At 33.8% G+C, this 72,089-nt stretch overlaps 1 protein-coding gene across 1 annotated transcript; it reads right to left on the bottom strand.

The window, feature by feature from the left end:
• Window positions 1-15,831: 15,831 nt before the first annotated feature.
• Window positions 15,832-54,247, bottom strand: LOC126880982 (uncharacterized). Its single transcript, XM_050645064.1, has 6 exons — window positions 54,167-54,247; window positions 38,450-38,489; window positions 38,358-38,387; window positions 24,934-24,972; window positions 24,454-24,543; window positions 15,832-16,042 (listed from the first exon to the last, which is right to left on the bottom strand). The coding sequence occupies exons 1-6, from the start codon at window positions 54,245-54,247 to the stop codon at window positions 15,936-15,938; spliced, it is 387 nt and encodes a 128-aa protein (XP_050501021.1). The 3' UTR covers window positions 15,832-15,935.
• Between the last annotated feature and the right edge of the window lie 17,842 nt (window positions 54,248-72,089).

Here is a 72,089-nt window from a genome sequence, read left to right on the forward strand (position 1 = left end):
TTGGAGACCACACGGGCCCGGTCGTACTAAAGCAAAACCACAAAAACGATGTAGACGACGTCAAAGCAAAAATGGGTAGATACTGGCACTAAATAGCACAAAACAGAGAGAAGTAAAGAACTCATGGGGAGACCTTTGTCCAGGATGGATGCAAACAGACCGAAGAAGAAGACTATTTAAGCTACATTTGAATATGCGTCCCGGGTAAAAAATTTTATTTTGAACATGGCCCGCCATCCGAAAAAGTTTGCCGACCCCTGAGTTAAGCTATTAATAAATTTTCAGCTTGCTATTAAACAACTTTTTTTGTACGCGGAATCCAGATCTATTTGGGATTATAGCAAGGTTGTCTGCTACCTTGAACAACCCACACCACCAACGAAAATGTTCTAAGGAGAATAGGTAGAGATAGGGAGCTACTGAAGATCATCAAGGTTAGAAAAGTTAGCTACCTAGGACACACAATGAGAAGCGAAAAGTACTACCTCTCTCAACCGGTCATCCAGGGTATGATTGAAGAAAAACGGGGTCCCGGTAGTCACCAGATTTCATGGCTTAGGAACATCAGAGACAGATTTGCCACTGTAGTCGCTAACATCCACTACAAGAGACAGTACAACAAGAAGAATTCTGCTATCTCAAGGGTCTACGGTTAGTATACAAGGAACGTAGCAGAGACAATGCTACATTTCAACTGCCTATTACTACCCTTGGTTTTACCCAATGTATTCATTTTATTCAGGCTGAGTCGAACTGGGGCCTATAGACATTATTGAAAATGTCTGGATATTCTCGCCGGGGTTGGGATTCGATCCCTGGCCTAGCTGCGTAGAAGTCAGACATCCTACCGTCTGAGCTATCCGGTCCAATTTAAATTATTTAATTCTCAGAATATACTCAGCGACTTTTGAAATATTACACCCAGAAAGAATCAATTCTTGAACTTAATTTTTTGGCAGCACAATAACTATATTTACAGCATGCTATGGTAACATAATCATTGTTTTATCTTTTATAGTTTTTGTAAAAATAAAGTTTTATCTTTAAAAAATTGAAGAATCTCAGATGCAGAATCCACCAATTTAATAAATTAAAATGGTAGATAGTATTTTAAAATTGAGATTTTTCTTGTTTGAAAGTTCTTACTGGTACATCCTTAATCTGCGACTTTTTCAATTAATAAGACAGCAGACGACGAATATAGAAAACGAAAGGGAAACGATCACATTTCGCTTTCATTCGTCTAGGAAAAACGGACAGCAGAGGAACTTTCAGTACTCAAATCCGAGTAAAGGAAATAAAAATAATAAATGATGGTTTTGCTTGTTTTCGATTCAGAGGGTTGCACACCAGCTAGACAGGCACTGTTTCTACCCTTTCAGGCGTCATCAGTAGCTTTCGAAAGTGTGCCCACCTCTGAACCGAGAAATAGCTCCACCATCATTTTAAAGGGAATTTGAAAAATAATTCAAATTTCCCATCAGACGCGATACAGCGACATCTACTAAAAAATTGAAGAATCTCAGATGCAGAATCCACCAATTTAATAAATTAAAATGGTAGGTAGTATTTTAAAACTGAGATTTTTCGTGTTTGAAAGTTCTTACTGGTACATCCTTAATCTGCGACTTTTTCAATTAATAAGACAGCAGTTTTGCATTATTTTTCAGATTCCCTTTAAAATGATGGTGGAGCTATTTTTCGGTTCAGAGGTGGGCACACTTTCGAAAGCTACTGATGACGCCTGAAAGGGTAGAAACAGTGCCTGTCTAGCTGGTGTGCAACCCTCTGAATCGAAAACAAGCAAAACCATCATTTATTATTTTTTTTTATCTTTAAGTTTTTTTGTGAAAAGATTAAACTTTATGAAAACCGGTTGGTACAGAAATTTTTAGTTATTATTACTGTCTAATTGTATTCAGTGCAAGAACTCGAGTTCGAAGACACCCAAATTACCACCATTTTAGCGATTTTGAAAGGGGTGGAATTATTGGCTATTATAGAGATATGGGTTTGTCGTATCGCGAAATTGGCGACATGGCGAGTGTTAATTGTACGACAATGACAGTTATGCGAGTGTGTCGTGTGTGGACAAACGAAGGAAGAGGAACACGAAGAAGACAAACTGGCCAACCGAGGTGTACCACAGGTCGTCAAGATAGACGCTTTAGACTCCTGGCTATACGAGACCGTTGTGCTACTACGCGTCAAATAGCTGACCGATGGTTTGGAGTAGAAGGTAGGCTTGTTACTATACGTACCCTATACCGTAGCATTCGAGCCTTTGAACTGGTTTCATTCCGCCCACGACGAGTGCTTCCTTTGATTGCGGACCTCTGTCATCAACGTTTGAAGGTTTGAAGTGGTGCAGAGAAGGGCAGCGTTGGGTGGTAGAATAGCATTATGCAGCATTCAGCGAAGATCGCGATTTTGTTTAGGTATGCATGATGGTCGTAAAATTATTGGTTTGGAGGGTTATTGCCTATGGTAGCCGATCACTACTTTTGTTTATTCGAGGCAGTATGACAGATGCGCGTTACGTTGATGACATCTTGCAAACCACTTTACTGCCTTATCTAGACGGACGTTGAAAAGCCTTTTTTCAGGAAAACAACGCGCGTCCCCATATTGCTCGTCGAACTATGGACTAAGAAGTTGGCGTTAATTTTTTGCCGTTGCCATCCCGTTCACTGGGTTTAAACCTATCCAACATGTGTGGGATATGATGGGCAGGGTCTGTCCACTTTACACCAGCCTCTACAGACTTTGGCACAGTCAATCCATGAAATTCAAGTTGCTTGGAACGAGGTGCCCCAAGCAGACATCGATCATCTCACTTTGGCAATGCCTAGACGTGTACAGAGGTGCATTTAGCTACGGGGTCGCCAAAAACTATTAATTTTTTTTTTGATTACATGTCAATAAAAAGTCTTGCCAATGTTATCGTTTCATTCTTGATGAAAATGTGCCATGTTGCCAAAAAATTTAGTTCCAGAAATGATTCTTTCTGGGTGTTACACTTCTAATGTTACTGAGTATATAATGAGTGGATTGCAGATAAAACGTTTAATAAAAAAATATTTTTGAATAACAAAAAGAGAAAGGAAACAAATTAAAAAAATAAATGGTATTATTGTAAATCGTTTTAAATAATAAAATATACAAAGTAAAAAAATGAAAAATCGCTGTGAAATTTACCTTTATCATTTTTGTTGGAAACTGAATGTCTCACAAATGCGTATCCACAAGTCAAGAAAGTCTGTACCGGAAGACGTGCAAACCTTATGTCAGAAGTTTTTGAAATCTTTCGTTTTAGTAGATTTATTTGTTTTCTAAATTACCATTTTTTCTAATGCTGCAATTAACTTTGCAAAAAGCCTTTGATTACATTTTATTGCCATATTCTATATAATCGGCTATAAACTAACTCTAGGTATATAGATACGTTATCAAACATGTATTATTGGCGTGACTAAACTTAGAAAAAATTATACCACTTGCAATATACTAAAATAACATATCTGTGTAGCTATAATAAGGTTTTTTTAAATTCCAAAAAGTTTTTAGCTCCTAAAATTTGGTTTGAATAGACTTATTAATCAGTTTTGCCTTTAACTTGGTTAACCAGGTTATACCACTGACACTTCTTCAAAAATTGACGAATAGCCTACTTAATGATCTCTCTCTTCAATCCTGACCCCCCGGAGGGAGTGTAGTGGTCTACGTGATGTCTTGTATTGTCCGTCTCCAAAAATCTCTGTCTCTGCTCATTTCTTTTAACTCATGCATAGTAGGATGGGCCGAAAAAAAATTTTATTTTTTTTTCTTAATGCTATACCGAAAAAAAACTTGTCTCTATTATGGGTTATCAAAATGCAAAAAAGAAAAAAAATATATACCTAACCCCCAGCTAGCGCAACGCATCTGAACTTTCGAAATTTCACTAAAATCATGAGTTTTTGTAATTTTTTTTTGAACATCCTAATAACTGCATATTGGGCTGCTATAGTGATATCCCTTTACATTAGAGTTTTAAAAATACAATAAATAATTGGATAAGTATAATTTTATTAATCTGAGGTAGCGCAACGGACACGAAAATGACGCATCTTACAGTCGAGTGCAGATGAACTGTGCGTTCGGGGAATGGGTTGGCACTGAGCCGAGCTTCCCCCACTTATATTCTCTACACCCACAATGCACTGGAAGCAGCCTCAACGATCATGTTTTTTCATGTTCTCTGTTACTCGGCAGTTTACGTCAGCAGATTCGTTTAAACTTACGTGTATTAGCTGTGAGTTGATAGTGCAAACTGTTTTTATAATTTTTTGAGTGAAGTTTGAGTTTAAATTCACGTGCGTGATGGCTGCCAAGAAAATAACTCGCAGTGATTTTGATTGCCCATTGTTTGGCTACCCGAGGGAATTGCCTGTGAGTAAGCTTCCAACTTTCCAAGATGTCCTTCGGAGCTGTTTCCACGAACAGTACCTTCTAGCATTAGAAAGTAACAAGCCTGTAAGTTTCTCTCAGATATCTAATATTGTCGCTCCAAAAGTAAAAGCCGTCTTTGACAAAGCATCAATACCAACAGTGACGCCCTACAGAATTGTTCAATTAATAAATTCATATCACGTTAGCTACCGTAATCTAATGAAGTCCTTTAAGCGTGACAAGGAAAAAGACAAGTACAAAGAGAAAATTGAGGAATTCAAACAAAAGGCTTTATCACTCTTTGATGTATCTGCATGTAAATGTAAAATAGCATACTCCTGCAACTGCAAAAAGGTCCCGGAGATCTGTGAGTGCCCTATATCAATTTCATGTAAATGTGAAAAAGATAAAAAAATTCCGGTGCTTGAACTTAAGTTTATGTATTTCCAAAGAAATCGTGGACAAGGAAAAATTGGAAATTTAGACAAGAAGGAGTCGAAAAAAATTACCAAAAGAATGCAACGTAAAGAAAAAAAAATCAGGTTGTGTCGTCTAACATCCCACTAGTTTCACATTCGCAGCCTTCATGCTCTAAGGATGCAACAAAACCAAGAATAGCTTCAGAAGGAAGCTCAATGGAAGAGGAAGAGTCTGATAGTTCCGGTGACAACTATATTTCTATTCCGAGCAAACAACCGTGGCAAATGCGGATACAATTAAAAAATACCGCGTTGGCCAGTGACCGATTTGGTGTTTCGGACAGGGCAACAGCTGCTATTGCCTCCAGTGTAATGCATGACGTTGGTCTTGCAACGAAAGAGGATGATTCCCTCATAACTGATAAGAATATGGTTAGGAGGGAAAAATATTTATTCAGATCAAATCTCCAAGATACGATAAAAAAAGAACCAAACTTGATACAAGGGCTATGCTTTGATGGTCGAAAGGATAAAACTTTAAAAATTGATGAAGTTAATAACAAGTGTTTCAGAAGAAGTGCAAAAGAGGAACACTTTTCAATTATTAAAGAACCTGGCTCGATTTATGTTGGCCATGTGACGCCATCTACTGGAACTTCGAAGGACATTGCTAGTGCTATATTGGACTACTTGAATGAGTCAAATTTTTCGCTCGATGAGCTTGATGTAATTGGATGCGATGGTACCGTCACAAATACAGGCTGGAAAACCGGTGTAATTCGCACAATCGAGGAAAAAATAAAAAGACCGCTGCAGTGGGGAGTTTGCCTTTGCATTTGAACGAATTGCCGTTCAGGCACTTGTTTCATACTTTGGGCGGTGAAACGACTGGCCCAAAATCTTTTAGTGGTCCTATTGGCTCACAACTCAGAAATTGTGAAAAACTTCCAGTAGTAAAATTTCAAATCATTGATTGCCAGATTCCAGACATCGATAGCAAAATCTTAAGTAAAGACCAACAATATCTCCTGGATGTAAGTTTGGCTATCAAGTCAGGCACCTGCACAATAGACTTCGCAATTCGTGAACCAGGTCCTATCTCCCATTCCCGATGGCTGACAACAGCGAACAGAGTTCTTCGTCTTTATATGAGCGTTGAAAGTCCCTCTGAAGAACATCTTATTTTGGTACAATTTATACTTAAATCGTACATGCCTGTATGGTTTAAAATAAAAAAAATAAGTACCTTACAGATGGATCAAAACATGTTTTTAATTTAATAAAATCTTCACGATTCCTTCCAGAAAACTTGATAAAGGTGGTTGATCCAGTAATTGAAAGGAATGCGTTTTTCGCGCATCCAGAAAACTTGCTCCTCAGTATGATTGTTGATGAAAGGGCCCATATCAGAGAGTTGGGGCTTAGAAGAATCATAAAATAAAGGACCGTAGCTTCCAATAAAAAGCTAGTCCGAACTTTTAAACCCCCAAAACTCAACTTCCAGGCAAACGAATATTATGAAATTATTGATTGGACTACTACTGCTATTTCTCCACCACCGTTGTTGCGAAGAGTATCTGACGAAGAAATGTGGGCCAAAATTTCAACTGCCAACACACCAGAAGAATGGAATTTCCATAAATTTCCGTGTTACACGCAAGCGGTGGAGCGTTGTGTGAAATTGGTAACTGAAGCCTCCTCAAAACTCGTTGGTGGCAAGAACAGAGATGGATTCATAAGAACAACGCTGCTATCAAGAGCTTCAATGCCAAGTTTTTCAAGCAAGCAAGATTTTAAAGTTCCAAACATTTAACGGACTATTCTGTGAGTCTGGGAATTGACAATTCGTAAATTTTGTAATTTTGTAATTAATAAACTCATTTGGATAAATGTAAATTGCCTATTTACCAACATTATATTTCTAAAAATAACACATGAGTAGTGGGTTTAAAAAAATTAGTTGCTGCACTACACTATAAAAGTGGTTAGCACTCGAAAAGTGATCAATTAACTATATTGAAGGCCTTGCGCTACCTAAAATTAAAAAAAAATATAATATTTCAATAACTCATTGTGTTTTTATAACTATAATATAAATGATTTTCAGTATAGAAGTTCAATATCTAGCTGTTTGGATATTTAAAAAAAAATGGTAAAATCCTGTGATTTTAGTGAAATTTCGAAAGTTCAGATGCGTTGCGCTAGCTGGGGGTTAGGTATATATTTTTTTTCTTTTTTGCATTTTGATAACCCATAATAGAGACAAGTTTTTTTCGGTATAGCATTAAGAAAAAAAAAATAAAAATTTTTTTCGGCCCACCCCAATGCATAGGTCTTTTGCATATTCCCGTAATTTGATCGATCCATCTTGTTAGGGATCTTCCTCGTGATCTTCGGCCTTCCACCTTTCTTTGTATAATGAGTCTTTCCATGTTTTCTGTGTTTGCTCTCAATGACCTTGAAAACCATATGGCAATAACTGCAATTTTTTCATGAAATGACCTTTGAATGCAGTCTAATAGGAAAAAAAATCTATTTTTAATGCTATATAGCAGCATCTTCAAAAAATTTTTAAGTTCGGCACCAGAAAGATACATCCCTATGGCTTTTATCAAAAATCGATTCTTCTTTTTATACCATCAGGCATTATCTGCAGTTGATGCTCTACGGTTCTAAAATTTCAACAAAAACTCAGATCTATATGGCAATATGTGCGAAATGTGACCCACGCTCGTAAAATAAAAACGAGATGTACTAAGGAAAAATCCTTTGAATGCAACAAAACATACGAGTGCTGCATAGAGATTTCATTGCAACACTGGAAATAAGCGACAAGACTATAACAAATTAATATACAACGTCGTACTGCAGATGGGTTTATCCCAAAAGAAAAGCGAGGAACTCATAAGAATGGAAAAAGAATCAACGAAGTCGTGAAACAAAACATAATGATTTACATCGAGTTCATTCTTAGAGTGAAATCTCACTACATAAGGAAACAAACTACCAGATAATTCGTCAGCGATGACAAAACTCTTGCTTATATTCATCGCGATTATATAAAATTTTGCAAAGAAAAATTTCGGTGTTCGGAAATTACGCTACGATGATGACCATATTTCACACAGAATTTAATATACACTTCTTTAAGCTCAAAAATAACTTTGCTTGCTGTGAGAAAGTTACAGAAATTAATTAGATAAATCGACATTAAAAACAGCCTATAATACTCACCGTCAGGAAGTGGAACTCAATAGGAAAGTCAATAGGAAATCAATAATTGACTTAAAATCTGCAAAATCCAACAATTGCATCACTGCTTGTTTTGATTTACAATCATTACTACCGACGCCTTCAGGTGAAGTCTCTTTATTTTATTACAAAAGCAGATTATCAACATTATTTAATTTCACAATTTTTTACTGGACAACAAATGCAGGACACTTCTGTCTTTGGCTCAAGCGAATTGCTAATCGTGATTCAAATGAAATAGCGTCGTTCCTGTTACAATTTCTGAGGAACCATGCCAGGGAAAAAGAAATAATATTATACTCAGATAACTACTGTGGGCGAAATAAGAACAAGTATATCGTCTATCTTTATCAATATGCAGTACAGAAATTGAACATACCTACCTAAAATTACCCACAAATTTTTGATAACGGGTCACTTCCAAAATACGGTAGATAACGTGCATTCTTTGATTGAGAAACAAAAAAAAAGCCTTTAAAAGATGACCAATTTACGTGGCTGCGCAATGGTTCACAGTAGTTCAAACAGCGAAAAAAACAGGTGAACCTTATATAAAATTAATGAAAGGTGTACATCGGATATATTGGACTTAAAAAAATGATGTAAGGAAATGGGGAACAATTATAACATTGACGAAGAAGAAAATCAGGTCGTCTGGAATGACATAAGATGAGCTAGGTGGAGAAGACATTTAAAAATAAGTTTCAGGTTAAGGCAAGCTTCAACGATACAGAGTTCAGAACCATTAATATAAGGCAAAGACAACGAGGGATGGTGGCTAAGATGGAACTAAGTAAAGCATATTCGCATCCACCAGGAATATGCAATCCCAAAAAACAAGATGTAGACTCTCACTATGTAAGGCTAATGTTATTCAAGAGCACTATTATAGGTTTTATGCAGATTTACACGTGACCACTGCAACATTAGAAGACGAACAGACAGATTATAGTATGCAATACTTTGACTAAGTGTTAACACTAAAAATTTGTAATAAATAAGTACAATCTTAAATAAAAAAAACTGTTATTTGATATGCATTTTTACTGCGTCATTTGCGAAAATTAATATATTTTTTAAAACCATATGGCCGTATGTGCTAAAATACCTATTAATTTTAGCAAATTTTATGTACTTCTTAATTCATATAAAAATATGCAAAATTAAAGTCAATTATACCAAATATCAGGTTTGTAGCTTAATTTTTGGAACTACAGGAAATAAAATTAACTTTACAAAAACTTAAAATGCTCATAACTCGATATTATGATTTTTGCAGTTACTGCCCTATGGTTTTCAAGGTGCGTCATAACATGTCCAAAATATTTTAATTGTTGGAGATGGACTTTACTGGAGAGTCGTTGGCTAACTTTTAGCTCTTTTAAAATTGAAATATTTATTCTATGGTCGGTCCAATTAATTCGTTGCATTGGTGCAAGGTGTTGGGTCTCCACTTGACCCTGTCAAACCCCTTACGATAATCTACAAAGCATATGTAAAGTGAAATATTGAATTCCCTAGATTTTTAGATTATCTGTTTTATATTCAACAGGTGTTCTCAAATACCTCTACGTTTGGTAAATCCAGTTTGCTCTTGTGGAATTTCTCTTTGAAGGAAAGTTTTTAGTCTCTCATTGATTATATGTAGCATTATTTTACTGGCATGTGATATAAGGGAAATAGTTCTATAATTGTCGCATTTATGGAAGCTGCCTATTTTATGAATTTTTGTTATTGTAGATTTTGTCCAGTCTTCCGGCCATTGTTTAGAATGCCATATTTGGTTACAGAGTAAATGAAGTAATTTTACGCCAGTTTCTTCTGTGGCTTTGAGCATTTCTGCTGTTATCATATCTGGACCTGGTGCTTTATTATATTTGAGCTTAATGATCGCGAGTCTTACTTCATTTTCAAGTATATCAGGTTCTTCTTCTACCTCGTCAGAGATTTGGTTAAAAGGTTCTTGGCGTTGATTATCTTTATATAAGTAGGTCCCTGCAATACGATCTCCATGTCTCTGCTATATCTTCTCTGTTTGTTCTCAGAGTTCCAGTGTTGTCTTCAATAGTCCAAGTTCTGGCTTTGAAGTCTCTTGTTAAGTAGCGTACTTTTCTAAATAGATCTCTCGGCTGGTTATTCTGATCATGTCTCAATTTCTTTGCATATACTTTGATAACACAGTTTTTTATCTGCCTTGCATCTTCGTTTTATTTCTTTATTGGGGTTTCTTAAACTAGCTTTTTCCCTTTAACTATGCATACCACTTTGACAAATATTTCTTCTATTCTCAATGATTTGAAAGGTTTCATCTCTTATCCAGTGTTTCCGTTTCACAGGATTATTTATCTTTGGATGATCAATTGGTGTTGTTATGCAATGTTTAAAAGTCTCCCATATTTCTTGTGATGTTCCGTTACGAATAGAGGTCATTATTTTATGTACTTCCTGGAGAAAGTCGTCCTGCTTTCTTAGTTCTATCCTATTTGTCTCTTTTCGTTTGTTGTGCGCTTTGAGTTTAAGCTTTACTTTAGCTACGAGGAGAGTATCATCGGATCCGCATATCGCCCCTGGATATGATCTGACTCTTTGAATTGACAATCTCCATCGAATATTGGTAAGGATGTAATCGATTTGATTTCTAGACCTATCTCCAGGACTTTTTCAAGTATAAAGTCGACGTACATGGTGTTTAAATCGAGTATTCATGATAGAATAATTGTTTGTGATAGCAAACTAGATTAAATGGTCTCCTCTTTCGTTTCTCACTTAATGATAATCATCAATCAATCAGCCAATCAAGTCCACTGCTGGACATAGGCATGCCTCAGTTCTTTTAAGTGTTCTCTACACTGGGCCGCTTGTAGCAGCTTCCCGCTACTCTTATTATATCGTCGGTCTAAGTAGTCGATGGTCGTCCTCGGCTTGTTTTGTATCTTCTGGGCCTCCATTCCATGATTCGTTTTGTCCACCGTTCATCTTATGTTCTAGCTAAGTGTCCTGCCCTGTTCCTCTTAAGCCTCGTAGCTCTTTAGATGACGTCTTGCACTCCTGATCTTTGCCTGATTTGATGGTTTGTTATGTGATCTCGAAGGCTCACATAACAAGGCGAAGAGTTTTTCGCTGATTTTTGCGGCAAAGTTTGTACAGGCAAAATCCATTGGTTATAAACCTTTCCCTCGAGTCAGATGGGCATTGAAATTTTTAGAATATGGCTTAGTTTGCCAAATGCTGCCCATGTCCAGCCTATTCGCCTCTGTATTTCATGTGTTGTAAAGTCTCTGCTTATTTTGATCTTGTGTCCCAGATATTTGTAAGTCTATGTTTGTTGTATGGTATTATTATTGTCAGTAGTTATGTCATTTATCTATACTAAATTTACAAATAACATGCAGTAGAAATAAACAAACGAAACGTAGATTTAAATGCTACTAGGAGCACTCCCGAATCATAATTTACAATGTTACACAATGTATAAACTTTGGAAATCATGATTTGGGATTTACAATGAATATACATTATAAATTATGATTCAGAAGTGCTCCTAGTACCATTTAACGTGTCTTGGATCGTTTATTTCTACTTCATCTTGATTGTAAATTTAGTATATATTGATGCCCATACCTTGCCATTTAGCATTCTTTAATATTGATTCTAGAGCTGCCTTGAATAATTTTGGTATACTATATACCACAGAACCTAAGAGCAGATGGAGAACCCAAAGAAATGGCCTACCTCAAGGAAGCGTTCTGGCGCCGTCCCTATTTAACATCTACACCAACTACCAACCAATGCACCCTCAGACTGAGAGTTTTGTTTACGCTGACGACCTTGGTATCGCCGTAAAGGGGAAAACACTCACACAAGTGGAGTCGACAATGGAAGAGGCTTTAAACATGATGTCAACTTACTACAAACAAAACTCATTAAAACCAAACCCTACAAAAACCCAAGTATGTGCATTCCATCTCAACAACCATCTGCCGCATGTAAAACTTAAGGTTTCTTGGGAGGGACAACGCTTAGAACATACTGATAGGCCCAAATATCTTGGAGTGATACTAGACCGGTCACTAACGTGTAAATTCCACTGTCAGAGCACAAGACAAAAGGTTTCTACGACAAATAACCTTCTCCGGAAACTTGTAGGGAGCAAGTGGGGTGCAAACCCCCAGGTCTTAAAGTCAATAGCTGAGGCCTTATGTTTCTCAACAGGGGAATATGCTTGTCCCGTTTGGGGTAGATCTAAACACGCCCAACAAGTCACCACGGCGTTAAATGAAACATGTAGAATAATGACCGGTTGCATGAAGCCTACTCCTCAACCCCTACTGTACCGGGCAGCTGGATTCGCATCACCAGACGACCGTAAATGCGCCTCACAATATGTGGAGAAGATCAGGCAAACTTTCGATGAAAGGCACCAATTACATATAAGGGTTTGACGAACCGCCAGGAACCAGCCGACTTAAATCAAGGAAAAGGTTTATGAGAAATGTCAGCGTCGAACCACCCGAACTGTTCCCCCTACATTCAGAACGACCTAATGGAATGAACCTGGACTGGAGAACCTGGCGGACACTCAACCGCATATGCACAGGTGTTGCCTCTGTAAAACAGAACCTCCTTAAATGGGGCATCAAGACAGATAACGACACACTTTGTGAATGTGGGGAAATACAGAACGTGGAGCACCTGAGAGTATGCAGACTTTGCCCATCGCAGTGCACCCTCGATGATTTATGGCTCGCAAATACAAAGGGTGTAGACGTGGCCCGATATTGGGCAGAAAAACTGTAGTCGGATCCAGACACAAAAAAGTAAAGTCCTTATCTTACTCCTCGACCTACGCTGAATTTTTCTATTTCTTCGTGTAGTCGTATACTTGATGTAGTGTTCTCATATATGGTTTTAATTAATGCCGTGTATCTGTAGTCTATGGCTCTGCTTTAGGGATTACAGTACTGTTTCAAACTCTACAGAATCAAAATCCTTCTCGTAATTGACAAATGCAAGGACCAGTGGTATATTGAAACATTTTTCGATTAAAATGTTTACGGTATGCAAATGGTCATTTGTGCCATATACTGCCCTGAAACCTGCCTATTCTCTCTGGGCTGAGCTGACTTCTATCAGCCCAGAGAACAGGCCTACTTAATAATTGATAATAATAACTCATAATGATTGAGTGCTTGAAAACGAGTAATGACATGCTCATGAGTAAGTTTGCAGTTTTCTGTTGATTGAATGTGGGTTCCATCTTCTTTTATCTCTCTTGGTTTGCTTTTAGATACCTTCCATTTTTCTTTCCATAAATTGACCGTCATTTATTTTAAGAGTTGCTTTATATCTGAGGCTGGAATTGATTGTTGTGCCAGTAAAGGTAATTGCGCAGCCGTGTAAGCACAACGATCAGCGTTTTCATTTCCCTCTATTCATTGGAAAACCATTTTTGGTGATGAAGGGTGTGTAATAATATTTCTTTGACTAATGCGGCTTTAATGTTGTGCATGAAGATTTGTTGTATGAGTCTCACAAGAGTGACTCAGAATTGCTGCTCCTACGCTTTCGGACGACAGACGAATGAGTGACCATGTGAGTGTAATTTCTGCAGTAAGTGAAATTTCACACTGCTTCTTCTTCTTGTTGGCGACCTTATTGGCGACTGATCTGAAAAGATCTACTGAACTGCAGCTATACCACTCGCTTAGGTTTCTCAGCCAGCAAATTCTACTTACCTTTTACCCTTAATTTTACCTTGCATTATGAGCCTTAATATCTCATATTTCGCACCTCTGATCATCATCAGCCCATAGTAGTCCACTGCTGAACATAGGCCTCCTCGAAAAACTTCCATTCAGATCTATATTGCCCTGCAGCAATCCAGTTGGTACAAATCCTCTTTATGTCATTAGTCCATCTTGTGGGTGGTCTTCCCGGGTTTCGTCTACCTACCTGTTTTTCTTCTGATATTGCTGCCTTAAAAATAGCTTCTCATTACAGATTGAATAACAATGGAGACAACAAGCAACCCTGTCTAACACCTCTTTTGATTTCTATGGATTATGTTTCGACATTTTCGATTTTATCCTTTTCTTGTTGATTCCAGTACAGATTTACAATAACCTGTATATCTCGACTGTTCACGTTCTTTTCTTTTAAAAGTTCTGCGATTTTCTGATGTCGTACTCTATGAAAAGCCTTTTGATAATCTATAAAGCAGACTTAGAGATCCTGGATCATATCTAGGCGTCTTTACGAGAGAACGTTAAAAGCGAACAGAGTCTCTCTTGTTCCTAGTCCTCCTCTTAATCCAAACTTGGTGTCATGTACATCTTCTTTTATTTTTTTGTATAGTCTTTCATGCATTATTTTGAGGAATGTTTTAAGTGTGTGGCTTATTAAGGAAATTGTTCTGTACTGTAAATATTCTGTCGCATGTACTGACTTTGATAGTGTTACAAACGTGGACAGGAACCAATCCTGGGGTATTACTCCTGTTATATTACTCCTTTTTGAATAGATATAACAGCACAGTGCATCCATAAAGTAAGGCATAAATTCATTATTTCATAAACCGGCGACCTTAAGGAAAAATCCCGACACTGGTCGATTTTCATTTTTAATTTTCGATTTTTTGGCATATATATCATACTAGTGACGCCATCCATCTGGTCGTGATGACGTAATCGATGATTTTTTTAAATGGGAATAGGGATCATGTGATAGCTCATTTGAAAGGGTATTCAATTCTCTATTCCATAATATAAACATTAACATAATTTTTTATACAAGGTTTTCAAAAAACATTTTTTTAATTAAAATAATTGAGACAAAAAGAAGAATGTGTGTAATTTATCTAATTCAAAATACGTTTTAATGTTGTCAGAAAAAAGGAAAAAAATGTTTATTGGACAAATAAATATTGTTTTTCGCTGAAATTCAATGTTAAAGCTGTCACCCACCTGTCTCTTGTCAGTTTGAACATTTCGTTTAAGCGAAAATCGATGTTTATTTGTCAAATAATTTTGTATTGTATTGTATGATTTGTATTTGCAAATAGTGATCACACTGTATATTTTATGGATATATGTCAAATATGTTAATTTATTTAAAAATAACAGTATACTAAAAAACTTTGACATGTCATTAAAATTTTTATTACCTACGTTGAAAGCCTAATTCACAGCCCTTTGAATATTACCATGTTTCTCAATAAAAGTGTAAATATTTCGAAAATTGTTAACTTTAGGCCTATAATACTTTATATAAATTCTTAATATTTTTAAAAAATATATTCAAAAATGATTTAATATATAGGATGTTCCATTTAAAAAAAAACCAAAACTTTGGTTCCTACCGTCGTTCTGACTCACCCTGTATAATCTAAAATAATTTTAAATTATAGACGGCTTCCATATACATTAATTTTGTTAAAACATTTTTTGTATATCCTATAATTTAGCCGTAATCAAAGAAAACCAGAGGTTTGGCGCACCGTGTATAGCCATTTACATCATTGTCATCACGTAGACCTAATGGTGCAAAAATCTCTTCCAATGTGTTCTTAGAACAATATTGCACTTTTTATGAATTTGAAATTAAATCTTTAAATCTGCTTTAGAAATACATTTTATATTTTTTTGTTCTTTGTCAATGTTTCACCAAACAGTTTCGTTATTGTTACTAACATACTTGAATTTAAATAAAAGACCATATTATTCACGTTCCAATTTTTTTTATTTTTATAATACTCTTACTTTTTTCAAGAATTTTAAGTATAATTATTTTCAATACAATTTTCAATTTATACCGCTTCTTCTTTAGATTCTTCCTCTAATCTTTATCCTCGACTTCAGCTTTATCCTCATCCTTTTCCTCAGCTTTTTCTTCAGCTTGTTCCCCTTCCTCAGCTTTTTCCTCCGCTTCAGCTACTTTCTTATCTGTAAAAAAATAATAACAAAGCTAAACACTGTAAATACAATTTCTACATCGATTTTATACAAGTAGGGATTTAAGATTCCTACGAGAAAAAATAAACAATACCATCAAAGGGCCTAGCCGGGTAAGATGATGAAAAGTGCCCTTAACTCGATTCGAATTCCATATAGGTCACTGTTTAGCATATACAGTCGAACCCGCTTATTGGAATAGCCTTGGTGCCAAGCAAAAGTATTCGTATAACCGGGTTATTCTAATAACAGGTCATTGGTTGCTAGTAGAAACGTTTTGGGAGCTCAAATTTCTATTCCTTAAACCGGGATATTCCTTTAACAGGTATTCTAATAAGCGGGTTCGACTGTATAGTGAAATTACCTTTCTGAAATTTTTAGCCCCCTAGGTGGTCATGTGACCCACCTAGAGCCTAATTAGGGTTTTTATGTTTTTATTTTTTATCTCAGCCGCATCGAGAACTAGCGAAAACTTTAAATAAACAAGTTGTAAGCGTTAAAAAGATCTGTCCGAAAAAAAATGTTTTTTTAATTTTTGGCGGGAAATTTAAATTAAAATAACTAAGACATTCGTTTTCACTAAAAAAATAAGTAACGTGTATTTTTGCATAATATTTCACCCTGAATTTTTTCAAATTTTTAAAATTGGTGAAACGCACCTTTAAAAATAAAAAAACCGCATTTTTTAGATTTTTTTTTCGTTTTTTGATATAATTGTATACATATTTTTCAAAAAAGGTAACACCGTCACTACAATAGGTAAAAAACTGAAAAATAATTGGGGTTTGCTTAATAAAAATTTTTTGTAATGCCATCCATTTTCAAGATACAGGGCGTTGAAGAAAACAAAATTTTACACATTTTTTACGATTTTGCCGAAACTACTGGCAACATTGTAATAAAATTTGGCAAGTTTTAAGAGATAGTTGTGGTGCATGTTTTGACATACAATTAAGAATTTTATATTTATCATTGGCGCGCATAGCGGTAATGGCCTGAACTTTTTAAAGAAAAAATATAGTACGCCACTGATATATTTCAAATTAACAATCGATTTTGAATTCCTCGTTCAATTTGTGACAAAAAATCTATCTTCCTATTTTTTCATACGACGCGCCATTTTTATTCAAACAATAAAATATCTTAACCCTTACAAAGTATTCGAACTTCTATGAAATAAAATACTATTAGTAGTTTCTACATCTACATAAACTCGTACATCCATTATAAAAACTAATTCGAATACTTTGGAAGCGTTAAGATATTTTATTTTTTGCAGCAAAACGGCGCCTAGTATGAAAAAATGAGAAGATACCTAGTTTTTTTATCGCAAATTGAACGAGGAATTCACAAATGATTGTTAATTTAAAATATGTCAGTGGCGTACTATCTTTTTTTCTTTGAAAAGTTCAGACCATTACCCCTAAGCACGCCAATGATGAATATCAAATCCTATATAAAACCCGCCAAGTTTTATTACAATGTTGCCAGTAGTTTCGGCAAAATCTTAAAAAAGGTGTAAAATTTTGTTTTCTTCAACGCCCTGTATCTTGAAAATGGATGGCGTTACAAAAAATTTTTATTAAGAAAGCCCCAAATATTTTTCAGTTTTTTACCTACTCCAGTAACGGTGTTACCTTTTTTGAAAAAAATGGATAAAATTGTATCAAAAACCAAAAAAAAAAACGAAAAAATGCGGTTTTTTATTTTTAACGGTGCGTTTCACCAATTTTAAAAATTTGAAAAAATTCAGAGTGAAATATTATGCAAAAATACACGTTATATATTTTTTTCGTGGCAACGAATGTCTTAGTTATTTTTTTTATACTTATTTAAAATTTTAAAATCTTTCTAAAATTTAAATTTCCCGCCAAAAATTAAAAAAAAAATTTTCAGACAGAACTTTTAAAGCTTACAACTTTTTATTTAAAGTTTTTCGCTAGTTCTCGATGCGGCTGAGATAAAAAATAAAAACGTAAAAACCCTAATTAGGCTCTAGGTGGGTCACATGACCACCTAGGGGGCTAAAAATGTCAGAAAGTTAGTTTCACTATATATGCTAAACGGTAACCTATATGGAATTCGAATCGAGTTGGGGGCACTTTTCATCATCTTACCCGGCTAGGCCCTTTCCGTAACCAGATATCTCGTAACTCGACGTCCGTAACCACATAAATGATAACGGACAAGTCGTAACGATGACAGTTCGTAACGGCGACAGTTCGTAACCGCGACAGTTCGTAACTATACACATTCTTAACGTCAAAATTTAATTAAGAGGAACTTGCCCAAACCCGGGTCCCATTCCTAAAGCGGGCCCCTAGGTTGATATTTAGGTACGGTACAATTGTAAGGCGGCAACATTGCTGAAAAGCAGTGTTGCTTGTGGGACCTCCTTGTTAGACCAAAGCACGGCCGACGATTTCAGTCGCTATCGTAAGGCGTTTGAAGTATATTCAGTGAATAAGCTAAATATTGTTTTGGAAAATTTTGGCGCGCTTTTAGTTTGTGTTGACGGTATTTAATATTATATTGGTAAGTCATTTAATGGTAATATTATTTTAAAGAGGACATATTTAATTTTTAAAATAAGAAATTTGATATTTAAATTTTAGTTAAGCGTTGCTTAATCCGGGCTCTCAAAATTTCCTAATGTGGACCCCCTTTTCTGTCGTATAAAATTGAAATTGATAGATAATATTTTGCAGATATCATGCAGTACCAACCCTATACCAAGAATTAAGAAACAAGCTTCTATTAGAGCCCCACAAGAGGTCTGTGGGGCTCTAACGAGCTTCTATTAGAGGAGGCTGCAACAATTAGAGAGAAGAAAGTAGCTAAGGCCAGTAAACAACAGACACGTGGTAAAGGTCGTGGTTTAAAATGTCTCCTGTTGCAAAGAAAAGATAAAGCTAACAAAAGTCTTAAGTTCAAAGGAGAATATAGCTCCGGTGAAGTGGTGAAGACTCGAACGACACCAAATCCTCAGGTTCTTCTGCGTTAGAAATTCCACCAGGTCTATCTTCCGTCACAGCTGAAGAAGATGCGAAACATTGGTTTTGCTGTGTTTAATTTTTAGATGATTGCAAAGGACAGCGTTAGGTTAAATGCCTTGTGTGTTTCCTCTGAGCTCAGGTTGAGTGTGCAGGGGCAGAAGAAGACAAACTACATATGCGACTATTGTCGTACTTGACTGTAGTCAAATATTATATTTCAATGTAAAATTATAATTTTGTTAAATTAAATTGTAAATTTTATTACTTTTAAGCTTTTCCTAAAATTTGCTCTAAAACTCTTTTAGGGGCTCACATTAGGAAACATTTCTCAAACTCACAAAAATGCAATATTCAAGAAAAAAATTTTTCACGCCTGCAACACTTGGTAAAAATATAAATAAAATATACACCTATGTAGAACATAATAAGATATATTGGAATTTTTTCTAATTTGAATTTTTTTAAATTCAAAAACAACGTGGGGCCCGGGGCTAGGCAACTTCCTCTATGTTTATTCTTGTTAACACGGAAACTAACTTTTATTACATTATTACAGTTACAACTGAAATTACGTTTATCAATTTAATGACCCAGCATCCGGATAAACATTTTCAACACATTTCATATTTCGTGAAGAAATAAATTTTTAAAATTGTCTTAAAATAAATACAGACTGGGTCTGTAATTTGGAATAAATTCAATAGTTCAGATACTAATTGTTTTCTTGAAAAAGACTCAGACGTGTCGATTAGTATTTCGAATCTAAATTTTTTAGATACGGGGTGTCCCAATTTAGATATATGACGTCATCATTGATTTTCTTAAATGGCAACACTGTCATTTTGATAGCTATTTTGATAGGGTGTGAAAAGTTAGACATAACTGCAAAATATAAAATTTTTATTCCCTAACCATTTACAATATAATAGAAAATAGCGAAGATTTGAAAAACAAGTAAACAAAAAATTAAATTTTTTTCCTGTTTTTACTCATTTTCCTGAAGGATGCCTCTCAAACGGCATGCTGCAGAACCAAACGCCGCTGAAACGGGTCGGTGGAATTGAGAACCGCCGAACCGGGGACTGCTGAAAAGGGTCGGTGGAATCGAGAACCGCTGAAACGGGGACTGTTAAAATGGGGTCTTACCGCAGAACCATAGTTTTTCTATTAATGAAAAATGGAGGGAACAAGATACTCTCGAAAGAAAGCGAGGGTCTGGAAGACCAAAACTATAGGTTTTAAATTTAGGTATGTAAAAATAAAATTAATATTTTGTAATATCTTCATCAGCAGTGATAACAGATTGTAGTCTTCAGTCCATCTGCGTGAAAGGAACTATGAAATTGCCTTCTTCAGAGAGCTCTTCCTAAACCTTGCTTTCTTTTGAGAGTTTCTTGTTCTCTCTATCTTTCATTAATATTAAAAACGGTTTTTCTGATTACGTTAAAATGGTTCGCTACGGCAGATGGTGACCAACCATCTTCTAATTTCGTTACAATTCTTAATTTTAGTTCTTTGCCAGCATGTGGAGCCATTTTTTGAGGTTTAACAGAATAAGTTATCTGACAACAGAATTAAGAAGAAAGACAACAAGAATTATTTAACATCATGAACCAAGCTAAGATAGAAAAGAAAGTACCACTAGACTGGGAGATAGGCATTATAACACCATTGTATAAAAAAGGAGATAGCAAAGAATGCTCAAACTATAGAGGAATAACACTAGGAAGCACAGTAGGAAAACTTTATGCTAGTATACTAGAAAACAGGCTAAGAGAAAAACTAGAGAACACCTTTGAGGAGAGCCAGAGTGGTTTCAGAAAAGAAAGAGGGACGAATGATCAGATTTTCATAATCAGACAAATAATAGAAAAAGCTCTTAAAACAGAAAAAGAAATACATGCATGTTTCATAGATATGGAAAAAGCTTTCGACAGAATTAAAAGAGAAGATATTTGGAAAATACTAGAGAAGAGAAAAATTGAGCAAGGTCTAATAGGATGCATCCAGAGTTTATATGAAAAAACGAAAAGCTATCTAAGGACAAGAAATGAAAAATCAAAAGTATTCGACAGCAACATTGGATTAAAACAGGGTTGTGTCCTTAGTTCACTACTCTTTAACCTAGTACTAGATGACGTAATAAAAAACTGCAAACACAAATGGAGAAAATATAATGTAGGATATTGGAAGTTGAGAATGATACAAATGACAAAACTATGCTACGCAGACGACCTGGTGATCATTGGGGAGTCAGAAAAACAATACAAGAAAATATAAACATATTGTATGAAGAGCTAAAAATCAGAAACATGAAAATAAACAAAGAAAATCAAAAACAATGATAATTGGAAGACAAAACGGAAAACACAAAATAGAAGTAGATGGCAAGCAACTTGAACAGGTAGACAGATATAAGTATTTGGGGGTAATCATAAGCCGGAATGGTAAATTAGAAGATGAGATACATGAAAGACTGGTAAGCTGTACAATAGTATTAAGAGTAACTTTTTAAAAAAGAAAGAAATACCTAAGAATATAAAAACCAAAATAGTAAAAAAGATTGTGAAACCCACTCTAACCTATGCCTGTGAATCTTGAGCATTAACAAAAAGGAAAAAAATAGACTAATAAGCACAGAAATGAAAAACAAGGAAAGATAAAATTAGAAATCAAACCTTTAGACAAAATCTGAAAATACACCCAGTTACAACAACAATTGAACAAGGACAAATTAGATGGCTCGGACATGTGCTGAGAAGAGGAGAAGAAAAGATAGTAAGACAGATATATGAAGCGAGAGATATGGGAAGAAAGAAGAGAGGACGACCAAGAAAGACGTGGACAGAAGAAGTGAGGGAAGCGGCCGACAAAAGAGGAATAAAATGGGAGGAAACAAAAGCATTGGCCATGGATAGAAGGAAATGGAAGGATATGTGGAAGAAAACGACGGAGAACCTAACTCCGTAACAACTCACACCGAAAGGTAGACGATTTCTTGATTAAGTAAGTAAGTAAGTTATCTGACAAACTTTTAGATTTGGCAGTGACAGTGACAGTATGTAAATAATAAGTATTTATCCTTCAAAATACACTGCTCAATTTTCTACAAAATACGCTTTAAGAGTCGAATCAGTTTTTTTGGAACCAGCTGTACATCCGTACCATTATCTTAGGTTGCGCAGCCACGATATTCTGCGTCTCCCTATGCTTCTTTTTAGTTGAATCTTTCCCTGTATAATCAATTGGAGCAATTTGTATCTCTCTCCACGTGTAATAAGTCCGAGATATTCCAATTTTCTTGTTTTGATGGTATCTAAGGTTTCCATTTCTTTATTCATCTTTCTCAGAACCTCTTTTTTGGTGACGTGTTCTGTCCACGATATTTTCAGAATTCATCTGTACACCCACAGCTCGAATGATTCTAGTTTTTTCATTGATTCAGTTTAATTTAATAATGTTATAATAAATAATTAATTAATTAATTTAATTTAGCGTATTTCATTTTTGTAATATATCATGAATTATAATAGTCCGTTCTTTAACGGTAAAATATTGCAAAACCTCTAAATTTTAAAGAACCACTTGGATTGACATGAAATATGGCATAAACATAGCTAAAAAGTCAAAGAAAAAAAGCGATATTGTGCCGATATGTGCTTTTGCCCTGGGGGTGGTTTTCACCCCCTCTTGTGGGTGAAAAAATATTCGTCCAAAGAAAGTCAGGAAATGGATAAACTGGCTAATTCTAAGTAACTTTCGTTCTATACAGTTTTTTCACTAAGTCAATACTTTCCGAGTTATTTGGCAGTGAATATGTTCATTTTTTTCAACAAAACAACCACGCTTTTAGACGGATTTTCGCAAATAACTCAAATAGTAAGTATTTTGTCGAAAAAACATTCTTAGCAAAAATATAGCCTGTAAAAATTTTTAAAAAATGGTGTATATGTCACGTCTCCACATCTAGTAGAAGCAGAGTTATAGCTAATGAAAAATAGGTTCATATTCGTCAAATTCCAAATGGAATACTTTAACGTGGAATAACCAAAAATGAAGCACATTTCGGGGAAAACTCATTACAACTTATTTAAAGTGTTTAAAAAAACGCTTCATTTTGTTTTATAAAAAAAGAAATTCTACCATCAAAATTAAACAAGTTACGCTCAAAATAAAGTTAGTCCCTTTTGGTTTTGGTAAAAAAATCGAGAAAATCACCCCCTAATTAGTATCTTAAATGAACTTAATCCTTACGACTTCACAAGTTTCTTGACTCGTGTATATATTGTTTATATGATCTGTAAGTTTCATCGGTTCAAAGTCCTTATTATTGAAAGGGCTGTAGTTAAAAGGGGTTGAACGAGTCACTGATCACGAATGTATGCAAATTTAGAAACACCAAATCTCAATAAATTTTTGTCTAACAGAAAAACAAAATAATACATGATATTCAGTAAAGCAAATCTGACTTTTTTTGTTTTTCGAGATTTTTGGTATCTCTAACAATTTTTAAGTTATTTTGAAAAAAAGCATATTTTTCAAAATTTAAATTTTTAGAAATTTTATTTTGAAACCAAATTTTTTCAAAAATAAGCACTTTAAATCGATGAAACTTACAAATCATATAAACACAACATAAGTAAAATAATTTGTGGAGCGGTAATGATTAATTTCATTTAAGTTGCTAATTAGGGGGTGGTCTTCCCAATTTTTTTTGCAAAAACAAAAAGGAACCAACTTTATTTTGAGCGTAACTTTCTTAAATTTAATGCTAGAAATTTTTTGTAAAAACAGAAATAAAGATTTTTTAAATACTTTACAAAAGTTATAATGGGCTTTTCCCAAAAAGTGCTTAATTTTTTGAATATTTCACGTCGAAATATTCTATTTGAAATTTGGTGAATATGAATCTATTTTTCATTGGCTATAACTCTGGTTCTACGAGATCCAGAGACCTAACGTGTACACCATTTTTTTTTACTTTTTTATAGGCTATATTTTTGCTAAGAACGTTTTTTTCGACAAAGTACTTACTTTTTGAGTTATTTGCGAAAAACCGTCTAAAAATGTGGTTATTTTGTTTAAAAATGGACATATTCACTCGAAAATAACTCGAAAAGTGTTGACTTAGCGAAAAAGCTCTATAGAACAAAAGTTACTTAAAATTAGTCAGTTTACCCATTTCCTGACTTATTTTGGACATATATTTTTTCACCCCCAAGAGGGGGTGAAAGTCAACCCCCAGGGCAAAAGCACACATCGGCACAATATCACTTTTTTTCTTTGACATGTAAGCTATACGTATGCCAAATTTCATGTGAATCCAAGCGGTTCTTTAAAATTTAGGGCAAAAACCGTAAAAGAATGGACTATAAAGAATTATATGGATTACAAAAAGATAATTACCTAGAGAGGCCATACGTTCCTTGGCTTCAGTTATGCCCTGTTTGATGGTATCATGGAGTTCTGTAATGACCTCCGAAAATTTTTCTTGGTCTAAAAATAATTACAAATGAATTATATTATAAAATTTTTTCCAACATTATCATTGCCTTGGTTATGCTGGATGTTTACTGAATTGGCATTTAAAATTTGTAAATAAAAAAAATAATTAATTTTAAAACATTTTTTAAATTTTTAAATAAATTTTAACAAATTCACAAATGTCAGTTCAAACGTCAAAATATATGGAAGATAAGGTTCAATTTAAGTCTAAGCTATAATGTCTGAACATTTCAATTTCCTGTTTTTTTTTTAATTTTTAAAATTTAAATAAAATAATTGGATAAAAAATAATAATATTAATCTAAAATAGAAAAATCCCAATCAGTACAAATCAATAAAAAAAATTAAAGCAAAAATAAGAAAAAATTGAATAGTACTTACCAAATGTGTCTGACAATTTTTCTGCAATGCCAAAAAAATCTATAAAATTGCAAAATATTAAACTATTTTAAAAATCGGTGGCACTCAATATCCCGACAGCAAAAATCTCGAATTCCGACACCCGAGAACCCCGACATGCCAGAATCCCGACACGCCCAAATCCCGACATACCAAAATCTCGACATGCCAAAATCCCGACATCCCACACTCCTCGCATAAGTAAAAATCCCGACCACCACATTTTGAATATTTATTGTTTCCTTTTTCAAATGCAGTACCAAATCATATACATATTTAAATTGAAAAATTATTTACTTACTTACTAGTAAGTACGGGTACTAATTATGATAAGTTATGAGCAATCCCGCGAAGAAAATCTAAAGCAGGTGTATCTGGACAATTATTAAAATTGTCTCTTTCAATTGTTTTTTTTTTCTCGTTTTGGTGCAGGTTCTCCACGAAGTACATATTCCACTTGATAATCGGTTTGTTGTTGTTCTTGAAATTCTGAAATTATTCTGTACACTCCAGCATGTGCCTGGACTTTGGCTGTCGGCATTTTGGCGTGTCAGGATTCTGGCATGTCGGGATTTTGGCTTGTCGGGATTCTGGCCTCTCGGGATTATTGCCGTCGGGATTTTGGTTGTCGGGGTTTTGACTGTCGGGACTTTGGGGTAGACCCCTTAAAGGGTAAAAATATACCGTTAAGTGAAAGCTGGAAATAAAAATCGAAGATAATATCACCAATATGACATAGTACACAGTAGAGGAACATATTTGATGCGGTCAGAGCAAGAGTGGCCTAACCCCAAAAGCGAAGTTTTGAGATAAATGCATTGCATTCGCATTTCCATTATGCTTATGCTACAAATTATGTAGCGCTATTTAGCCAAACATAGAGGTAGGTTGTGTAGACTCTTGTTAATTCAAAGATTAAATGTTGCTACTTTTCTTCTTTTTCTTGTAGTTCGACCCTTCGGAGAAAACTCTTCGAAAAATCGATGGTAAGACTCTATGGGACAGAGCTAGAAGTACAGATATATGACGGAGATGCAAGGTGGACAACATTAATAACTGGGTAAGAAACAGAAGAATATAATGGAATGACTACATAAGCTAAATGACAACAAATAGAGTAGTAAGGACAGCGAGAGACGGTTCACCAATAGGAAGAGGATCAGTGGGAAGACCACGAAAACGATGGAACGACAACTTACTAGAGACACATTGAAAAAACCTATCATGTCATGTCATTTCCATATGAAGTCATGTCTATACAAAAAGAAGAAGAAGAAAAAGACATTATAGTTCAACGCTTAAAGGAACGTATTAGGCCAGAAAACAGATTTTCCATTTTTTTAAGGTTATGGCAATATGGAAGTCGGGTGTACGTACAGCTGGTTCCTAAAAAAAACTGATACACCTCTTAGTAAGATTTGATCATTTTCAGCAGTGTATTTGATTGGTCTGACATTATATTATATTTTTATTATGACAGACTGTCAAAGTCAGTTAAAATAAACAAACAAACCACTGATTACGTTATGTTAATTCATAAATTGTAATAATTATTAAGGTGATACAGTAGCGATCAACAGGTAGCCAAAACGCGTTCCAAGATTGCGGCTGTAATTTTGAATATTTTTCGAGATATTTATTATGACAGACAAATAATAAAAATAAAATCAATGGGAAAAACCCAATAGTTGGCTGTATACCACAGTTTAAAAAACTCATACAAAAGTAAAAACTTCAACTTGTATTCTGGTATAAAATCGTTTATTAAAAAACTATCTAAAAAGTCATCCAAATCGATTGCAAAACGTTTTCGTTCTAATTCAGAACATCTTCAGTGTCTAGAATGAGGTATTTCCACGTTAGACTAAAGCAAAAAGGTTAAAATTGTGACTGTTAGAAAGAAAAAACATGTGGGAATACTTACATTCTGCTGAGTAGTTTGAAACTAGCACACTATTCAAAGTGGTGACTCCATAATATATGGTTTAAATATTTTATTTTAGCAAAACATGATGGCTGCAAGTCGATGTTATTAGATAAAATATAACACATGCTCAAAGGAAGGGCACCATGGTTCCCTGCTCTAAAATGCTAGGTACTTGCCAGTTCAGTGGGCACAGACCAACTGAGAAATTAGGAAATGGACATTCAATATGACGAGAGTGATATGACATGACAAGGTAAATCCAATTTTTAGTTAAAGCTTAAAAAGTGTAGTTTGGTTTTGAATTTGTAGCAAAATGTAAGTTGTTATAAATATCTGAAAGTGCAATTTAAATTATTTAAATATTATAAGCTATTGTAAAGTCTCAATTAGCAACTCTCTATTCCAGAAAAACTTATGGATTTTATAGATTTAATGTGGGTATATTTCATGTTTCAAAAGATGACGTCATCGAATGTGAAATGACAAGATGAAAGTTATTAAAAATAGCTGCTTTATGCATATGCTGCTATCTCTAAATACTCTAACCACTACCATCTTGTTAGGCAACCAACAGTACATGTAATAAAAACCTCTTAAAACTCTGATTTTTGGTTTATTTAGCTTTCTATTCTTCCACGTCAAAACATTAATTGTTTAGTTTGTAGTTTATTTCATTTTATTTAACTAAATACAACTTTCATCTTGTCATTTCACATTCGATGACGTCATATTTTGAAACATGAAATATACCCACATTAAATCTATAAAATCCATAAGTTTTTCTGAAATAGAGAGTTACTAATTAAGACTTTACAGTAGATTATAATATTTAAATAATTAAAATTGTATTTTCAGATATTTATAATAACTTTTATATTTTGCTACAAATTCAAAACCAAACTACACTTTTTAAGCTTTAACCAAAAATTGGCTTTATCTTGTCATCCCATGTCACTCTTGTCATATTGAATGTCCATTTCCTAATTTCTCAGTTGGTATGTGCCCATTGAACTGGCAAGTACCTAGCATTTTTAAGCAGGGAACCATGTTGCCCTTTGAGCATGTGTTCTATTTTATCTAATAACATCGACTAGTAGCCACCATGTTTTGCTAAAATAAGATATTTAAACCATGTATTATGGGGATACCACTTTGAATAGTGTGCTAGTTTTAAACTACTCAGTAGAATGTAAGTATTCCCACATGTTTTTTCTTTCTTACAGTCACAATTTTAACCTTTTTGCTTTAGTTTAACGTGGAAATATTCCATTCTAGGCACTGAAGATGTTCTGAATTAGAACGAAAGCGCTTTGCAATCCATTTGGATTACTTTTTAGATAGTTTTTTAATAAATGATTTTATACCAGAATACAGGTTGAAGTTTTTACTTCTGTATGAGTTTTACAAATAATAAAATAAACAAACAAACAACAAACAACTGACTACATATCGTCGGCTTACTGCCAAAACCAACTAACTCCATTTTTAAAAGTTTTGAGAAATCTACCTTTTAAGCTTTAATTTGAAATGAAAAATCGTCTGAATTTAAATAATGATTTAATAATTGGAAAATATGAAAAAAATATTTTTCAGTTCTTAAATATTTTTTTAAATTCAGTCGATCTTCAAATTAAAGTTTAAAAAGTAGATCTCTCAAAATTTTAAAAATGGAGTTAGTTGGTTTTGGCAGTAAGCCGACGATATATGTTAATTCATAAATTGTAATAATTATTAAGGTTTAAATTTTGATATTATTTTGAATTCTTGCATTTTATAAAGAGTATATAAATGATTATTTCATTCATAGGAGATTCTGACCAATAGAAAGCTACAGAAATGCAAATTAAGGTGATAATTTTTGATAATATCCCGTCGTTAAGCATATTACGTCAGACGCCCTTCGTTGCTACGAAAAAATACATTCAGTGACATTAATGACAATTAATGTTTTAAAAATTATAAAAGTGATGACTTTCAATCATCAAATATTTATAAAAACTGTGTGTTTAATGGTACTAATTTGTACTTACATAAATAATTTACAATAAAATTTTGGTTTTGAACAGTTTTATTCATGAAATAATCGCAACAAATTGCACTCGACCTCTGAAATTAATATAGAATTTTTGCTCTCGTGAATTTTTCACTCGCCTTTGGCTCGTGAAATTAAAACTGTCAAAGTGTCCCTCGGGAAAAATTCAATAATTTCAGAGCTCTTGTGCAATTACTACTGATAGTTTTTACATAAATTAGAATAAAATATATTTTTGCTAAATAAAATATTAAAGCCGCAATTTTTTGAGGTTGAACAGAATTGGTCATCTGACAAATTTTAAGATTTGGCAGTTACAGTGACAGTATGTAAATAATAAGTATTTATCCTTCAAAATACACTGCTCAATTTTCTACAAAATACGCTTTAAGATTCGCATCAGTTTTTTTAGGAACCAGGGCCTCGATTTTTGACACTTCGCTTCGTTATCGAACGTATTCGCTTTGTATACTAAACAGATACGAAGCGAATACGTTCGATAACGAAGAAGGGTCAAAAATCGAGGTCCAGGACCTCGATTTTTGACCCTTCGCTTCGTTATCGAACGTATTCGCTTTGTATACTAAACAGATACGAAGCGAATACGTTCGATAACGAAGAAGGGTCAAAAATCGAGGTCCAGGACCTCGATTTTTGACCCTTCGCTTCGTTATCGATCATTCGCTATCTGTACACTAAATAGATACAAAGCGAATACGTTCGATAACGAAGCGAAGGGTCAAAAATCGAGGTCCTGTTGTACCGGGTGTCCCAATAAGAATGGCTCTCGGCCATATCTCAGGAACCGTTTATAGTAGAGCTTTGAAATAAAAAATTTTATAGCAAAAGTTGCCTCAGGAAAAGCCTGGAAATTATTTTCATAATTGTGGGTCCACCGCTAGAGGGCGTAATTGAATATCAAAAATAAAAAAATCTAAATTTTACAAAATTTTCCTAATGAAGGGGCGCTGGAAATCCGATTATTGTATTCTTCATCAAATTCTGCGCATATTTGATTTAACAAGTTTAACTCTACCTTTGCAAATAAGAGGTGGGGGTGAGTGGGAACCTTGTTATGAAAAAATTGCTGTAAGTCCGGTTCTGCTAAATCAAATTTTAAAAACTGGGTCTTGTTGAAGACAGATCTTTTTCTTCAATGTAAGCGTGATAATTTTGAACCATCCTAATAAGTAATAAGCCAGCTGGGAGGCGTTATTTAATTTTTTCAGAAATCTAGTTTTCTTTGGAAAATATTAAATACAAGTATGCATTTTTAATCATACTTTATAAAATTAGATTAAATTAGCAATAGAATAGCGAAAACCGCATGTCGATATATTTTTTCTATCTCAAGATATCTCGAGAAACGTGTAAATTTTATACATAACTGTTACTATCACCGGTAAACTAAGTTAATGAAAAGTAGTGTGCTGTGGAAAAAAACAAAATAACATTTTCCAGATGTCAACGTATAAAAATATAATTAATTAAAACAACAATATAAAGAGAAACAATACTATTAAAATTAAATATAACACAGAACAAAAAGAACTACTTAGTGACGACCTAAATATTCAAATTGTTGCCCATCATACACTACTCTAGAATACATTATCCAGAGAATACTAAACGCCATTCAAAGCATATCGAGAGCAGAAATTGAGACTGCTGTTCAATCTACTCTTGAAAGAGTAAATGTTTGCAACGAAAATGATGGGCAAAAATTTGAACGTTTATGTCATCACTAAATAGTTGTTTTTTTTTCTTTGTAATAGGGCTTTTCAACGCTTCTCATTTGTTTCGACCCTCTGTCATATGCCGTATAATCCGTGTATAATATTAATATACGAGATATGAACGAGGCTCGAAACAAATGAGAAGCGTTGAAAAGACCTAATATACGTTGACAGCTGGAAAATGTTTCTTTGTTGTTTCCATAGCACACTACTTTTAATGAATTTCGTTTACCGGTGACAGTAACAGTTATGTTTTTAAATTTACACGTTTTGTAAGATATCTCGAGATAGAAAAAAGGTATTAACATGCGGTTTTCGCTATTCTGTTGCTAATTTTGTTTAATTTTGTAATATGGTATTAAAAATGCATGTTTGTATTTAATATTTTCCAAGGAACACTAGATTTCTGAAAAAAATTAAATAACGCCTTCTAGCTGGCATATTACTCAGTAAGCTGGTTCGAAATCATAACTTTTACATTGACTAAAAAGATATGTCTTCAACAAGACCAAGTTTGCAAAATTTGATTAAGCATAACCGGACTCACAGCCAGTTCTTCATAACAAGGTTCCCACTCACCCCCACCTCTTATTTCCAAAGGTAGACCTAAACTTGTCAAATCAAATATACGTAGAATTTTATGAAGAATACGACGATCGGATTTCCAGTGCCCCTTCATTAGGAAAATTTTGTAAAATTTAGATTTTTTAATTTTTGATATTCAATTACGCCCTCTAGCGGTGGTCCCACAATTATGAAAATAATTTCCAGGCTTTTCCTGAGGCAACTTTTGTTATAAAATTTTTTATTTCAAAGCTCTACTATAAACGGTTCCTGAGATATGGCCGAGAGCCATTCTTATTGGGACACCCGGTACATAGTGTATGCAAATAATATGATGACAAACTATTTATACAGGGTGTCCCGAAAATATCGGTCATAATTTATACTACAGATTCTGGGGTTAAAAATAGTTTGATTGAACGTTACTTACCTATATACAATACTGCACACACAAAAAGTTACAGCCCTTTGAAGTAACAAAATGAAAATCGATTATTTTTTCATATATCGAAAACTCTTAGAGATTTTTTATTAACAATGGACATATGGCGTTCTTATGGCAGGAACATCTTAAAAAAAACAACAGTGAAATTTGTATACCCCATACAAATTTTATGGGGTTTTGCTTCATTAAACCCCTTCAAACTTTTGTGTACGTTCCAATTAAATTTTTATTGTGGTACCATTAGTTAAACACAATATTTTTGAAAAATTTTTGGCTTGTTAGTATTTTTTCGATAAACCAGTTTTTATCGAGATGCGGTTTCTTTTTTAATGTTTACATAAAAATGTTATGCGGGTTTCGTTCTTTAAACCCCCGAAATGATTGTGTATGTTCTAATTATACTATTATTGTAGTAACATTAGTTAAACACAGTGTTTTTAAAACTCTTTTACCTCTTGGCATTTTTTCGATAAGGCACCTTTTATCGAGATGTGGCTTGTTTAATATGGTTCAAAATATACCTAAAAATGTAAATTATTAATAAATTTTCATATTTAGTATGATCCAAAAAAAGGCATAACCCAGACATATAAAGTGAAAGTTATCCTTCAACACCAAATTGTTCTATATGGTACACATATTGTTCAATAAAAAGTTACACCATTTTGAGCGTCGGGTTTGGGGAGTGGGAGGTGGGGGAGAAGTCGGTAAATTAGTAGTTTTTTACAATATTCTATAAAAAAATGTTTTACATTAAATTTGAAAGGAAAATACTTTGCATAGTTGTTCTAAAATCAACGGTAATCAAAAAATTAGTTGCGGTGAAGCAACTAATTTTTTTAACAGGATTGTGTTTTCTCAATATAATTTACTATTTTATTGACCGGTGGTATGTTACTGAAAAGCCCTTGAAGGAACTTCAACCTCACCGAGAGATTTCTACAGGCCTAAGCCATATAAATCTCTGGTACAACGAAACCCAATCTGAACTTTCTATGGACAATGTCGCATGAATAGCTTTCCAACAGCAAAATTTTCGTTTCACATTTAATGTAGAACATTTTTATATAGAATATTGTTCACGTCAAACCGCTTAGGTTTAGAAATATTGACGAAAAACTTAAAAAACTATTAATTTGCTGAATTCTCCGCTTCACCTCCTCCCAAACCCGACGCTTAAAATGATGTAACTTTTCACTGAACAATATTTGGACCATATAGAACAATTTGGTGTTGGAGGAAAACTTTTATTTTGGATGACGGGGTTAGGCCTTTTTTTGAACCACTTATACTATACTACCGCCGTAACTTTGGAACCGTTCGTCTTAAAAGGATTATAGTCCTGTCGCCAGGAGGGGTACAACGGCCTCCTTAATTCAGATGGACTTATCCAAGTTTTTTTTATGTATTTTGACCCGTAGAACACGAATTTTTTGGGTAACAGTTGATCCGGATGTCGATAAGATTGTTATAAACAAATAACTTGAGGAATTACATAGCAACGATTTTTCGCAAAACAAAACAATTTTTTTGTATGTTATGGGTGATTCTCAGCAAAAAATGATCCGACAAGTTTTTTCGTAGGATGCATAGTTTTCGAGATAAACGCGGTTGAACTTTCAAAAAATCGAAAGAGTGCAATTTTTGAACCAGAATAACTTTTGATTAAAAAATAAAATAGCATTTCTGCTTACTGCATTTGAAAGTTCAAGTCAAATTACATCGGTTTTGATTATTTGCATTGCTAAAAATTAAGTTTTTATTTGTCAAACAAAGCTATAAACACATAGTGTTTCCCGTGCCAAATGCATGCGTTTTAATGTACGTATTATACGTAGAAATTCTGTATGCGCGCCTACTCGTTCGATTTCGAATTAGAAATGCATTGAAAACACCATTCAATCACCGTGTTTATAGCTTTGTTTAACAATAAAAAAATATTTTTTAGCAATGAAAATATTCACAGCCGATAGAATTTGACTTGAACTTTCAAATGTAGTAAGCAGAATTGTTATTTTATTTTTCAATCAAAAGTTATTCGGGTTCAAAAATTTCAATTTTTAGATTTTTTTAAAGTTCAACCTCGTTTATGTCGAAAACTATGCATCTTACGAAAAAACTTGTAAAAACATTTTTTGCTTAGAATGACTCAAAATATACAAAAAAATGCTTTGTTTTGCGAAAAATCGCTGTTATGTGATTCCTCAAGTTCTTTGTTTATAACAATCTTATCGACATCCGGATCGACTGTTACCCAAAAAATTCGTGTTCTACGGGTCAAAATACATAAAGAAAACTTGGGTAAATCCATCTGAATTAAGGAGGCCGTTGTACCCCTACTGGCGACAGGACTATTATGCATATTATATTTTTTGTTTATAATTTAATGTAGGACATTTTCGTGTAGAACACAGTTCACGCTAAACCGCACAGTTTTAGAAATATTGACGGAAAACTCCTAATTTACCGACTTCTCCCCCACCTCCCCCAAAAACCCGTCGCTCAAGATGGTGTAACTTTTTACTGAACAATATGTGGGCCATATAGAACAATTTGGTGTTGAAGGATAACTTTCACTTTGGATGTCTGGGTTTGGGTCTATTATACCATACTAATTAGGTATTACCAGGTCTTTATAATCGTACTTAACCAAATACGAGTACAAATATGTGGATTTGAAAAGTATTTAAAATATCTAGATAAAAACTGGCTCTTCGAGAAAGTACTAAGAGGCAAAAAAGTTTTAAAATCATCTTGTTTTTTTAAATTGCAATTTTTTTTTAATATATAGCTCTAACAAGGGTGGTTTTAAAAATTGATATACAGGGTGTAACAAAAATACAGGTTATAAATTTAATCACATATTCTGGGACCTAAAAAGTTCGATTGAACCTAACTTACCTTAGTACAAATGTGCACATAAAAAAAGTTACAGCCATTTGAAGTTACAAAATAAAAATCGATTTTTTCCAATACATCGAAAACTATTAGAGATCTTCTATTGAAAATAGACATGTGGCATTCCTATGGTAGTAGTATCTTAATAAAAAATTATAGTGAAATTTGGACACCCCATAAAAATTTTATGGGTGTTTTGTTCCTTTAACCCCCCCCCCCCCAAACTTTTGTATACGTTCTAATTTAATTATTATTGTAGTACCATTAGCTAAACACAATATATTTTAAAAACTTTTTTGCCTCTTAGTACTTTTTACAAAAGTCAGTTTTTATCGAGATATTTTGAACATTTGTCAAATCCACCACATATTTGTATATGGCTAAGTACGATTATGGAGACTTGGTAATAATATGAAAATTTATTTATGATTTATATTTTTAGGTATATTTTGAGCCATATTAAAAAAGAAGTAATATCTCGATAAAAAGTGCCTTCTCTAAAAAATACAAAGAGGCAAAAAAGTTTTAAAATCACTGTGTTTAACTAATGGTATTGCAGTAAAAGTTTAATTGGAGCATACACAAACATTTGGGGGGTTTAAATTAACAAAACCCCCATAAAATTTTTATGTAAACATATTAAAAAGAAGCGGCAACTCGATAAAAACTGCCTTATCGAAAAAATACGAAGAGACAAAAAAGTTATAGAAATATTGAATTTAACTAATAGTACCACAATAATAATTTAATTGGAACGTACACAAAAGTTTTGGGGGGTTTAATGGAACAAAACCCCCATAAAAGTTTTTGGGGTGCACTAATTTCACTGTAATTCTTTTTAAAATGTTCCTGCCATAAGAATACCACATGTCCATTTAAAAAAAAATCTCTAATAGTTTTCGATATATTCGAAAAAATCGATTTTTATTTTGTAACTTCAAAGGGCTGTAACTTTTTTTATGTGCATATTTGTACTAAGGTAAATTAGGTTCATTCGAACTATTTTTGGTCTTAGAATATGTGATTTAATTTATGACCTGTATTTTCGTTACACCCTGTATTATGGTATTATATCCTAAAGCATAAAACCCTCATTATTTAACTAATAAAAACCAAATGTTTATCATATTAAAGTTTAAAATGTTATTTTTTATGTTTTTACAATTAGGGGTAGATTTCATCCTTAAAAAATCAAAAGCGTACAAGCTCCATATAGAAAATAAAAAGTGATAGAGGGTGAAATGAGCCTAATCCCAAATTTTTGTACAAATCGATGCTGGATGAAAAAATTGCGAGGTTTTGACATTTTTTCAGCTTCATTTTCTGGTGTATTTAAATTTTTCTCGAAATAAATCACATTAATTGTAAAAAAAATTAAGTACCTACATGTTTTTGACGTTTTTACTTCCTGTCGGGAAATTGTATTAAAAAACTTGCGTAATCGACAACGTGGCTTTCACCAAGTAAAAATTAATAGAAACATACACAACAGTTTAGGGGGATTTAAGGGAACAAAACCCCCACAAAATGTTTATGGGGTGCACAAATTTTTTGAAAAGTTCCCGCCATAATGCTGCCACATGTCCACTTTCAATAAAAAATCTCTACAATCCGACAAACCATAGCTGGCGGGTGACCTTCTCCTATTTAGTCCAGGGCGCATCTGTTTTGAGATGGACGTTGAGAGGTGACTCAAATTTTTTTTGCAGAAATTGCTTTAAAATAAATCAAATGATAATATTTGAGTTATCCTCCCTCTCAAAAAGGTCCGGAACATTGTTTAAATAATCAAAATATCAAAAATTTATGGAAAAATTCGATTTTTTTCTTCGTTTTTTGATTATAACTTTAAAAGTATTCATTTCCGAGAAAAGTTGCACTAACATAAAAGTTGCTTAATTAAATTTCCTACAATATAAAATTGGTTAATATTTTAAAAAATAGTCACCCTAGTTGCAAAATAGCAATAATTGCGAAAAAAACATACAAAACCAAGTATTCGCATTTTACGTTTTTCAACCATTTATGCTACACTTAGGACCTTAATATTTCACCCAGAAAAACTCTATGATACAACAAAACAATACTGTAAATATCATTAAGATCGGTTTAATAGATTTTGCAAAATAAATTTTAAAATCCAGCTTTCGCAAAAAAAAATTCATTTTTTCAAAATGTTACAGGACTGAAAATAAAGCAGATAGCAAGTTGAAATTTTTTTTGCTTATAGAAGTATACTGTACCTTTCATTTGCAATTTTTAAAATTAAAATCGATTAATCACCACGGCGTCAGAAAATTTTTGAAATAAACAATAATTTTTGGTGCTACGCGCAGGACAGCAGTGTTAGATTCACACAAGTTGATTTTCACCAAAATTTCTTCCAATCTTTATCTAATATATTATTTTCTTACTCTATATTTTGTTGTATTTTAATATTTTAATTCCACAAAAATCAAACTAATTTTATTATTGTTTGTGAAATATGGTTTAAACAATTGCATATGTTTAAAAATAATAAACTTTTATTATTTAAGTTAAAATATATGAACAAAGAAAGTTTTTGCTAATATAAGTGTTATTTCAAAGGATAGAGTATGCGTTTTTATTTTGCAATAAACAAATTTATATATTTATATCGAAATGTAATAAAAATTAAAATGTACCAATCATTATCAAAGGTTATTGGAATGCCCAATCAGAGCAACCTATCCGCTGTCCTGCGCGTAGCACCAATAATTAATGTTTATTTAAAAAAATTCCTGACGCCGTGGTGTTAATCGATTTTAATTTCGCAAAATTACAAATGAAAGGTACTACACTTCAATATTCAGAAAAATTTTCAACTTGCTATCTGCTTTATTTTCAGTCCTGTAACATTTTGAAAAAATGAATTTTTTTTACGAAAGCTGGATTTCAAAATTTATTTTGCAAAATCAATTACACCGATCTTAATGAAATTTACAGTATTGTTTTACTGTATCATAAAGTTTTTCAGGGTGAAATATGAAGGTCCTAATTGTATCATAAATGGATGAAAAACGTAAAATGCGAATACTTGTTTTTGTATGTTTTTTTCACAATTATTGCTATTTTGCAACAAGGGTGACTAGTTTTTAAATTTTTAACCAACTCTGTATTATAACAAATTTAATTGTGCAACTTTTATGTCAGTACAACTTTTCTCGAAAATGAATACTTTTAAAGTTATAATCAAAAAACTAAGAAAAAAATCGAATTTTTCCTTAATTTTTTGACATTTTGATTATTTAAACAATGTTCCGGGCCTTTTTGAGAGGGAGGATAACTCAAATATTATTATTTAATTTATTTTGAAGTAATTTCTGTGAAAAAATTTGAGTCACCTCTCAACGTCCAAATGTACTAATATTTTTACAGATGCGCCCTGGTCTATTGTGTATTTCTCTTTGTGTATTTTCGCGCAAGGTCACCCGCCAACTATCGCTTGTCGGATTGTAATAGTTTTCGATATATTGGAAAAAATTTTTTTCATTTTGTAACTTCAAAGAGCTGTAACTTTTTTTATGTGCACATTTTTACTAAGATAAGTTAGGTTCAATCAACCTATTTTTGACCTCAGAAATTGGTATAATAATTTATGTATCTTGGGACATCCTGTATACGTGTATATCTAGTTCTAAGTAAAAGAAATGACATAAAATATATTTTAACTACTAAATAAAAATAAACAGATTGCACTGACATGTCATATTGGCTGTTGTCATGGGTATTGCTAAATCAAGGTTTTTATTTTGATCTAATTTACTATTATGTTCAATTTACCTGAAAAACCAATTCCTGGTTTTGATAAAACTAAAATAGACAAATATTGAAGATTAATTCAAGAGTTTTTAGTGAGATTTTTGAAAACTTACCATTTGATATTAAACTTAGTGCTAGAATACATACTATAATCTGCAATCAAAAAATAAACTGGTTAATAGGAATTCGAAATAAAATTGTGGTCTACATTTGATTCTACATGCGAAGTGACTTAAGCTGGGATCCAACGGAACGTCACTTGGCACACCAAAAGTAATAGAACATGTTGTTCAAAAATGAATATAGGTCATTCCATTTCAAATCACTCAATTTTGGAGCAAAAAAATTTTGGACCTCCGATTTGTCTGAAAATTGGTATATACCTTCTGCGGGACGTAAAAATAAGATATTTAAGGTCAAAAAATCTTCTTCTTCTTTTTTTATCAAAATGTTATTTTATGCGATTTTACAGTGATTTGGTGTTTATTTATACAAATTTGCATTTTCTATCGCAAAGTATCAATGGAAAACATAATATTTTAATAGAAGGGTCTCAAAAATGTCATTATATGGCATTATAACAAGTAACTTTGATTCCAAACAAGCTTTTGATTAAATTTTATAGTGTAGAAAACGTTAAAAAACGCCACTTTTACATTTTTCTCCATTCCCAAAATACATCATAATCGATTTGGCTGAAAATTTGCCCACAGATAGACAAAACATAGGAATTTAAGTAGTGAGAAGGATTTGAATTATATTACAATACCAAAAAAGTTACATGCAATATTATAGTCAAAAATATAGGCGTCTACTGTAAGTACAATTAACTCGAAAATATCGACCTCACGACAAAAATTGTTAAAAAGAAATTGTAATAATTGTAAATACGATTTATTTGGAACAATTTCAGTTCCTACCATTTTTGTCGAAAGGTTAAAAATGGAGGAGATATTGAGCAAAAAAGGTTATCCTTTAAAATCAAGATGGCGGCTAACGTAACGGAGGAATTCATTCGTGATTTTAAATTTAGCCTACTATTGACTCCCCTAAAGATCAGAAAAATAAAATTTTGGGCAGCTCGGCATTCAAGGTCAAATGCTATTCCGACTGGACTAATATATACTTTTGAGTCTGATATTACTGCATGTAATATAATTTAAATCCTTCTAACCACTTAAAGTCCTATCTTTTGGCTATATGTGGGCAAATTTTCAGCCAAATCGATGATAATGTATTTTGGGAATGGAGGAAAATGTAAAAAACGCCATATAATGCCATATAATGACATTTTTGAGTTCTTTCTCTTAAAATATTATGTTTTTCATTGATACTTTACGACAGAAAATGCAAATTTGTTTAAATAAACATTAAATCACTGTACAATAAATATATTATACACGGCTCACTAAAATAATTAGTTACGCCCCTGTACTACTGATTACTTAAAATTCAAGTAGTATTTATGTAACCTTTCTGGAAACTCCAGGTTATTGTTGAGACTCGCATTTGAACCCCTCGCCGGGGCAGATCGTCAAAAGCTTCCTAACGAGAATCATCTCTAATCTATCGACGCTCCCGCTATTCGTAAAAAGGCCGCATTTTACCGGCTTTTTTTGCTATCGTTTTATACCGCTCAGATAATTCAATCTGCTCAGTATTATCGACGATGATTTATTTAGCGTATTAGTGAGTGCCTTACAAATGAACCAAATGGATTATGGAATTCAATCAGAGCTCTGATGTGACACGTCATCAAGGAATAAAACTGTAAGTACTCTACATGTATGTGAACATAACTTATTAGTCGTGATACTGTATGCATTTTGAACCATATACCTCTCGTAGCAAATATTCTTTGTGCCATTTATGCAGATAATACTTTAAATTACATATGAAAAATCGTTATCTACTCTTAACCAGCTTACCTATGGGAATATACTCTATAACCGTACAATAAGTATAGGTTACTATTGTTAAGGATACTTTACGTATTGCCTAAACATTTCTGTTCCATCGAGCCGTATCATATTAATTATTTATTAATTAAATCCTCAAGGTCCTTCGTATTTGCATATTTTGATAATCTCTATTCTGAGAATAACGGTTTTTCATTTATAGTGTCTTTCTGTTGCATTTGGAAATTTCCAAGCCACGCCGCCCCGGCACAAAAATAAAATATTCCTCTCTTTCTGCACTCAAATTCTCAGTATTTAACCCAGCACGTCTCTACAATAGCTGGTAGGTTGTTAAGCCCGGTCTACACGTGCAATTTCAGAAACTACTTGCTTTGTTCAAATAAAGGAGTCGTTTTGTTTGTATGAAAAAATATTTGCATATATTACATTATTTTATTTTCGTAAATATATTTTTCTGTTTATAGTATACAAAAAGTGTACTCATTTCTTGGCTGATAGTACGGGTGTTATAATTTTAACATTGTTTGTTCAACCTTTTGATTTAAATTAAATTTATAATTTTGAATCCGATTAAGCCTGGTTCACAGGTTACAAAAATTATTAAAAATAATTTTGTTTTCTTGCATAAATTGTAAGTTTTTGCTACATTTAGCTTCGCTTAAGCTCATTTTACACTTCTAGAAAACTATAGAAAATAAATAATTGTTTTTTCCTTCAATTTAATTAATTTAAATACTTGTTAAGGGTGTCTCACACTTGCTGAAAAATACCCATTTTGGAAAATTGCATATATTTTGAAATTTTATAGTTTTGCATTTCATATACTAATCTGCGCTCATACAGGGTGATACTATTAAGCCAATCTCACACTATTAAACGTGTAATATATAATATATTGTACATATTCTCTCATTTTCGCATCGATTTATAGGTTTAGACATTTGCAAATAATCTATCTAATCTCACATTCTCGCAACATGGCTGACCGATCAAAATATAACCGACAGAGGCTCACCGCAAAACTTGATATAACCAAGTTGGCTGATTCGGTTCCCACAACTCTTAATTCTCTAAACAAATATAAAATTCGTGAAATAATTTCACAACTCAAACATTCTTACGGACTTTTCCGCGATGCTCAAAATGTGCTGGAGACGATCCCCGAGGAACCTACCCCCTCTACTGATTCCTCTGTGGTTTTTGATAAATATTTGGATACAATTTCTCTATTGGAAGAAAGGTTAGAGGTCATTGAAAGTTCTAATGTGACTGCTACCCCCTCCCTCCAATTTGACCCTAATTCTTCTCTAACCTCACAGTCTATGGCTAGGCAACGAACAGTAAACCTCCCTCGTATTCAGTTAAAACCATTTAGTGGCTTAGTTACTGAATACAATTCATTCATTGAGACCTTTGATACAATAATAGGATCTGATACTACATTAAGTGATCTGGAAAAACTCATTTACCTCAAAAGTTTTCTAACTTCCGAGCCTTTGACGCTTCTCGAGCATATCCCACTCACAGGTGACAATTACAAAATAGCCCGGGATAACCTGACACAAAGGTACGCCAACTCTAAATCGCTTATCAAAACTCTCATCTCTCAAATTCTTGATGCGCCTCCTATTTCTGGAAACGCAAATCACTCACAATTAAGAAATTTTCATACGGTCATGTCAAATAATTTCAAGGCCCTATTGAACTTGAATAGGCCCCCTTCAGATCTCTTGCATTTACTTCTCATACATATCGCTACTCAGAAACTCGACGCACCTACCATTAGGGCTCTTGAGTTCCAATCCGGTGGTAGCCAAGCTACCCCTGATTTTGTCCATTTTCTAGGGGAAATCGAGACACGCGTTGTTCATCTTGAGAATATTCAATCTCAATCAAAACCAAAATCGACTACTACTTCCAGACACTCTTTACACCTAGCCTCAGACACTTCTACCAGTAACCTTTCGCCTCGCTTAGGTCCTAAGAAATGTTCCTATTGCAACGACTCTCACTCGATCTACTCTTGTCCTCAGTTCAAGCAGTTGAATTCTAAAGAACGTTTTAGTTTTGTCAAACAAAATAAATTTTGTATTAATTGTCTTGGGTCTCACATGCTCGATCAGTGTAAATCCAAATTCTCTTGCATAGTTTGTAAATCTCGTCATCACACGTTGCTCCATTTCGACAAAACGGGTCATAGTAACCCTTCCGCGGCTGTTGGCCAACACAACTCAAATAATCATAATAAAACCGCTATCTCAAATAACTCCCATACACAGGGTAATTCACAACAGGGGCCCTCACATGTTAGAGCTCCTGAAACGGAAGTTAATCTTCAAAATTCGACTCCACATTCAATGGCTCTATCTGCAGCCTCGCTTGATAATCATTTGGTGTTATTAAGCACACTCCAGGTCTATCTTGTCGCTCCTAGCGGCAAGAGGGTCTTCGCAAAGGCACTTTTAGACTCGGCCTCACAGGTTTCATTTATTAGTGCTGACCTCGTAAAGGAACTGTCACTCACCACTAGAGATGGAAAATTACGGATCAATGGAATTAACTCCACCTCATCCTCGTCTCAATCTATTGTAGATACAACAATTTTCGCTGTCGCTAACGACGTTCCTTTTGACATCTCGTGCTCTGTACTCCCAAAGATAACAAATCCGCTTCCTCAAATTTCTATTTCGGCGAGCAAACTAAACATACCCTCAGAGATACCATTAGGTGATCCGATGTTCCATGTAACATCCCCAATTGGTATCCTGCTCGGTGCAGACCTGTATAACGATATCATTCAACCTGAAATAATTCGTTTGGGAAAAGGTCTTCCCGTTCTTCAACGCACTCTACTCGGGTACACGATATCAGGGTCAGTTCCAGACTTTGCTCTTAAGTCGAAAAATACTAAAAAGGCTTTGGAATTTTATTCAAACTCTCTCGTTACTTGTTGTTCTCATAACACTCCTTCCGCCGTAAATGAGCCGGTAGTGTCCAACGAGGAACTATCCGATCATTTACAAAAATTCTGGGAGCTGGAAGAAGCCGCTCCTCAGAACACCGATCTCATTAATGATCACCCCGCTGAAATTAATTTTGTAAAACATGTTAATGTTCTCCCCAATGGACGATATGAGTCCACACTCAATCTCAAACTCCCTATCGAAGATATAGACATGGGAAATTCGTTTCTCTCGGCAAAAAGACGTTTTCTCAGTCTCGAGAAACGTTTTCAACTCAACCCTGATTTATTGGAAAAATATCAGGACATTATATCGGAATATCTCAATAACGGACAAATAATTCAAGTGCCGTTAAAAATGCTAAATGACTCAGGTAAACCTAATTACTTTCTCCCTCACTTTCCCGTTTTCAAATCCAACTCTACTACTTCCACTCGTATAGTTTTCGATCCAAACAATAAATCGTCTACGGGAATCTCCCTCAGTGACGTCATAGACAAAGGTTATGTCGTCCAACATGAACTTTTTGACATTCTCGCTAAGTTTCGTCAGTTTAAATTCGCACTAGTAGGCGACATCAAGGCTATGTTCCTACAAATCGCCATTTGTCCCACTGAAACATTTCTGTTAAATTTTCTCTTTAGGGACAATATTCAGCAGCCTTTACGGTGCTATCAATTTCAAAGATTACCCTTCGGGCTCCCAAGTAGCCCATTTATCGCTCAAAGAGTTATCAAGCACATCGCTGACAACAACAAACATACCCACGAACTTGCTACTAGTGTTCTGCAAGAATCTATCTATATGGATGACCTGATCAGCGGTGCTGACAGTCTTCATGAATTAAGTTGTCTTTTCGAACAATTAACTTCTTTGCTAGAAACCCATGGTTTCCTCCTCCACAAGTGGAACTGCAGTTCTTCAGAATTTCTGTCTCAACACAATTTAAATCCCGTCTCTGAAGTCAGTCTTAACTTCACGGGATCTGATAAAGTCTTAGGCATATTCTGGGATTCAGAACGCGACCACTTTTCGTTTAAAACTCCTATCTTCAAATTGGCTAATGTTGTTACTAAACGTACTATTCTCTCCTACATTGCTACTTTGTATGACCCGCTAGGATGGTTATCCCCTGTCCTTGTGAACGCTAAGCTCTTGATACAGGAAATATGGTCCCAGAAACTGGACTGGGATCAACCCATTGACTCACCCATCATTATGAAAAATTGGCAAAACCTCTTATCGACATTCAAAACTATAGAAGAGGTCAAGGTACCTCGATGCTTACTTTTACAAAAGAAAGTTGTTGATGTTCAATTAATTATTTTCACCGACGCATCGGAAAAAATATACAGCACTTGTGTGTATCTCAAAGCGACATACTCAGACTTTTCTGTATCGTCGCGGCTTATCGCTTCTAAAAACAAAATTTCTCCGCTAAAAAATAAACTCACCATCCCCAAATTGGAACTTTGTGGAATAGTGTTGGGAGTCACTCTGGCTCATAGACTTTTTCACATCTTCAAGAAAAATTTGAGTATATCTTCATCTCATCTCTTTGCTGACTCTACAATTGCCTTGTCTTGGATACTTTCTAAAAAACACATTTGGAACATTTTTGTACAAAACAGAATTCAAAAGGTCAATTCCTTGTTGGAAACTTTTCCTTGTGATTTCCATTTCGTCAGAAGTCACGAAAACATCGCTGACCCCGCTTCCAGAGGGATAAATGTCTTTGATAATCCCCAGACCACCGAAGACTGGTTATGCGGACCTAGCTTTATTAGAGACAATCCCATCGATTTTTCTCTTCATCAAATTCCTCATTTTCAGGATGATCTTCCTGAATTAAGGAAGTTAGTTGTCTCAAACATAGCAACAAATCACGAACTCAACGACACCTTTGAAAATCTATTCGCTAAATCTTCTTCTTTTCGTAAAATTCAAAGAATTGTCGCTTATCTTTTTAGATTCATCAGTAATATTAAAAAGAAAATAAATAACTCTCCACGAGATACGGATATATTGACGCCACCCGAAATGGAGATCGCTGATCACGCGATCATCAGGTATATCCAAAGTATCTACTTTAAAAAAGAGATTCTTGAATTGAAAAATGCTAAACTCGTGACCAATAAAGCCATTCGTAAACTCAACCCCTTCCTACAACATAATGATGGGCTGATTCGTGTGGGAGGACGTCTCCGACACGCCCCCATATCGTATAATCAAAAACACCCCATTCTACTTCCTTCTAAATGTCGAGTTGTAGAACTAATCTTGACTCAAGCTCATCATAAGTTATTACATTCAGGCGCGCAAACAGTACTTTCGTATGTCAAAATGAAGTACTGGCCAATTGACGGATTAAGACAGATTAAACGCTTAATTCGTAAGTGTGTAAACTGTTTCCGATTCATGACACCCAATTCTGTTCAACAGATGGCAGATATGCATCCCGATCGTGTACTCCACACTAGACCCTTCCAAGTCGTCTCAGTGGACTATGGGGGGTTCTTCTTAATTAAGTCCTCACATTTGAGGAAGGCACCGCTTTACAAAGCATACGTAGCCTATTTCATTTGCATGAGCACTAAATGTGTTCATATCGAACTCGTCACAGGATTAAGCGCAGAAGCCTATATTCTTACTCTGAAAAGGTTTATTGCCAGAAGATCCACGCCCAGTATTATTTGGAGCGACAATGCCACAAATTTCCATGGGGCAAAAAATGAAATGCGCGAATTCTATGATTTTTTCTTAAATCAAAATAATTCGGAACAGATTAAGGAATTCTGTACTCAAAACTCCATAACTTTCAAGATGGGTGTTCCCCGCAACCCCCATCAATTCGGCCTCCATGAGGTAGGAATAAAGAGTGTGAAGTATCACCTCTATCGAATTATAGGAAATTCCCACTTCACCTTTGAAGTGTTTAACACAGTATTATGCCAAATCGAGGCTATTCTAAATTCGAGACCCATCACTAGGATGTCGTCTGACGCCAATGACTTCGCTTTCCTATCTCCAGCTCACTTCTTAGTTCAAAGAAGTTTAACCGCGCCCCCTGAACCAAGTGTTTCAGAGATACCTGAAAATAGGTTGAATCTTTTTCAGCGTATTAGTAAAATTCAACAGCAATTTTGGAAATTGTGGAAAAAAGACTATCTTTGCCTCCTGCAGCAAAGAAATAAATGGACCGACCCTACTGACCCTGTCAAGATCGGGGATTTGGTTCTGTTGAAGGAGGATGGTACTCCTCCACTCTTATGGCCAACTGCCAGGGTAATAGATGTATTGCCTGGTAAGGATGGTCTAGTTCGTACTGTCAAGATTCACACTACTCACGGTGATTTTCTTCGTGGTATTACGAAAATCGCTGTGATTCCCCTGGAAGATTAAAATCTATCCCTAGGGGGAAAACTTATCGTTTTCCTCCATTTTATCGTTGTTACCCCTTGTGTATATAAACTCTAATTTCTTCAAACATTTCTTATCGTTGTGCACATCTTTGCCAATCCCCTCTCTTCGAGGTGATATAGGCCATCTCTCTCGCCTGTCGCCCCCGGCAATATGTACAATAAATATATTATACACGGCTCACTAAAATAATTAGTTACGCCCCTGTACTACTGATTACTTAAAATTCAAGTAGTATTTATGTAACCTTTCTGGAAACTCCAGGTTATTGTTGAGACTCGCATTTGAACCCCTCGCCGGGGCAGATCGTCAAAAGCTTCCTAACGAGAATCATCTCTAATCTATCGACGCTCCCGCTATTCGTAAAAAGGCCGCATTTTACCGGCTTTTTTTGCTATCGTTTTATACCGCTCAGATAATTCAATCTGCTCAGTATTATCGACGATGATTTATTTAGCGTATTAGTGAGTGCCTTACAAATGAACCAAATGGATTATGGAATTCAATCAGAGCTCTGATGTGACACGTCATCAAGGAATAAAACTGTAAGTACTCTACATGTATGTGAACATAACTTATTAGTCGTGATACTGTATGCATTTTGAACCATATACCTCTCGTAGCAAATATTCTTTGTGCCATTTATGCAGATAATACTTTAAATTACATATGAAAAATCGTTATCTACTCTTAACCAGCTTACCTATGGGAATATACTCTATAACCGTACAATAAGTATAGGTTACTATTGTTAAGGATACTTTACGTATTGCCTAAACAATCACTGTAAAATCGCATAAAATAACATTTTGAGAAAAAAAGAAGAAGAAGATTTTTTGACTTTAAATATCTTATTTTTACGTCCCGCAGAAGCTATATACCAATTTTCAGACAAATCGGAGATCCAAAATTTTTTGCCTGAGTGATTTGACATGGAATGTACCATATACATTTTCAATCAGAGGGTGCAGCAAGCACCTCTACCGGTCTCGAAACTTATTATTTTCGCATCTGGAGGCACATATGCTGCTCTCTCTGGCCCATTCAGGACAAACCCAAAATGGCAGGGATGCCCTAGCGGCAACTGCTAGCAAATGACTTTTTTTTCAATCTAATAGCACATAAAGCAACATCAAAAATATTAGTCTACATCCTACCACATTGAGAAAAATGGGAAACTTCTCTGGTTGCACCTCCGAGGCTTCTAAAATTTCCAAGCCATAACGGATGCTGAGACTAAGGAAGATGAGGGAATTTTACAACTTATCTTATATATAGTCTTTATCTATAGTCTTTTGCTAGCAGTTGCCGCTAGGGCATCCCTGCGTGGCTGCACGCCGGGGTTTGTACTGGTTGGGTCAGAGAGAGCAGCATATGTGCCTTCTGATGAGAGACTAATAAGTTTCGAAACCGGTAGAGGTGCTTGCTGCACTCTCTAATTAAAGTAGAATATAATGTGGCTGTAGTTTCGTGTTACAACGAAATTAAAAATGGTTATTCATTTTTGATTTACATTCATTCATTTACATTCTCGTTGGAACTTTACCGCGCTGAGCAGATGGGACGTGAATTATAAATTGTAAAATTCCCTCATCTTTAGTCTCAGCATCCATTATGGCTTGCAAATTTTAGAAGTCTCGGAGGTGTAACCAGAGAAGGTTCCCATCGTTTTCAATCTGGTGGGATGTAGAGTAATATTTTTGATGTTGTTTTATGTGCTATTAGATTGAAAACTTAGTCTCTAGAATATTTTATGTATAATTGAAAAAGATAAAAACTAAAGACTGGAATCAACGAAATGTGAAATAGCACCATTTTCTTGAAAATTATTGATTTACAATCGTTTTCCGTCTATTGATGGTCGGCGTGGATCGGCGCGAAGTCTACCATCGTTTGTCGGTAAATGAACACGGTGCAAAGGAAGTCAGAAACTGATGCAGATCCTTCCTACTCGGACAGTGACTGGTAGTTTTACTATGGAGTGGTTTAACGACGTTATGTTAGGATTTTTATCATTGTGTGACTTAACCAACTTCAAATACTCCAAGTGCTCCAAGTGCTCCAAATACTCCAAATACTCAAATACTCCAAAATTGTTCCTATCTTGTAGACAATTATAGACCAATTTCTATCATTTTCGATATTCAGTAAAATAATCGAAAAAATTCTGAAGCAACGCCTAATATCGTACTTTGACAAAATTTTTTACCAGTTAACAATATGGGTTTAAAAAGGATGGTTTCACCACATAATATGCTCTCATGGATGTGATGAGTGGCATAGTTGGTGGCCTGGAAAAGCATAAGTAAACTGCCGTAACGGTGTGTGATCTTTCAATGGCCTTCGACTGTGTTTCTCATGATATATTACTAAAAAATCCAGTTGACGCCTTTGTTGGTAAAAAATGCAAATAATGACTAGAAAATAAGCTATTAACAAACAAAACTATACCTACCTACTGAAACACATCTGAACCTAAGGCAAAGTTCGTAGTCTGACACATAGATGGCACTACTGGTACCTAATAAATCCATATGATTTTTAATCAGCCCTGACCTTCAATAGATGCGTGTATAAATTTGACAGCTGTCGAACTATTTGTTTATGAGATATAACGTTCTGAGTGAAGCAATTTTTGTTAGTTTAAAAAAAATGGATAAAAAGAAATCTCGTGTCTTAAAAAGCATTGCATTTTGGCAAAAAACTACTGTTGAAGCCAAAGCTTAGCTTTATACACATTATTCGGACTCTTCACCGGGAAAATCAACCATTGAGCAATGGTTTGCTAAATTTAAACGAAGCGAAATTAGCACCGAAGACGATGAACGCAGTGGATGCCCCAAAGAGGCTGTTACCGAAGAAAACATCAAAAAAGTCCAGAAAATAATTTTAGATGACCGTAAAGTGAAGTTATTCTAGATATCTGAGACACTAAAGATATCAAAGGAACGTGTTGGATACATTGTGTATAAATATTTGGGTAGGCGAGAACTCTGTGCAAAGTGGGTACCGCGAGAGCTCACAATCGATCAAAAACAACAACGAATTGATGATTCTGAGAAGTGTTTGAAGCTCCTTAATCGTAATAAAACCGAATTTTTGCGTCGATATATTACAATGGATGAAACATGGCTCTATCAATTCACACAGGAGTTTAATCTACAGCCTGCAGAGTGGACTTCACGTGATAAACCGACTCCAAAGGGTGGAAAGGCGCAACATTCGGCCGGCATCAGTATTTTGGACCCGTGTTGAGCTGCCCCCCTCCCACTTGCAAAAATTAAAAAACAAATAGCCCTGATTTATGAGCTTTCATATTCCGCAAAATAGAAAATTTCACATCAAAATAGAAAATTTAGCTTTCACGTCAAAATAGAAAACGAGATATCAAAAGCAATAGAAATACGTAGAGGAGTAAGACAGGGATGCATTTTGTCACCACTGCTATTTAATGTATATAGTGAAAGCATCTGTCAGGAAGCCCTTTTGCAATCAAATGAAGGAATCGTAATCAATGGAGAGGTTGTAAATAATATTCGATACGCAGACGACACTGTACTAGTTGCAAGAACAGTAGAAGAATTACAACGATTACTTACAAACATAAATATTGCTTGCAACAATTATGGCATAAACATTAATATCAAAAAAACCAAGTATATGGTCTTCAGTAAAATCATGACACAACCAGCACATATTAGTATAAACGGCATTCAAATTGAAAAAGTATCAAGTTGTTATAAATACTTGGGAACTTTAATAAACGAAACTGGAGGCCAAAACAATGAAATAAAAAGACGTATCGAAATTGCCATGGCCACCTTCATAAAGATGAGAAAATTCTTCTGCAACAGAGATATAAGCATCCCTCTACGATTAAGAATGCTAAGTGGCTACGTATTTAACACGCTATTATACGATGTAGAGGCCTGGACTCTCAAACAGAACAACATAAAAAATATTGAAAGTTTCGAGATGTGGTGCTACCGTCGAATGCTGAAGATAAGTTGGGTTGAAAGAATCACAAATCTTGAAGTAATACGAAGGATAGGAAGAGACCCAGAAATTTTATTAACGATAAAACGAAGAAAACTCGAGTATTTGGGTCACCTGATGAGAGGTCATAAATACGCATTACTTCAAAATATAATGCAAGGAAAAATAGAAGGAAAACGGAATCCAAGCCGTAGAAGAATGTCGTGGATGCGGAATTTGAGAGAGTGGTTTGGCTGCACCACTAATGAACTTTTTAGGTCAGCTGTAAACAAAGTCAGGGTAGCCTTGATGATTTCCAATCTCCGATAGGAGTGGCACAAGAAGAAGAAGATATTCCGCAAATCAAAAATTTTGAGGTCGTTACACTGAGCAGGAATTTAATATTTGAGTGGGGGGGGAGGGGGGCTGAGTCAGCCCACTACTTAAAAATAGGGATATTGAATCGATTTTTGCGGCAGAATTATAAGCTATTTATGACCTCTTGAAATGATATAATTTAGATTTTTGAGCTCATCCCCTTCACCCCCAAACAACCCTTTAATTGATTTAACTTAAGTAAAACATGCAGAGAAAAATAATTTGTATAGCTTATATATTCTAAGAATAAACTGTTAAATCACGCGCATTTCGATTATTGAGCTATAACCCCTTCGCAAGAAAACCACCCCATCTTCCCAGATTAAGAGATAATTTTACTTAAAATGAATTAGATTAATTATTTGGCGACTACATATCGTTTAATAATGTATGAGCTCGCAAAATACACGCATTTCAATTATAGAATTGCAATTTTCTGTCTATAGTGCAGTCACTGAAGGTAAAAATCAACTGTGATCTTCGATTTCGGTGAACCTCCATTCATTTTCACAAAAATTGGTGAGTGGATAGAGGATACCTCAAGAAACAAAAGTAACATGGTACCAACTTGCGGTTTTCGCTTGGGATAGATATCACCCTTTCTCGGGGGTGAAAATTGCTTTATTAAAAATAACCCCACAAATCGATAGACGGACAAATTCTAAGCAAAATTTGTTATATATATCGTTATTAGGATATATCAATACTTTTTATTAAAGAGTTATTAAAGATCAATATTTTAATTTTTGCGAAAAAAAAGCATGTTTTAAAGCGATTTTTCATAAAAAACTCTAAAACTGTAAGTTTTTACAAAAAAGTTTTCATCACTAAAATTGAAGCTAATAAAAAATATAATAAATTATAATAATAATTAATATAATAAATATAATAATGCCATGGTATAATATTCATCAGTCATCTTGAAAAGAGAAAAACCATTAATACCGACTATTACATTGCGCTATTGGAGCGTTTGAAAGACGAAATCACGAAAAAAAGGCCCCATTTACAGAAAAAGAAAGTGCTATTTTATCAAGACAACGCACCATGTCACAAACCAATGATAACTTGTCACAAATAAATGATAACGATGGACAAATTTTATTAATTGTACTTCGAATTGCTTCCGCAGCCACCGTATTCACCAGATATGGCTCCCAGCGACTACCACCTGTTAGCTGACCTCAAGAGAATGCTCGCTGGAAAGAAATTTATCACCAATGAAGAGGTAATCACCGAAACTGACGGTTATTTTGAGGCTAAAGGCAAATTATTGTATTATAAAATTGGTATTGAAAAGTTGTACGACCGCTATAATCGTTGTATCGTCCTCAAAGGTAACTATATTGAATAATAAAATTAAATTTTATCAAATAAAAATTTCTTTCCATGTTAGCCTACAAACTTTTCAGCCCAACGATTATACAGGGTGTCTAGAAATCCTACCGACAAACGAAGACAGGATTCCTCAGGTAATTTTAAGACAATTTAACCAAATTCATCTAGTCTGAAAATGCTTTCTAAGGGAGCTAGAGCTCTTTGAAGATGGCGTCTTGTAATTAGTTTCTCTTAAGTACCTTCAGAACGCTTCTATTTAGAAAATACGGAAATTGGTACACATATTTATTTTTCAGATAAATTGATTCCATCCATTGTGAATTTCTAGTACCAGTCATAGGCATCCATTTTGGGTAGGGCAACGGTTATTTTACCGCATAACTTTTTTATCTTAAACTTTTAAACATTTCTGATACTGTATTATTAAATTGTGAGGCATTCTAGTACTAAAAGGTACTTTTGCTTCAAGTCGGTGGGACACACCGTTTTCAATAAAAATTGATTTGAAAATTTTTCGTTTCCTGAATTTAAAAAAAAAATGAAAAAATAAAAAAAACGGTGTATTCTACCGACTTAAAGCAAGAGTAAATTTTAATACTAGAATACCCCATAATTTAATAATCTAGTGTCAAAAATTCTTAAAAATTAAAGACAAAAAAGTTACGCGATAAAATAACCGTTGACCTAACCAAAATGGCCGGTACCAGAAATTCGCAATTAATGAAATCGATTCATCTCTGGAATATAAATAAACGTACTAGTTTTCGTTTTTCTAAATAGTTTTTTGTGGAATTTTTTTTTTTGATATTCACAAAACGAAAAATTTTCAAATCGATTTTTCTAGAAAAGGGTGTGTCCTACCGACTTAGAGCAAGAGTACCTTTTAGTACTATAATATCTTACATTTTAATAATACAGACTCAAAAATGCTTAAAAATTAAAAACCAAAAAGTTACGCGATAATATAACTGTTACCCTACCCAAAACGGAAGCCTATTGCCGGTACTAGAAATTTGAACTTTATGGAATTGATTTATATCTGGAATATGTGTACCAATTTTCCTTTTTCTAAATAGGAGCGTTCTGGAAATATTAAAGAAAAACTAATAACCAGACGCCATCTTCAAATAGCTCTAGCTCCTTTAGAAAGCATTTTCGGACTAGATGAATTCGGTTAAATTGTGTTAAAATTATTTGAGGAATCTCCTGTCTTCGTTTATCGGTAAAGTTTCTGGACACCCTCTATATTTGCGGGGGTGTGCAAAATAAATGCTTATAACTAGTAAAAAAAGTTTCATAAAAAAAGTATTTTGAGAAAAAAGAAAAATACCTGCTGAATTAGAAAAATTAAAAAAAATTAATTGTATCACTTTAAGTCGCCTTATAAATTATAAAAAAAAACAAAATTAAAAATTAAAAATCGCTGTAATTTTACCTTTTTCATTTTTATTGGAAAATGAATGCTCTTCAAATACTTATTTAAAAGCCCACAAAGACTATTTTGGAAGAAGTGTAAACTTTATTTAAAATGTGTTGCTTTAGTAGGTTTGTTGTTTTCTAAATTGCTTTTTTAATACGTTAATCAGACAGGTGTTATATAACACGTTTTGTGTAATTAGTCATAAACTAATTGTAGTTTTAAAGATATATGTAATAACACATGTCAGGTATTATTGTTGGCCTGACTAAATTTAGCAACCATCATATGACTTGCGATATACTAAAGCGACTGAAAACTATCGATAGATATCTATGTTGTTAATAAAGGTTTTTAAAAAATTCAGACAATAATAGTTAGCAAATAAAATTTGGTTTGAATACTTACTAATATACTTACCATACCCGGTTTGAGATCTCTGTCCCGTCGTCCCGGTCGGTTTGCATTAGCGTCCCGTTCAAACTTTAACAACACCGACATCCCGACCATTGATCAAGAACTATCTAAAGTGTACATAGTCCAGGGTAATAAGGATTTTCTCGGGACACTCAAAGATCCAGGTAGCTGATTACTTTTTTAGTTATTACAGACCTATAGGAAGAAAACCTACCTGTTTCCTGCCTAAAGTTCGCGTCCGTTTTTAATTATTAACAACTTAGTGCAAAAATCGCGATTTTTTAGATTTTGTGCACTTCATTCAAAAACTAAATAGTTGACATAAAATTACAAAATTCAGTTTTTTAGAACATTGATAAACCTTTAAACTGCCGATTTTTTAAAGTTAAAAATTTAATTGTTAAAAGTTAAAATAAGTGAAAATCGTTATTTGTTAATAACTTTTACTAAAACTACCTTAGAACTTTAGTGTTTCACCAAAAGTTGGACAGTGGGGTACTTAACAATCCCTCAAAATTTGAGACTGATCCATTAATAATTAGTTTAAGAGTTATTCTATTTGTTTATCCCAGGGACCTTTATTTTGCAATAAGATAATACAGAAAATAATGAAGATAGTGCAATTCTGAGTATGCCAAATGGAAGTAGAAGAGTGATAGTATCAAAATGTATTAAAAAAAGATAAAAAATAATTAACATAGACAAAAATCCTAATGCCAAATTTTTAAAATCTTGTAGTTTATAAGCATTTAGAATAATTTTAAAAATGTTGTCCGTAGAAACAATCTTTTTATATATTCGAAAAGATAGTATTTTAGCACAAATTTTCAAATAAAAAAATTTAGCCTGGGCTCATTTGGGACAAAGTTAGCCATATGTTTTTTTTTAATTCACAGCTAATTTGTTTATAATAATTAAGAAATCTCATTAATGCCATTTTAAAGAATGGGATTTGTATTTTTTCTTAAAAAATTTGCACAAACATTATACATTCACAGCACCATCTACGATTTTTCAAAAATGTAGTGCAAACGGTTACTAAGGGGAATCTACAAATTCAGCGAGTTAAAATACCGAAAAAGCAATTTCAAACGAATATAATTTGCTGTATCTCCGGATCAACTCAATGGATTTTGATCTTTCTTTTTTTAATTGTTATATAATTTTTGCAGCGATTTTAGACTAATCAGTTTGATGAGTCACACACTTAAGATACTTTTACGTATTATACAAAACCGAGTATTCCTTCTGTGCGAAACTAGAATGGGTAATAAGCAATTTGGATTTAGAAATGGTCTAGGAACTAGAGAAGCACTATTTTGTATGCGCGTTCTATTACAAAAAAGTTGTGAATTCCGAAAGAACGTTTATGTTTGTTTCATCGACTTCGAGAAGGCATTCGACCGAGTACAACATGATACACTTTTCGATTGCCTGCAGGCAGCAGGACTTAACCACTACGATATAAGACTGCTGAAATACTTATATTACAATCAAGTAGCCTCTATCGAAATTGGAGACAGTCGTACTGAAAAACTGCCGATAAAACGTGGAGTACGCCAAGGCTGTGTTTTATCACCCACCCTTTTTAATCTGTACTCTGAAGAAATCTTTAGGGAGGCTTTGGATGACAGACAAAAGGGAGTAAGGCTAGGCGGAGAAGTAATCAACAATATTAGATACGCTGACGATACAGCCATTCTTGCTGAAAATTTACAAGATCTTCAGACACTACTAAATCTAGTCAGTGAAGCAAGCTATCGGAGAGGCCTTAAAATCAACATTTCAAAAACAAAGTGGATGGCAGTTGGAAAGATTAATATAGATCAAGGTCAGCTTTCTCTTGATGGAGAGGAGTTAGAACGGCTAAATCATTTCAAGTACCTTGGCAGCTGGTTAAATGTAAATTGTGACTCTGATGAACAGATAATAACTAGGATCGAAATATCACGGAAGGCTTTTATGACCTGGAAACCAGTTTTATGTAATAGAAACCTTTCGATGAATATTCGAAAGAAGGTGCTGAAATGTTATGCGTGGTCTATCCTATTGTATGGTTGTGAGACATGGACGTTAAAAACCACAATGCCAAACAAAATAGAAGCATTCGAATTGTGATGCTATCGACGAATCCTAAAGATATCGTGGGTTTCGCACACTTCCAATGAAGATGTTCTTCAAATGATGAATTCGGAACGTCTGCTCATAAGCATCATAAAGAGGAGAAAAACAGATTACTTCGGCCATATAATTAGAGGACCTAAATACCATCTGCTTCGCCTTATAATACAAGGAAAAGTGGAGGGAAAGAGATGGATTGGTCGAAAGAAACTTTCATGGCTGCGTAATATTAGACAATGGTGTGGCTGCACAGTAGAAGAATTATTTCGCGCAGCAGCCGATAGAGAGAGATTTCAGGAAATTTTAAACATGATGACGGCCAACGTCTGAATACAGACACGGCACCTAAAGAAGAAGAAGAAGATATATTTTTTACATACATTACAAATATGCAATTTGTTTATAAATTTATTAATTAATAAACAGTTTAATTTGTTTAAACAATTCTTGAAAAAATGTTTTTTCCGCAAATCGCCAGGAAATTTTGACATTCCTGTCAAAATTTCTTGAAGAAAAAGTCAGGACTTCCTTACTGTAAGGAAATGTCATTTCCTTACTGTAAGGAAATGATATTTCCGTACAGTTGTTAGTGTTCTACATATATGATAGAAAACATAGTAACCATAGTAACCCAAGTAATTTTATTAGGAATTTCAAAGCACCATTTATTTGGGAATAAAATTATCGCGTTTTTTTTAAATCAATCAATATCTGTCGAATTTTAAACGATTTGCGGAAAAATAGTATGTTTACCTCGTAGGAAAAGCCACATTCCTGGACTCTGTGTTGCTAAGTCTCGGCTTGCGCCTCGACTTAGCAATCTTCACAGTCGTCCAAGAATGTTAAGCTTTTCCTACCCGGTAAACAATGTACTATTTTTACAAAAATCTATTTTTTTAATCATAGTATCATTAATGATAACAGAAAAAGTTAAAGTACACTTTAATAAATAAATGATTTTTATAAGATAATTATTTATTGAAGATAATTTATTTATTAAAGTATACCTTAACTTTTTCTATGATTAATAGGGATAGTATGATTAAAATCATGGATTTTTGGGAGAAAATTATTTTTTTTTTAATTTTGTAAACAAATTAGACTGTTTATTAGTTAATAAATGTCTAGACAAATTGCATATTTGTAATGTACAGAAAAATTACATACAAATTAAAAAAAGAACGATCAAAATATATTCAGTAGATCCCGAGATATAGAAAATGATATTAGTTTTAAGTTGCCTTTTATAGTTTTTGAACTCGTACATTTGTCGGCTCCCAGCTCCCCGTTCACTTACCACGACTAGTCACCAATTAAACTACATTTTTAAAAATTCGTGTAAAATACAAGATTTTCTAATATGTAAAATGACTTTTTCTACAGACAATATTTTTAAAGTTATTCTAAATGTTTTTAAACAACAAAATTTCACAAATTTGGCATTAGGATTTTTGACTATATTAGATAATCTTTTTATCGTTTTTTAGTACACTTTGATAGTATCAGTTTTCTACTTTCATTTGGCATACTCAGAATTGCCCTATCTTCATTCTTATGTTATTGCAAAATAAAGGTATCTGGGATAAACAATTAGAATAACTCTTAAACTAATTAATGTATCCGTCTCAAATTTTGAGAGTTTTTTAAGTACCCCAATATCCAACTTTGGGCGAAACACTAAAGTTCTAGGGTAGTTTTAGTATAAGTTATTAACAAATAACGATTTTCACTTATTTTGCAGTTTGCGTAGCATCAAATTAACTTTTTAACTTTTAAAAATCGGCATTTTGAAGGTTTTTTAATGTTCTATAAAATTAAATTTTGTAATTTTATGTCAACTATTTAGCTTTTGAATGGAGTGCAAAAAATCGAAAAAATCGCGATTTTTGCACTAAAATGTTAATAATTTAAAAACGGACGCGAACTCTAGGCAGGAAACAGGTAGGTTTTCATCCTGTAGGTATACAATAACTAAAAAAGTAGTCAGCTGCCTGGATCTTTGAGTATCCCGAACATGGTCTATTTCTAGCTTATTCCCTGGTCTAACAATGAAACACGAGGCCAACGTAAGTGCCATTGCGATCTACCATAACATCGTTTTTCAAACATTTCGAACCCGCAGAAAATGAACTTTTCGTTGCTGATAATTAAGCTACTTTTGCTATGCAGTCCATACAGCAATGCACTATATAAGAGACATCTGATTGCTCCTTAAAATTAATATTGAAGCTGTTAGCTGTCTGAGCTCAAATTTGGGTCTGCGCGTATCAAGTGAAATTTTTTGAGCATTTCGACAAACACATCAAATAGACATGATGTTAAATTTCCACCGATAGTTGGTAGGTACTTTTTATTTGAGAGAGTATCTGTAATATTACTCGATTTTCGATCTGTCGCCGGAGAAACGTCTGACATCATGCCAAATCAAATATTTTCGGTAATAAAGGTCTTCGAAATAAAAACCAAGATGGCTGCTTTCTGTGGTGATAACTACTGTAAGACGATTTTCGGAGTTAAACAAGCAAGGTACCAAGAACGTCTATTAAAGACTCAGGGAAGATCTCGGCGTTAACATAAAAGGCATTGGTTGCAGCGCTCACAATCGTTCACAGTGCAATCCAACATGCAGTTGATGGTTTTCCTGCCAAAGTGGAGGCTATCGTAATATTTTTAAAAATATTTTTTTATATATACCGTACGCATAATATACTTATGAGAGTTTTGTGAGACGGCTAATGTCGAGTATAAGAAATTAGTGAAACATGGAAATACAAGATTTCTGTCTATATTACTAGCTGTGAACAGGATCCTGCAGCTATACGAATGCCTGAAATCTTATTTTCTTGCTCAAGTAAACTGCTCTCTCGCATTGAGATGGTTCTTCATAACAGAAATTGGAGAACTTTATTCTTGGTTTTAGCTCCGACTGTTAAATATATTTAACAAAACCATTGAGTCTATGGAGACGACTAACTCAGCTGCAACAGATGTAGGTATGGAGTTGACAAAGTTAAAAACTAATCTTCCAAACATAATGGAAAACAAAGGGCCTAGCAGGGTAAGATGATGAAAAGTGCCCCCAACTCGATTCGAATTCCATATAGGTCACCGTTTAGCATATATAATGAAACTAACTTTCTGAAATTTTTAGCCCCCTAGGTGGTGGTCATGTGACCCACCTAGAGCCTAATTAGGCTTTTTAAGTTTTTATTTTTTATCTCAGCCGCATCGAGAACTAGCGAAAAACTTTAAATAAAAAAGTTGTAAGCTTTAAAAAGTAAATTTCCCGCTTTAATTTTTGGCGGGAGATGTAAATTTTAGAACGATTTCAAAATTTTAAATGAGTATAAAGAATAACTAAGACATTCGTTTTCACGAAAAAAATACATAACGTGTATTTTCGCATAATATTTCACCGTGAATTTTTTCAAAATTTTAAAATTGGTGAAACGCACCTTTAAAAATAAAAAACCGCATTTTTTCGGTTTTTTTTTCGTTTTTTGATACAATTTTATACATATTTTTCAAAAAAGGTAATACCGTCACTAGAATAGATAAAAAACTGAAAAATAATTGGGGTTTGCTTAATAAAATTTTTTTGTAATCCCATTAATTTTCAATATACAGGGCGTCGAAGAAAACAAAATTTTACACATTTTTTACGATTTTGCCGAAACTACTAGCAACATTGTAATAAAATTTGGCTAGTTTTAAGAGGTAGTTCTTGTGCATTTTTTGACATACAATTAAGAATTTTATATTTATCATTGGCGCGTATACGGGTAATAGTCTGAACTTTTTAAAGAAAAAAGATAGTACGCCACTGACATATTTTAAATTAACAATCCTTTTTGAATTTCTCGTTTAATTTGTGACAAAAAATCTATCTTTTTATTTTTTCATACGACGCGCCATTTTTATTCAAAAAATAAAACATCTTAACCCTTACAAAGTATTCGAACTTCTATTAGTAGTTTCTACATCTACATACGTAAACTCGTACGTCCATTATAAAAACTACATAATTCGAATAATTTGGAAGCGGTAAGATATTTTATTTTTTGCAGCAAAACGGCGCCTCGTATGAAAAAATGAAAGGATAGTTTTTTTATCCCAAATTGAATGAGGAATTTAAAAATGATTGTTAATTTGAAATATGTCAGTGGAGTACTATCTTTTTTTCTGTGAAAAGTTCAGATCATGTTAATTTCTCTACAGAATAACCACGTTTTCAGACGGTTTTTCGGAAATATGTAACTCAAAGAGTAAGTATTTGGTCGAAAAAAATTCTTATCAAAAATATAGCACGTAAAAAAGTGAAAAACATGGTGTATATATTAGGTCACTATACCTAGTAATAGAAGCAGAGTTAGAGCTAATGAAAAATAGGTTCATATTCGTCAAATTCGAAATCGAATATTTTAACGTGCCATAACCAAAAACGAAGCACTGTTTTAGGGAAAACTCATTTTAACTTTTTTAAGGTGTTTAAAGAATGCTTATTTTTGTTTTTCTTTTTAATTTTAGCATCAAAATTAAACAAGTTACTCTCAAAATAAAGTTGGTCCCATTTTTTGAATAAATCACCCCCTAATCAGCATTTCACAGCATGATCTGTGTAAGTTTCGTCGGCTCAAAGTCCGTATTTTCGAAAGAGCTGTAGTTAAAAGGGCCTGAACTAGTCACTTATCACCAGTGTATGCAAATTTAGAAACACCGAATCTTATTAACCAATATTTTTCTTATAGAAAAACAAAAAAAAATACAAAATATTCAGAAAAGTAAAGTCAACGTTTTTTATTGTTTAAGATTTTTGGTATCTCTAACAATTTTTAAGTTACTTTGAAAAAAAGCATTTTTTTTCAAAATTAAAATTTTTAAAAATTTTAGTTTAAAACCATTTTTTTTTCAAAAATGAGAACTTTGAATCGATGAAACTTAGAGATCACATAAACACAACAAAAAGAAAGTAACTTATGAAGCGGTAACAATTAATTTTCATTTAAGTTACTAATGGGGGGGTGATTTTCCTGATTTTTTTTTGCCAAAACGAAAGTGACCAACTATATTTTGAGCGTAACTTGCTTAACATTTGACGCTAGATTTTTTTTTATAAAAACAGAAATAAAGCTTTGTTTAAAACACTTAAAAAGTTGTAATGTGTTTTCCCCAAGAATGCTTCATTATTTGAATGTTTCACATTGAATTATTCTATTTGGAATTTTTTGAATATGAACCTAAAATATACACCGTTTTTTTCATTTTTTTTTATAGGCTATAGTTTTGCTAAGAATACTTCTTCCGAAAAAAATGCTTACGTTTTGAGTTATTTGCGAAAAACCGTCTAAAAACGTTGTTATTTTGTTGAAAAATGAACATATTCACTTGCAAATAACTCGAAAAGTATTGATTTGGTGAAAAAACTCTATAGAACAAAAGTTGCTTAAAATCAGTCAGTTTATCCACTTCAGGACTTATCTTGGACATATATTTTTTCACCCCCGAGATGGGGTGAAACTCACCCCCAGGGCAAAAGCACACATCGGCACCATATCACTTTTTTTCTTTGACATGTTAGCTATGCGTATTAGGCCGGGCCGAAAATTTTTTTTTCTGCTTTTTCTATACGGCTAGTTGCCAAAAGTTGTTACTAGTATTTATATAATCCTATACCAAATTTGGGCCGGTTTAAAAAATAATTAACCGAGCCCCGTGGCCCTAAAAATTTTTCTTGGGTCAAAATTTTTTTTTCAAATTCTTGTACAATGCTAGTGGCTAAAACTTGGAACTAATATTTATATAATCCTATATCAAATTTGGGCCGGTTTAAAAAGTAATTAACCGGCCCCCCCGGCCCTTAAAGAATTTTTATTTTGTTAAAAAAAATGCTAGGGGCTATTAAAAAATCTTCTGTTGTCATATTATATTGTTAAGCGAAAGAAAGATAATACAGTCGACAGGAAAAAATACTTAAGCTTTTAAAGTCCGTTTTAGAAGATCTAAACTAAATTTTCAAAAATAATACAACGCTGGTCATCGACCAAAAAAAAATTCGGAGAGGAGTTAAGGAAAACAGACGGCAACTCCAGCGCGAGAATAAAAATTTAAACAAGTCAATTAAAGGGCTATACTGTGATGAAAGAAAATATCAAACCATGGTCTTCGGAAACGCGAGGTGAATTATGAAAACTGAAGACCATATAGCTTTAATCGAAGGACCCGGTAATTTATATTTTGGGTACTTAGCTCTTAGCCATTCTCGTGTCATAGATATTGTCGAAGGAATATCTATTATTATTTACAAAGCCATAATATAGATCTAAGCAGTTTAAGTGTTATGGGATGTGATGGTAGAAACGTCAATACGGCTGGTAGTGTAGGTGGAATCATTGGAATTATAGAAAGGCGAATGCATAAACCATTACAGCGGAATGTATGCCCGTTGCACGCTACTGAACTTGCCTTGCGATATTTTCTGCAAAAACTAGATGCGCACACAAAAGGTCCCTATTCATATTCTGAGCTGATTGGATCCCCTCTTCCCAATTGCGAAAAAATGCGTGTTATTAAATTTAAACCCATATAACAGTAACGTGATAGACTTCATAGGTACCGGACGTATTTCTATCAACAAAACCAGTGATAATTACCGATATCGGCTATTAATTATTTAATTTTTACTTTGTAAACTAGTTTAAACTTATTTTGCGATAAAGTGTACGGAGTGTAAATAGCTCCCCCTAAATGGGGGAAGCTGTAAATATAAAGACGCCGTTAGGTGAAACGATTAACCAGACAGTGAGTGTAAATAACTCTAAAAGTGATGCGAATTATGAATCGGTCCCCGTACAAGAGATGGATACCACTGCTTGTTCTGTAGCAACAGCTGGAACCAGTCGTCAGCTCATTAGTGATAATGAAAAGGATATTCATAAACAAAACAAAATACCTAAACAATTTAACCTAAGGAATGGAGATAAGTATAATTTGAATAATATTTGTGTTTATATCGAACGGAAAAATATTCAAAATGCAGGTCGGTTGCATCCTTTATGTGTGGCAGATATTTTGCATAAGAAATTGAACGTTAAGAATATTATTCAAATTCGAAGCGTTGGAAAAAATAGAATAAAAGTTTGTCTAAAAACATGTTCTGATGCCAATGCTTTGGTAAACAATCCTCTTTTATCAGAAAATGATCTTGTAGCGTTTATACCAAATCATTTATTGGAAATTAAGGGTTTGATAAGAGATGTTGATACTCAATACGATACGAAATATATTTTAGATAACATAACATCTTCCGCAACAGTAGTTGATGTTAAACGTACACATCGTAGAATAGAAAAGGATGGTGATATACAGTATGTCCCCAAAAAAACCGTCATTGTAACCTTTGAAGGGAATATTTTACCCAATTATATTTCAATAAATAGTGTTTATTTTTCAGTAGAGCGGTTTTTCAGCAGAATTACTCAATGTTTCCGGTGTCTGCTTTTTGGACACATTTCCGGGAACTGTAAAAGGGTTGAGGAATTGTGCATTAAATGTAGTAACGTAAAAGGCGAAAATCACGTTTGTAACGATTCAGAAATTCGCTGTATATATTGCAAAACTAATGACCATGTTTCCATTTCAAGAAAATGTCCGCATTATGAGAAACAACGTAAAATTAAGAATATTATGGTTGTGGAGAATATTTCCTTTATTGAAGCAAGAGAAAAATATGAAATGTCTTATTCGGGAATATCTGTTAAAAATAGTTTTTCTATTTTGTCCAACGAAAATTTTCCGCCTTTACCAGCAGTTGAATCCAGGTCTGGAAATTCTAACTCCTTTTTACACTCCAATTTTAAGAAAAATAGCAATTATGTTTTGCCCACACATCCTACACGTAGTCCTACCGGCAACAGCAATAAAAAACGTCGAATTTCTAATGACACTCCTCCTCCACAACCGATGTTCCCTTTTCAGTTTGGCCCTAATCAACCACTGCCTCGAAATAATAATCCACCAACTTATCAAGATTTAAATAATAAAAACATTGTAGTTGAAGTCAATTGCAGATTGTATAGTTGATTTTTTAAAAAGTATTCATACTATTGAAGATATAAAAAATTTAAATAATGATTTAATTCAAACAAGAATAAATAAAGTGTTGGAGGACACATGTAAAAAGTAACCTTCACTCCATTACTAAAGACATTAAATATTTGTCAGTGGAACGCACGTTCTGCTGTTTCCAATAAAAATAGTTTAATGCATTATCTTGTAAATAATAATATTGATGTGGCAATAATAAGTGAAACATGGTTTAAACCCAACAAAGTATACAGTTTTGTAGGATATAATGTAATTCGTAAGGATAGACAAGATGGTTTTTCTGGAGTTTGCATTTTGGTCAAAAAATCGTTTTCACACCTAGAATTAAGCATAGTTTCCAATTTTAATGTCGACCTTCTTGTTTGTGGTATTAATATTAAATTCAACAATAAAATTTTAAGTATAGTTTCCGTTTATAGGGCACCGGACATTAAAACCAACACGACTGATTGGGTAAATATTTTTTCGCAATTTTCAACTCCATGTATTATTGGTGGGGATTTTAACGCGCATCATTCTACCTGGGGATCGCATAAAAACGATTCTATTGGTAAACAACTCATTGAAGCAAGTAATAATTGTGATTTTGTAGTTATGAATACGGGCGAACCTACGTGCATTACCCGACCAGGCTGCAATGTTTCTATGATAGATGTTACCTTTTGCTCCTCGGATGTAGCTAGTGATATAGATTGGGCAGTTTACTCTGACACACTAGGATCGAATCATTTTATGATAAAAATAACTCTTGCAATGCAACAAATTCCGCAGGATATCACAGTTCCGCGATATAGATGGAACCTAAAAGGAGCTAATTGGGAGCAATATAAAGAGATTGTGGAAGACTATTTTTATAATTTTACTGATGCAGAAATATGCATTCTTAATCAATTGTATAAATAATGCAGCACAAAGAACTTTAAGAGAATACAGACCATTTAAGTGCAAAAATCGAACACCTTCACCTTGGTGGGATGCAGAATGTGACAACATAATTTCTGAAAGAAAACATTTACTGCGAGTATACAAAGAAACCCCCACAGAAGATAATTTTCTTGCTTACCAAAAATGTATGGCACTTATTAACGAACATTAAAAGAAAAAGCTAAAAAAAGTTGGATTGAATGGTGTTCCAATCTCAACAAAAATACTCCAGCGAGCATGATATGGAAACAAGCAAAAAAAATGAATCGTAAAGCAATAAACCTGGGTAAGCCACATAATGATGATTTAATAGATGAGTTTTTTAATCATGTAGCTCCCCAGACTGTTCCTTCCACTGTAAATATCGAACAAACGTTCTTAGATAAAAATCATTTTTTGGCAAAAAAATTTCACATTAATGAACTAAATTATGCTTTAATAAATAAAAAATGTACTGCCCCGGGTTTTGATCAAATAAAGTATCCAATGTTAGAGAACCTACCAATTATAGCAAAAAGGTTTCTTCTACAAATTTTTGATGAGATGCTTGCAGGTGAATGCATTGAAGACTTTAGAAAAATTATAATCACACCGATTCCTAAACAAGGTAAAGACCCTAATTTGGCCCATTCGTATAGACCGATTTCTCTGCTATCATGTGTGCAAAAAACTTTCGAACGTATGCTAAAACATAGGCTAGAATGGTGGCTACATAAAAAAGACCTGCTTACGCCCTATCAATTTGCATACAAAAGAGGAGTGGGTAAGCTAGATGCACTTACAACCTTAGTAACAAATATTCAAAATAATTTCTCTAGAAATAACTATCTTCCAACAATTTTTATTGATATTGAGAAAGCATATGACACCTTAAGCTTAAATATTTTGAGTAAAAAAATGATTATTGATTTTAAAATTCCTAAGGCAATAGTATATGCTATTGTCGGATTATATTCAGAAAGACATGTTTATGTCAGGGATTTTAACAACCATTTATTAGGCCCAAGATATGTTTTTACAGGAATTCCACAAGGAGCTGTCTTAAGTCCTTTGCTTTTCAATTTATACACAGCTGACCTACATAAATTAAAGTTGGAAAAATATCCTTTTAAGATTATCCAATATGCAGATGACTTCAGCATATACTGCGAAACAAAGAAGAGAGATGAAGCTTTTGGATTTTTAATGGATACTTACAATGTTGTAGAAATATGGTTGGAAGAAAATCACCTTCAACTGTCGACCACAAAATCAGTAATGACCATTTTCAGTAGACATAATATTCCCAATATAGAAACATTTATAGTAAAACAGCGAGAAATTCCTTTTAAAAAGGTAGTTAAATATTTGGGCATTATACTGGATCACAAACTCACATGGAAATTTCACATAGAATATATGTTAAATAGATGTGAAAAAGGCCTAAACTTTCTGAAAATGACAACTAAAACTTGGTGGGGAACAGATGTTCAGACTTCCTTACTTTTTTATAGGACGTACATTCGCTCTATCGTAGATTATGGATGTTGGTTATATGGATCTGCCAGCAAGAACTTACTAAACAAATTAAACATATTTATAAACCAGTGTCTGCGGATCTGTATTGGAGCCATGAAGACAACTCCTATTGAGCCCCTTTATGTTGAAGCACTTGAGCCTCCAATTTCTCTTAGAAGACATTTCCTGGCCGAAAAATTTTTACTGAAAATTAAACACCAGAACACTTTCCTTTATACCGAATTAATAAATTTAAACAATTATGATTTAACGAATAAATATTGGATGAAGAAAAACTCTCCAACCCTATGTGAAGCTCTTAGAGAAAACACAGTTTCTGCTGATGAAGCTATTAACTTAAAATCACACACAGATACAAATGATTTTGAAACATTTTTTTATGACGTTAAATTTATTAAACCAAATTATGTAAACACTGGAAGAGCAAATAACAACATTATAACAAGCATCTTATCCAATTGGGATTACCACAGTACTATCTACACGGATGCCTCCAAATCAGGAGACGGTACAGGATGTGCCTTTTACATCCCCATGGAAAAGGTAGAAAAAATGTTCAAATTAAAAGCAAATATTTCCATATTTAGTGCGGAAGCAATTGCCATATATCAAGCCCTAGTTTTTGTTTCTGTTATATATTTAGTAGTTAAGATCTAAGGCTATTAATATCTACCTTAGTTACTAATGTTTTTAGGTTTCTAGATTAATATAATGTTGTCACTGTCATAAAATATAATTGAATAAATACTGTTAACATGTCCATTTCTTGTATAAAAAATTGGCGACGAGATTAGTAGAATGGACATTAAAAAGCTAAAAAAAGTACGAGCCTGTTTACGAGGCACTCTGACAAAAACTGAAAACTGTTTACATGAACGAGAAATCACAAACGAAGAAATTGAATCCAGATTACATACGTTACACGAAACCATAAAGAAATTTCAAAATATACAATATGATATCGAACAAGAAATTGAAGACGCAGATATAGAACAAGAAACACAAGAAAGATTTGAATTTGAAGAAAAATATACAGTGATAAAGACCAAACTCCTAATTTTGCGAAAGAAAAATGGATCAAACGACCAAGATGTTTTATGTAGTACGAAAATTCAAAACATAGACCATAAGATACAATTACCAAAAGTTAATTTTCAACCATTACAAGAAACAGAAACAATTAATAACTTTACAAGGAGATTGACGGTATTTTTCCTATTAAATAACATCACAGATGAGCAAAGTAAAATTTACTTTCTATTATCTACGATCTCTCCACAACTTTATGATACTTTACATAATCTTTGTTCTCCGGAGGATCCATTAAATAAAAGCTTTGAAGAATTAATTAAACTACTTGATGACTTTATTGATCCTAAACCTAGTTTGTGGGCTCAACAACATAAATTTGTTACACATTTACAACGACAAAATGAAACTGTGGCAACATACGCTGCAGAACTCAAGAAACTTGCTTCTAACTGTGAATTTAAATGCCAGAATTGTTGTAAGTCCACAATAGATGGATTTTTATCGTTACAGTTTATCAGAGGATTGCATGACAGCGAAATTCGAATAAAAATTATGCAAGACAGAGAAATACACACATTCCCAAAATTAGTTCAGATAGCTACATCAATTGAAATGGGAAAAATAGAAAACAATAAAATATCTGCAGACATACGTAATGAAATTGAAAAGGTGAACAAATTATCGACATCTGTAAAAAACCCTCAAAGATCATGTACTTACAAGAAAAAACATGATAATATAACATTAAAAGACTTAAGGGGAAAATGTTTCAGATGTGGACAACCAGATCATAGGTCCAACGAATGTTGGGCCATTAAAAGAACTTGCCACAAATGTCAAATAGAGGGACACCTAGCAAACGTTTGTTTAAAAAGAAACAATGCACTCCAGATTAATGATTGTACCAGTAATACAAGTGAAGAATCTATCGGCGAAATAAACCTTGTTAAGGATGAACGATCTGAAAAATATACAATTACAATCAGTATTGAAAATAGGCCAGTTACTATGGAATTTGATACAGGGGCTACACTATCTCTTATATCACTAAAATTGTACAAACAACTGAACATTCCAAAGAAAATTTTTAAAACAGACTTAATATTAAGAACTTACACAGGAGAAGTAATCAAACCTACTGGAGTTGCTTATGTTAAATGTAACTACAAGAACCAAACCTTCTTCAGCAAATTATACATTATAGCTAAGGACGTTGATCCTTTATGCGGACGTAACTGGATGAAAGAAATAAATATTGAATTGGCAGATGTACGAAGACTACAAACTGTTGAAATACCCAAATTAGACCAACTTCTTGAAGAATTTGCAACATCAGTATTTAGATCAGACCTAGGAAAAATACCAAATTTTAAAGCTCGTTTGAACTTACAGGAAAATACAAAACCAATTTTTATTAAGTCTAGAAGAATTCCATACGCTCTAAAATCGAAAGTAGAAGCAGAAATAGAACGGCTAAGTTCTGAAGGTATTATAACAAAAATCGACCATAGTAATTGGGGTACACCTATTGTACCTATTGTTAAACCTAATGGGAGTATCAGACTAAGTGCCGATTACAAAATAACTTTAAATAGAGTTATTAAAGACGAAAAATACCCGATACCTATCATAGAAGATATTTTTGCCAAAATGAATGGGGGTAAATTATTTTGCACATTAGATATTAAACAAGCTTACCTTAATATGCAGATGGACGAAGACAGCGCCCTAATACAAACTTTAAGCAATCATATGGGAACATACAAAGTAAACAGACTGATGTTTGGTGTAAAAGTGGCTCCCAGTTTATGGCAAAGATTCATGGATAATTTACTTAAAGGTTTAGAAGGCGTACAATGTTTTTTTGATGATATAATAATTCAAGGATCAACAGAAGACCAGCTATTACTAAGATTAAGAGAGGTACTTACCAAGTTAAAAGAAAATAACCTACGGGTGAATAAAGAAAAATGCCAATTTTTTTAAAAAGAACATAAACTATTTAGGACATAAAATTGATAAAGATGGGCTCCATAAGAACAAAGACAAAATTAAAGCTATAATTGGTATGGAACGGCCTTCTAATATAAACGAATTGCGAACTTTTCTGGGTATGGCTAATTACTACAACAAATTTATTGCTAATCTTGCGTCTATATCAAATCCTCTAAATCAACTCTTGAAGAAAGATAACAAGTTTACCTGGACTGTGAAATGCGAAGAAAGTTTTAACAGAATTAAAACGGAAATTGCAAGTGAAAACGTATTAACACATTTCGACCCGAGAAAACCTCTAATCATAGCCACGGATGCTTCACCAACAGGACTTGGAGCAGTCCTTTCACACATAGTTGAAGACGGCTCAGAAAGACCGATAGTTTTTGCGTCAAGAACCTTAACCAATGCCGAAAAGAATTACAGTCAGATTGATAAGGAAGCGACTGCGATATACTGGGGTATAAAGAAATTTTTTCATTTTTGCTATGGGCGAAAATTTACTCTGATTACTGACCACAAACCGTTAACATCAATATTTCATCCCCACCATAATCTACCAGAACTGAGTACAATGAGACTTTTTCATTATGCTCATTTTTTATCTGGATTTGATTATGATATACAGTACAGAACAAGCACAAAAAATGCTAACGCAGACTTCTTGTCGCGGTTTCCTGTTGAGAACACAAATACATATGAAGTAGATCAACATGGCTTATACCAAATACAACAAATTCAGATATTAGAAATTAGCCCAGATATAATCGCTAAGGAGACAGAAAATGATATCGAATTACAGAAAATAATTAAAGCTCTAAGAACAGGTCAATCTCTGAAACAATATGGATACAACGACAATGAATTTACTTTACAAGATGACTGTATTTTAAGAGGAACAAGGGTCGTAATACCACATAAATTTCGTAAATTTATTCTTAACGAACTGCACGCGGGACATATTGGTATATTAAAGATGAAACAACTAGCACGCAGTCATGTCTACTGGAAAAATATTGATAAAGATATTGAAGAAAAAGTGAAATCATGTAGATCATGCCGTTTAGAACAAAATGAACCAGCAAAGACACATTTACATCACTGGGAAGAGCCCACAGGTCCCTGGCAAAGAATCCATATTGACTTCGCTGGACCAATTTCTGGTTCTCAACTATTCATTGTGGTAGATGCATATACAAAATGGGTGGAAATTATATCTACAAAGGTAACAACTAGCTCGTGGTGTATACAAACGCTAAGACAAATATTTGCCACGTTCGGAAATCCATATGTGCTGGTATCTGACAACGGCCGACAATTTGTTTCAGCCGAATTTAACAAATTTCTATCCAATTGCGGTATCACCCATAGAACTATTGCTCCATATCACCCAGCAACGAACGGTCAAGCAGAACGATTTGTACAAACTATAAAAAGGACCTTGCGCAGCTTAGCGGGGGAGAGCAATAGCTTAACTGATAAACTACTTAAAGTACGAACACGTTTACGTCGTACACCAGGTGTTAACGGTTTCACCCCGTATGAGCTTATGTTCGGACGAGAAATTAGAACGGATCTTCATGCAATGTTAAGAAAACCTTGCAAACGCACAACTTCCTTTCCATCAGACAGGCCTACACCTGGTAGGGAATTTGCCTTGGGAGACAGAGTTCAGGCTAGAAAGTACTGCAGTGATCAACGATGGGTATTTGGAAAGGTAATCAGACGCATAGGTTACTTACATTATGAAATACGAACAGATGATGGTCTACTTTGGAAACGTCACTTAGATCAGCTGCTGCCAGCACCTCTAGTCTTGTAGTTGGGAATTGGGGCGGAGGACTGTTATATATTTAGTAGTTAAGATCTAAGGCTATTAATATCTACCTTAGTTACTAATGTTTTTAGGTTTCTAGATTAATATAATGTTGTCACTGTCATAAAATATAATTGAATAAATACTGTTAACATGTCCATTTCTTGTATATAAAAGTTTCTAACAGGGAATCCTCCGTTATTATTGTTACAGATGCGATGTCAGTTCTCACAGCTATTAACCAACCTACTTTTCCAAGCACATACTCCAATCCCTATATAATATTAATTAAAAAATTGGTGAAACAATTTAAAGAAAATAAAAAAAATGTGATATTTATATGGGCAAAAGCACACAGTGGGATTAAACATAATGAGCATGTGGACCATTTAGCCAAATTAAGTATTTATTCAGGGG

The sequence above is a fragment of the Diabrotica virgifera genome, chromosome 2 (genome assembly GCF_917563875.1).
Source record: "Diabrotica virgifera virgifera chromosome 2, PGI_DIABVI_V3a".
NCBI lineage: Eukaryota > Metazoa > Arthropoda > Insecta > Coleoptera > Chrysomelidae > Diabrotica > Diabrotica virgifera.

Bases quoted from the DNA above. Each gene is read 5' to 3' on its own strand.
- LOC126880982 (XM_050645064.1), bottom strand. From the start codon at position 54,247: ATGTCGGTGTTGTTAAAGTTTGAACGGGACGCTAATGCAAACCGACCG. The intron at 24,973-38,357 runs GTAAATTGAACA...GCAATTTTATAG, and splicing joins ACCAGGAATTGGTTTTTCAG to ATTTTTTTGGCATTGCAGAA. The intron at 24,544-24,933 runs GTAAGTACTATT...AATTATTTTTAG, and splicing joins AAAATTGTCAGACACATTTG to ACCAAGAAAAATTTTCGGAG.